Raw genomic sequence first — 60,948 nt, 5'->3', positions numbered from 1 at the left:
ATAGAAAAGGCCCAAATAAATGAAACAACTTCAAACTTAACCAGCAACCTTGAAGCAAAACGTTAGTGGTATTTCCAATGCTATTTAGCCTACTGCTATTTCCAGTCAACATCAATCGTAGATAGGCTAGATAGATAGGTAGATAGATAGATGGAATCGATGCATTTTTGTAATGCTTTATTCCTTGCTTTTACTTACTTATTTTTTGCTATAGCATAGATCACATTAAGATATTACAAAATCAGAAAGTATTAACTAACATGATCCTGAGAGGCAATCGTGAGCGCGCGTCGTGCCCCCGCGGTGAGCGGAATGGAAAAGTTAGTGTGGACTGTGGAGAGAGTGAGTGAGAGCCGGATCTATCCGTCGCCATTACTGACTGGAATGAGAGGGGAGGGGATGGCTCTCCGATTGCACGCATACCACTCTTACTGCTAAAAGACTGAAAACAACCACTTTCGGGAAAATTTGCCGATTATTCCAACCACCCACGGGAAACACAACAAAACTGGGATTTGTTTCGGAATAGCATCCGTTGAAATTAAAGAAAATAGTTGGAATGCCACCTCCTATCTGTGGTGTCGGGAGCTGGGAGCGACCATGTTAGGTAGGGGAATGCACACGGAGTATGTGACTTTCTAGCACGCTTTTGTCGTTTGCTTTACTGAATTTGGTTGAATGTGTGATTGTTTTTTCTATGTGTAAGCGATAGTTGTGTACCTTTATGTAATTGCACAGATTTGTCTGTCTCGCCTACAGTGTGTTGTGTCGGTGTCACACTTAACTAGCTCTGGCTAACTGGGAAGCTAGCAAGCAAAGGAGGCATCTAATGCCTTGTTAGGAGCAAGGCCCGGGTCGATGCGAAAAAATAAGCATATTAACACACATTAAACTGACCTAAATCGCCTTGTTATTTAATATAACAAGCGCGTGTGTGTAATTAATTTGCTGCGATAAAACTACTCTGACGTGAAAATCAAATCCTGGGATTTAAATGCTGTGATTAACGTTAACGTTACTGGGTTAAGGTGTTTCGAAGTAAATGATACACAAATTCTTGCCAATTTGGACCTCCCATTCAGTTCGTTGTCATAGCAATCATTATGAATAATTCACTCGACTAGTTCTGGGAATCGTCGCGTCCACATCTGATCGCAGTGTGGTTCGCGACTCGCCGTAACAATAGCGCTGCTGCTCGCGTGCTGGTCGGAATTCCTTCTCACCTTCAGCAGATGCTTGTGTCTGCTATACATCCTCGCGCGTGAAATACAGCCCGCAGTCATTTACAAACGCTTCTGGACACTGATGTCCAATGTTTCCGTGATTTAACGCTCGTGAGGTCCAGTCTTTGATGTCCCCGTTGCGGCCGTTATTTATGACATTTACAACACAAAGGGTTAATTCGGTTAAAATGATTGTTTTGTCATCATATACGCTCCATAACAAAAAATTGCGAATAAGAATATTTCAAAAAGTGTTTTCCAGACCCGGAAAAATTAAGTCATGGACATTTCAAAAGGCATATGTTGAGCTTTTGCAATATTTCACCAATTATGATCCTTTGTAGAGTGAATCGATTTGGGAGCCGATTGTTCTTTTGAGTCGGTTCAATTCAATTGGTCAACCCGGTTTACAAGATAGTCCAAAAGATTCATTAGAGAATTTGTGCGAATCTAAATGTCCTTTAAAAGTCTTTCCCCCGTTTTGACAAGGCTTCAGCCTAGTCCCAGACTGAAATCCATGTTTGAGCTGTTTTAACTGAAAGCAGCTTGCACGGACATATCTTAAAATGTCAGTGACATTTTTATCTCAAGATGCATACCAGTAATATTTTTCTTTTTCTGCAGCACGTTTATAAAAGCTACTTAAATGCCATAATTGAACTAAGGCCTAAACCTGGCTTAGTTTAAGCCCTGTCTGTGAAACCGAGCCTTTATCCAGTAATGATAAATTACTGAAATGGTATGGGAATTCATTAGTTAAAAGTTTGTATGACTATATTTCAACTGTGGAGCACAGAATGACAGCCTCAGTTATCATTCACTTTCATTATGTGGAAAACCGTTGCAATGAGAGTGACTCAGGCTGTCATTCTGTCTAACATCTTCGTTTGTGTTTCACTGAAAAAAATAAAGTCATACAGGCTTGGAATGGCAGGAGTAAATGATGACACAATTTTCATCAAAGCATCTCATACTCTTTTAAAAGATTCACTTCTGGCTTTACATTGCCAAATGTTGAGTAAATGGATATTCAGAAGTGGTTATAGTTATACTATCAGTGCCAACACTGAATTTAATGGCATTTATAAAATAATTTCTAGCAGTTATTTTGTTTATCATGAACAGATTGCTCTTGAGTGTAGATTAGTTAATTTGTTGCCTTATTTCTACTGACAGAGGCATTTATTTATCAGCTCAAAGCTTGTCACTGCTGATGACAAGCATAGCTTTGCACATAAAAAAAAAAAAAACACTGGGGTACATTCAATAAAAGTGTATTCCAGTGAATGAGCTTGTGCCACAGTATCACTACTCCTACTTATATTAAGATCAACCAATGCTTGAGCTAGCTGAACATTCATGGTACAGGAGGTTAATGAATCAGATTTGTGAAGTGGATCGTGACATTTTGGGATAGTTTTGTAATGCATTATATTAGTAAATGCAATAATATTACCATTATAAACAGTTCTGCCATGCTTAAATTTCAGCTGTCAATAATTATGTTGCTTATTATGCAAGGCAACAATTTTGGTTGTTTGTATTGTGATTGTGTCTAGGTTGTTAACAAGTTATCAAATGCAGAATATTAAATGATCAGTGTTCTGCTATTGTAAACTTTAAGCTTTATCTTATTGTTGACTAATTTAATATTTTTGTTTTGCAGGTAGGTGAAAGGAGGGGAAAGAGCAGTCGTGTGGGACAGATGATCCAGATTAAAGCTACATCGGCTCATTCAAAGTGAGACATGGAAATGTGCCTGCACTAGCAAATGGAAGTACATGCTTGCCTTGCCGGCATACTTTGCTTAGTGTAACAAGCAATGAGAGGGGCAATATAATGGCCAAGAATAAGGAGCCCCGTCCGACATACGCTGTCAGTGTCGTTGGGCTCTCAGGCACTGAGAAAGAGAAGGGCAACTGTGGTGTAGGTAAATCCTGCCTATGCAACAGATATGTACACCCCAGTGCGGACTGCTACTACTCAGAGCACACTTCTGTGTTGAGCACAATTGACTTTGGAGGGCGTGTGGTGAATAACGATCACTTCTTATACTGGGGTGAAGTATTACATCGAGGGGATGATGGCCTTGAGTGTAGAATCCAGGTCATCGAGCAGACTGAGTTCATCGATGACCAGACCTTCTTGCCTCATCGGAGCACAAATCTGCAGCCTTACTCAAAACGGGCTGCAAATACGAAGCTTCAGTCTGCTGAGAAGCTGATGTACATTTGCACAGACCAGCTTGGGTTGGAGCAGGATTTTGATCAGAAGCAGATGCCTGATGGCAAGCTCAACATCGATGGCTTTGTATTGTGTATCGATATAAGCAAAGGATGCAATAGAAAATTCGATGACCAGATGAAATTTGTCCACAGTCTTTATTCTCAAATTTCCAAGGCGAAAAAACCCGTAATCATTGCTGCAACGAAATGTGACGAATGTGTGGAGCAATATCTGAGGGAGGTTCAGACGTTTGTTACAGGTAAAAAGAATCTAATGTTGGTGGAAACATCAGCTCGATCATCTGTGAACGTGGAACTTTGTTTCAATGCTCTGACACAGCAGATGGACAAAACCCGAGGTAAACCCAAAATCATCTCTTATTTGGAAGCATACAAATCCCAGAGACAATTAGTAGCTTCTGTCTCAGACAAGTTTGAAAAGCTCATTGTTCAAACTGTCCGAGATTATCACACAAGCTGGAAAATTGTCAGCAATAAGTTGAAAAGCCACCCAGACTATGAAGAGTACATCAACTTAGAAGGCACCAGAAAGGCCAGAAACATCTTTTCAAAGCACATAGGACAGCTGAGACAAGAGCATATCAAGAGGCGGCGTGAGGATTATCTTACCAGTCTGCCAAAAATTCTTAATAAGTTGCTTAACAACCTGGAGGAAATTGAGACGCTGAGTTGGACTGAGGCTCAGAGCCTTATGAAGAGCAGGCCTGAGTTTCAGTACTGTTTCATTGAGTTAGAACAAACGCCATGGTATGAGACCGACCACCTCGATAAAACTGACGACAGAAGAGTGCCCTTCGATATCCTCAAAACCATGGAAGGAGAGAGGATTTATCAAAACCACGTCCAGCATTTGATATCTGAGAAGAGGCGGTTGGAGATGAAGGAGAAATTCAAGAAGACGCTGGAGCGAGTGCATTTCATTAGCCCCGGCCAACCGTGGGAAGAGGTCATGTGCTTTGTCATGGAGGATGAGGGGTACAAGTACATCACTGAATCAGATCGCAGGGATGTTTACAGTCGGCATCAGCAGGAAATAGTTGAAAGGGCCAAAGAGGAGTTTCAGGAAATGCTTTTTGAGCACGCAGAGCTGTTCTATGACCTCGATTTGAATGCGACCCCAAGCTGTGACAAAATGAGTGAGATTCATGCCGTACTTAACGAGGAACCTAGATACAGAGCTCTCCAGAAACTCGCCACAGACAGGGAGTCACTTTTACTGAAACACATCGGGTTTGTCTATCACCCCACAAAAGAAACATGCCTCAGCGGCACGGCTTGCATCGATCTCAAAGTCGAGCAAATCCTCGCCAACAGGCTAGTTCAGCTGGATCATGGCCGCTCTAATATCTACTACAACAGTGCCAACATTGAAAAGGTTAACCTGTGTCTCGTAGGCAGAGAAGGATTGGCGCAGGAGCTCGCAAATGAAATCCGAGCTCAGTCCACTGATGATGAATACACCCTTGATGGGAAAATCTATGAATTAGACCTTTTGCCTGTGGATGTCAATTCTGGCATGCTTTTGAACCATTCCTGGATATCGACTTTCAAGCCCCATGGGTTCTTTTGTGTCTTCAGCTCTATAGAGTCGCTTAATTACATTGGTGACCGCATAAGCCGGATACGAGCTGAGATTGCCCAGAGCAGAAGGGATAGGTATAGCCAGCCAGTGCCATTCATTCTCATTTTAGCAAATCAGCGCGACAGTATTTGCAAAAACATGCCTATTTTAAGGCATCAGGGCCAACAGCTTGCAAATAAGTTACAGTGTACTTTTGTAGATATACCCACCGGCACTTTTCCCAGGAAGTTTAATGAGTCTCAGATAAAACAGGCCCTCAGAGCTGTGTTGGAGGGATTGAAGCACAATTTCGACATGATGAACCCCATGCCCTCAATTAAAGATCTGTCTGAGACAGATTTGCGGATAGTCATGTGTGCCATGTGTGGAGATCCATTTAGCGTGGATCTCATTCTCTCACCGTTCCTGGACTCACATTCCTGCAGCGCCGGACAGCCCGGGCAGTGCAACACGTTGATCCTTGACAAAATCATCGGCAACAGTCGCAGACGCATACAGGTCACTGTGCTCTCCTACCACTCCTCCATTGGAATCAGAAAGGACGAATTGGTGCATGGTTACATTCTTGTTTACTCAGCAAAACGAAAGTCTTCCATGGCTATGCTGAGGGCGTTCCTGGCTGAAGTCCAGGATGTCATTCCAGTTCAAATGGTGGCCATTACGGACAGCCAAGCAGACTTCTTTGAGAATGATGCGATAAAAGAGCTGATGACTGAAGGGGAGCACATTGCCACGGAAATTACTGCTAAGTTTACCGCTCTCTACTCGTTGTCCCAGTATCACAGGCAGACAGAAGTTTTCACGCCATTTTTCAATGAAGTCCTCGAGAAGAAGAGCAACATCGAAAGCTCCTTCATGTTCGACAACAGCAGGGACGGAACAGGCACCGGTGAAGATGTCTTCCCGCAGTCACCTCATAGCCATTCGCCTGCATACCAATACTACCCTGACTCCGAGGATGATGGGGAGGGACCGCCACCTTACAGCCCGATAGGCGATGATGTGCAGCTGCTGCCTAATCCTAGTGAACGGAAGTACAGAATTGACCTAGAAGGAAACGAGTACCCGGTTCACAGCACACCTCTTGGTGATCACGAGCGTAACCACAAAGTGCCTCCCCCAGTAAAACCTAAGCCTAATGTGTTGCCCAAACCCAATGTTAAGAAGCTGGACCCCAACCTTCTGAGGACCATTGAGGCTGGAATGAGGAACTCCAGGAGGACGCGAAGTCCAATGATGGGTCACGGTGATGACCTTGAAGCATCCGACAACTATGCAGAGCCGGCCGACACTCTTCTCAAATTCAAAGGCTTTAGTGATGACATATATGCAGTACCGGAAGACGCGCACAGTAGATCTGGCAAGATCCGCAACTCGTTTGGTGGACTCGCTCTGCATGGGGATGAGGAGAACGGCTTTGACTCCATGTCTAAATCTCAGGGTGGCAGAAGACCTTCTAAGTATAAACATCGTTCTAAGATCCTCTTCAGCAAGACAAAAGCTTATCAAAGACGAGTGCACTCAGATGTCAGTGACGATGAGTCGGGGCCTGCAACGCAGAAGAAGAAGAAAGGAAGGGGTAACCGAGGAAGTGAAGAAGATCCCCTTCTCTCACCAGTGGATCCTTGGAAAGGAGGGATAGACAATCCAGCCATCACATCTGACCCAGAGCAGGATGATAAGAAAACGAAGAAAAAGAAAGCACCAAAGATCAAGGAACCCAAAAAGGTGAGCTGGTATTTATTTATTTTTTTATGTACTCAATTATTATTTAAAACTCAAAGGATTTTGAATCATATAGGATTAGGTACCACATTGACTAATATTATAGTATATATCTAATAAAATATATATATCTTAAAAAACAATTATAATTTAATAAAACTTTTAAATAGTAAATCTCCAAATTTAATATACATTTTTAATACTGTATATTATAATGTTGTGATTCTTGAATTCAAATTCAAATGACTAAGTTTAGGTTTTAGTATTTAATTTCATTTAGGATATTTTTAGTTTTTAGTTTTGACAAAATAGCATATAATTGTAATATTATTTGCCAGAATTGTCATATCTGTGCATCCTTTAAACGATTTCCAAAAGATGTTATATTATTTCTAAGATTCAGATTCTTAAGAAGATCATTATAGAAAATAATTTCCAACATTCTCCTATTTAAATGCTAATAGCAGGCACATTGAAACGTGATTGTCGTCAGTATGCATTGTAGTGATCATAGAATATAATGTGTTCTCTTTTCTCAACAGGCAAAGACAATAAAGACCACAAAGCCATTGTACCCACCAACTCGTAGAAATTGGGAGAGCAACTATTTTGGGGTGCCTCTTCAGAACTTGGTCACTCCTGATAGGCCCATACCTTTGTTTATTGAGAAGTGTGTTGACTACATTGAGCGAACTGGTAAGTTTCCTGGTTTTCTAAAGCTGAATAACCAAATAGCATCTGAAAATGTGTAAAACTCTCTTGTTAGTTCTCCGTTGGAAGGCTGATTGAGAATTATATCTTTCTTGAGTTTGCAAGAATGAAGTGATATGTTTTAGTCATTTTTGTTCTTGGCATTTTTTATTTAGTAGATTGCAGTTTTAGTAACATTTACTAAAAATTGGTCCTTCCTGGTCCTGAGGTGCTTCACTGAAAATTGTACATTTGCGTGTTTCACATTCCATACTTTGTGTGCCTGATACAGTCTATATTTTAAAGCACAGGAAATTCTGTATTCGGTTCAAATACCATCGAGTAAATGAATGAAATCCATTACTATGAGGTAATAAATTCTGACACAACAGGAAGTTGATGGGCAGGGGAGGAAGAAGTCAGTCTGGTAAATGATTGAATGGATTTTTATGACACATGTTGGGATGATGATCTAATTTTACCCAGAGCACTTTGTTCAGTTGTTCAGTGTGGTTTGCATTTTCATGGACTCTGCAAATGATGTGTAAACACTGAGGCCCAGCATATATCATAGCCACGAGTGGGTTTAACATAATTTCTGGACATACTTAGCATTTTTGGATTCTAACAAAGTCTGCTTCATATGCTTAAAGCAGTGATAGAGGCCCTTTTACTGTGGCTGTTTGTTTGGTTACAACATGCCCTTCAGTAGCTTGTTCTTTAACTGTGGTCAATGGAAACTTTGACTAACAATGCTGTCAATAAGCCCAACCGACCCGTAATATAGCTTGAGGTTTCATTAGCGAGTAGGTGACACCCACATACTGTCGTTCAGGTTGGTTGTGGCTATAGATCAGTGAAACTCATGCATGGATGACATGCATTGATGTGTTTTCTTAAGGAAATTATTAAGCTGCTCTTTGTGGTTGTGGTTTTTATGGTGAGTACTGGAAGTGGGCAAAGTGTCTGTGGTGAGTGTAATACTAGGCCAATTTGCTGGTTGGACTGGTTTTGATTTGTGTATGTGTGTCCGTACACCCGTAAAGCCTAGTATATGTGATGATCCGAAACACTGTTTTTATTTTTTATTTTTTATTTTTTTGCTGATCTCATGTTTAGATCTCACATAGTGCTGTGTGCACTGTTAATGTGCAGGACTATTGATTAGTTGGTGAGTGGCTTGATTTTCTTTGTGACATGCAGGTTTGTGGACTATAGGGAAGCATTTAGCACTATCATTTAGCTTTACAAATTGGGGTAATTTATAAAATTATAAAGCCACAATAAAGTTTCTAAAATTCTAAGCCGATTAGGCTCAGTTATTTAATGTCATTGCTGATGGCAGATAAATGGATGCTATGAAAATTCTACACAATTTTGTCTAATAAACTAAAAGACTAAAAATTTAAATCAGGCATTTTAAATGATTCAGATGACAACATAACATGTACAATATTAAAAATGTACATTTAGCTGTGGATGATATAAAAATTTCACAAATAAATCAATGAATTATTTTCATGTTATGGCCGATAAACAGATAAATGGATGATTTTAAAAATCTATACAATTTTGTCTAAAATAAATAAGTCTAAAAACTAAAATCAGGCATTTTATAAATGCTACAAGTGAATTTAGGTATCACTACATTATAATGTACAGTATGAAAAATAATAATGAGATTAGATTTAACGGTGAATCATTAGTGTTTTTTTAAATATTAGCTTTAAGTGATTGCTAGATGTTGGCGAAGGTAATCTAAATGTAGAAAAAGATAAATGAAAATGAACTCGAGAGGAGCATTTTACTAAATATATGCTTTTTTATTACATATTCATTGTGTTTACTTAACCTGTTCTTTAATATAATGTTTGTATAAATCTGTCAGGAAAACAAGTTTTTATCAAATGTTTAAACTGTGTAAATGTTTATATTAAAAAAATGAATAAACATTATTACATCATTAAATCATTATTACATCAATTGTTAATTTTTAATACATTTATTTTCCTTGAGAAAAATAGACATGTACTGTACCTGATATATATCCAAATGAATCAATATCGAATAGAATTTAATTGAAATCAGAATTGGATCGAATCACAAGCTTGTGAATCGAATCGTGAAATTTGTCTGTCCAGCCCTATAAATGAGCATGAAAAATGATATCCAATAACAACCAATATATGAACAATATTGACCAATACTGAATATTAGAATATAGTAAATATTAATTATTAATAGTCAGTATTAATATTAAATATTTATTTTATTTGTGCTATCACTTTAAGATCAAGCCATATGGTCTGTGGTTGAATCTGGGCCTTTTTTGGTTTCCCCTGGAATGAGATGAGATGGCACATTGTGCCCGTGGCTGCATCTGAGCATCGCGGCGCTCTGTTTAAGAGCTTTTTGAAAGCATCTTGCTTCACAGAGCTGTGCAGATGAAAAGGTTCATCAAACACCCTGCCCCCCAAGCCAAACGCTCACTCCCTCCCATTTATGCCCCTCTATCTCGCTCTGTACTGCATTGTGAACCCCAGAGGAAATTATAATACTTGACTCAATTTTTTTCTGTGGTCAAAAAAGTAGTCCAACAATCCACTCCTCCAAACATGGTGTATGCACACACACACAGTCCTTTATTTCTTGCGGCCCATCATTTCTGAAAACCAAGAGCCTGTGGCGTTAAAAACTGTATGGAGAAAATGGACTTTATGGATGTTTCCTAATTGACTTTCATGGCTCATTTAGGGCTGGATGCTTCATTTATCCATCAGAAGAGTACCACCATTGTCATTTCCTCCTTGCAGGGCTTCACAGTAATAATCTCTTCTGTGTGAAATGTTATGGATGTTTAGATATTTACATGAGACACTAACCATAAAATAAACCATGAACTTGACAGACACATTGCATCAGTTCCCAGCTAATTTTTCCAAGCTTTGAATAGGACTACATAAATGAGCTGACCACAATGCACAATCTTTGAATCTCACAGTGACATGCTTCTATAAAAATAAAGACATTTTGTGGCAATTTTAGAAATAGGATGCAAATTAGGTGCATTTTAGTTGACCTGATGTGTTCCCTATGGGTGCAGTGGTGCGTTAAACAGCTCTGTGGAAAGGAGGTACCATTTACAAACAGTTAGCATGTTTGAATTGTTGTGCAATACAGTTGGAACATTAGCAAATTTTTTATGCAACAAATCTTTTCCTGGAAAATATTGGATATTAATATTACAATTAGTATATGTTCCACTTCCAATATTTCCAGTAAATGCTGTGCCATGTAAATAATAGGGTGATATTTCAAATACATTTAGTTGCATAGTAATATTACAATTCCAATTAGTTAATATTCCAAGTTTGAATATGAACTAATTATTTATTCAACAAAGCATTTGCTAGAAATATTTGAGTATTAACTAATTGGAAATGAAATTTTATTATCCAACTAACTGGGGTTGAAATATTAACTAATTATTTCAATAACAAAGCATTTACCTCAAATGTTGAAATAAAGTGTTACCTTAACTTTCTTTTTTTGCGACTCATAGGCCTGCAAAAATATTTTTAGCAGAAGCTATTTTATATATTCTGTGTAAAACACAAAGTTCATTTGACATTGCTTTGCCAGCATCATTTGATCAGCTGTTGTTGAAATCCACAACATGGACTCAGGGCCGGTTGCAAAGCCAAACACAAAGACTTCCCTGTGGGCACATTTTGGTTTTAAGTCAAATGGAAAAGAAAAGCCCAATAACTTGGCTGTCTCTGCAGCTGTACGGTGGCAGCTAAAGGCACCAATATCATAAAATGTCAGTTGCAGTTGCTCCCCAGTAGTATTGCAGAGGCTTCTGATCCAAATTTGAATGCGATATGAATGCTGTGAAAGCTTTGACAAGCTGTATGAATTGCCAGGAAAAACTTCAGAAATTACAGTTTCCAGCCTATATAGCCAAATGAAAGATGTCAAGGTTTAAAAACCTGACTTGGCCAATACACTCGATGTGATCAAGCGCAGATGTTGCCCCATACGCAAGCTTAACAATACATTACCTCGCCAATGACTGGATGCTACCAAGTGTGAAATAAGATATGTGCCAGAGAAGCTCATAGCTGAATGATTTCAGTATGCTTTGGCAGACTGGGTTTGAGATTAGCAGAAAATGTCCTGCATAAGCACGGATACGCAGCGGTTCTTGGCCGGACATGCGGAACTGCTTTGAATGAAGAAAGAGGCGAGAGTATTTGTACAACAGTTAATCAGCTGACTAATATTTCATGATCAAGACAGCATTGGGCTGTGAGAGGGTCATAAGTGTGTTTACAGACAATCTCTAAACCATCATTCTGCAACATTGGACTGTTTTCCTAGAACATTAGATGAATTGTGACTGGGAAATGGACAGGATTGTTTACAGCTTGTTGATGTTTCCTCTCAAGGTCTATGTTTAAGTTTATTTACACGGTATGATACTATAAACCGCAATGTTATTACTGTATAACAAATCATTAGAGAGATTTTTTTTTTTTTGATTACTGCAGTTTGAATAGCAGCCTAAAAATCCCTTTCACACGTGTATCACCTTGTTTTTCTGGAGTCAGATATGAGTATTAGATTACAAGCTGTGTCTATGGGTGTGTTTTAAAACCTAGTGAGCTGGCTAACTAGACAGCTAGCTCTTTGCTTGCAATGTTTGTACATCTTACTGTTTCAGGGCATCTGTACTGTTGACCAGGTCACAAAAGCAAGATGCTGCACATTTGCAAGGATGCTGTTGCAATGATGCACTTTTTAAAGTGGCTCTTTTGCAGTGAAAATGCAGGAGTCAGCCTTTTCACAAGTCTTTAGCCCTTTAGCCTTGCTTTTCAATATTGTACGGCTTCCTCGCAGCCATAGGGATTACTTAACTCAGTAGGGAATAATTGTCATAGCCCGTTTCTGCACTTTCAGACCTAGTGCTGCAGAGTATCACAACTCAACATGATGCATTGCATTTTAAATGAGGAAATAGCTCAATCTTAATAGATTTAGCTACCGTGGTACCTATAGTTATTCCATTTATTGTTGCAACTGAAAAAATATATATTTTTGAATCGATTTAATTTGTATTTTAAATTATAATTTTTAAACTGAGAAATTTTTGTCATTTTGGAGTAGTTCCTTGTTGCTAATTGTGGCATTTTGCTGAAAGCTGGTTACTATGGTATATTTTTGTTAGGGTATTATATTATAATCATTTGGCTTATGGTCTAAAAGTATCTAACTTTTAGACCTTATACCATGTAAAACCTGATATACATGAAATCAATTTTTTTATGAAACTGTAAACTTCACTGTTATTACTGTATAACAAATCATCAGAGAAAATTTTGTGAATACTGCGGTTTGAACAGCAGCCCAATAATAGGCCTACTTGTAATTTTTTTAATACTTTTTTTTTAATAGAACAATTTATTGAAACTTTTAGACAAAAAGATTTATTTTTTTCCATTTTGTTTAGTATCATATTTCATACATCAGGCTTTTATAGTTCATAGTGATATCAGAGACTATGGAGCTCACACTCAAGGAGGAAAAAAAAAAACGTTTTATTCAGAGGCCCAAACCAAGCAACAATATGCAATTTGGTGCAGTTTTGCTGATATTTTTGGCCAAAAATATAAAAGCCTATTGTATCATATTTGATACTCTTATTAATATGATTTTCCTAAAAAATGATGCATGGACAGTCAAGTAAACCTAAGTTGCTTTAGTCCAGTAAGTGTTCTTCTTGAAATATTACTAATATAGAAGTTATTTTTACGTTTACTTAATAAAAATTTGTATATTAATCAAGATTTTACAGCAAAAAGACATGTACCACGGTCCACGACCTGAAAGGGATTAAATTAAAATGCCCTTTACTTGCTAAATTTTTAAGATATCAATCAGATGGTATAAGGTATGTAGTAGTGTGTAATGTGTATAACAGGTTTTTCAGCCAAGTTTTGATCATGTTGATAATTTAGGGGCCGTTGAAATATGCGTAATATGATACAGTAGGCTTTATAGGGTTAAGTGTCATGTCACTCTGAACCCCTCACATCCTGGCCACTTCCTCTTTAAACTGTTGCCGTCTGGTCGGCGCTACAGCGCATTGGGCACCAGATCTACCTTATGAACAGTTCAATTCCCCCACTGGGCAATAAACAAGTGCAATACACACCACTATTGATTTATACTCATATTTATTTATCATACCATACCTCTTATTCACATTCCCTTGCATTGTTAATAACATATCTGTACATACATATATTGTCTTTTGTATATTGTGTACTTTATTTGTATTCACTTATTTTACTTTCATTATCTGTCTAGTCGCTGTCATTCTGTCTGTTCACTGGAAGCTTCTGTCACCAAGACAAATTCCTTGTATGTGTAAGCATACTTGGCAATGAAGCTCATTCTGATTTTGATTCTAAATCTAAATCTAAACCGACAACATTGTTGAGTGCAGTTGGAGGAAATGTGGGATTTTAAAGTGATTTGCAGGTTTCCCCATATCAGAGTATTGTCGTGTAGTTTACTTGATCTATTGCATTGTGTATAATCTACAGATAGGAATGCAAATGTAAAGGTGTGGCTTGTAATATGTACCTTGACTTACCAACTTGCTTTGCATTTACATGCACAGAGATCAGTATAGGGCTGGGTATCGTTAAAAAAATTTCAATACCGATACCTTGACTTCGATTCCGGTTCCTGAACGATACTTTTTCTCGATACCAATTTTATGAAATCCATTTTAACAGGATTACAATTGTATATTACCAAAAAATTTTTTTTTTTTTTTTTTTACTTTGTTGACTTTTTTTTTTTTACAGACTCAAAGACTCATGTAGGCCACTGCAGGACGGAATGCCTCACGCTCAAGCGCACACATAAAGCTTGCTGCAAAGCACTGGCAAAAGTAGCCTAATGAAATATGAATGTGTCAATTAAAATGTTTCCTTGCCATTTTTTTCCTGTTTATTAATAAACTAGTCTTTCTGAGTCAGTGATGGCTGCAAGGATGAAGTTGACGTTGCTAACTCGTAATCTCCGCAGTAAAGTAAATGCGCGCCCCTATTGAGAGAAATGCACCTTTCTTTTGGATTAAATAATCAGAGAGAATTTCTTTTTGATTCGAATTGGTTCTTTTAAAAGTAGATATTTCAAGCTTTCTATGGCTATTTCTCATGTCTGTGAGGTAAGTAGCCTATACACTGAGTTTCGGTTCATTGGTGACGCTCCAGGTTTTCTTGCTGTCGAAGATGGAGTTACTTTCGGCTCTTAAGTTTATTCCGTGCACTGTCAAGTGCTTCATCAGATTTGTCATGTCGCCAATTGGTAGCAATTATCTTGTTGTAAATATTGTAAATACTGTTGGCATCGAGCCTGGTGAAATGCAGCCACACTTTTGATCTTTTCCACATCTTTTACATCGATGGTTGGGATGCTTACACACTACAGCCTCACGTGTGAGCCACGTCTCTGGGCGTAACTGGCAAAAACTAGTCTTTTTCCTTGATGCCTCGCCACAGCCAATCATGTTGCACCCTTATCGTCTCACTGACGTTGACGAGATTAACCCCTTGGGTATTGAAATTTGGTACTGAACGACAAGAGATTTTTTGATACTCGATGGTATCGAGGTAATTCGGTCGGTGCCTAAAAATCGAACTTGATACCCAGCCCTACAGATCAGTCCAAATGAATTTAATCAGACTGCTGATTTTGAATGTAATGGTTATGTATCCTAAACCTAATTTTTTTTTATATGAGTCCTGAGATCGATTTCGTTTTAATAAACTGATCTGGAAGTGCTCAAGAACTATTCAGCCACTCTTTTTTTTCTAAGACATTTTTTTACAAGACATTTTTTTCTAATTATGTTGGTTTTTCATGCCGATTGAGCTATCAATCACATTACTATTTGTTTATTTGGCTGCATGTAAACACAGCTACTGAGTGTGTTTTAACCTTTTACAGGCAGAGACTAGATGAGTGTAAACGGATGAGTCCTAATTTGTGCCCCTCCACTTCCCACACTTCCCTTTATATGATATGGCTGAATTAAGCATATTAAGGACACATTTAATCTGCTAGGCTCCTCTGCAAGTGGAGTTCCCCTCCTGATGACTGTTGCTTTGCCCACTGTAGACATGCACCTTGCTGGAGGGTTGCAGAAAGTTTTGATGACTCTGGCTTTTTCTTCCTTTGACACATTAAGGTCTCTGGCGATTGCTCAGCAATAAGTGTCCGACAACGCAAAGTCCTGTTATTCCCCTTGGCCTCCTACTGCTTGTCGTGCTCGAGGGGAGAGGATGTCAGAAGCACTTGGCTTTGACAGGCTGTCGCAACACATCAGCCAGTGCATCTAGACTCAGGATGAGGCTTAGAAAGTGTAATGAAGTGGGGGGCGATGATGCCATAAGCTCTGGGAGTTTGTAAGAAAGCAAGAATGAAGCTTATGTACTTGATGAATTGACAAACAGAAATGTACTAACTTTTGAAGCTCCCATAGTGATGGTTTGGGGCTACTGTCCATGAGAAATAAGAAATGCTGCTGATTTCTATCATCAGTTTAATCAGTTTCTGAATCAGTTCATGAATCAGTTAGTTATGAATCAGCTCTTTCAAAAGTACTAGAATTGTTAATGGAATTAAGGAACCAGAATCTTTGTGGACTTGAAATTGGAAGCAAAATTGTTACTTTTTGTACAATTTGCCTTCCTGATTGTTAGTGATTGTGCTGCATTCACTCACAAAAATAAATGTTTTATATATTTACGGTAGGACATTTACAAAATATCTTCATGGACCATGATCTTTACTTAATATCCTAATGATTTTTGGCATTAAAAAAAATCTGCCATTTTGACCGATTTTGTATTTTTGTATATGTATTTTTGGCTATTGCCACAAATTTACCTGTGCTTCTTGTGACTGGTTTTGTGATCCAGGGTCACATATTAAAGTGACAAAAGATTTGTTGTTCAACAATTTTAACTAAAGCACAGTCGATGGAGGCATCATGTTTTTTTTAAAGGCTGCTTCACAAATGTTGCTTCTCTTGCAGTGTTGCCATGCCCACTTATTATAAGCGTTTTCGGAATTGATGTTTAAGGTGATGATACACAGGGAAACTTTTTGAGCAATGTTGCTGGGCAATCTTGCTGAGCGATTGTTGCTTGGGCACTTTCCCATTGAAAATGGGCAATACATTTCTATCTGGATACTTTAGGTCGGTCGTGGGCCCTGTGTCTTATCTGGTTGCCAGTTGCCCTGTGTATCATCACCTTTAAGCTTGGTTCTTACAGCAATCAAGTTTATGGAGTTATTAATGTGAGCAGGTACAGGTCACTATATTTTGTTCTTGTTTTCAGCATAAAGCATTTGCATTTATTTTTTTATTTTTTTTGGGCTTATTCTTGTTCGCTGATTTGCTTACAAGATCTGGCAAAACGAATGAGTCAAGGCTCGTACCCTTTTCCCTGGGATTTCTTGCACTGCAGATACACGTGTATCAGAGATGTATATTTCGTCTGTCATCTCTCATATCTCTCGTTATACGTCATTATCAACTAGTTCGATTCTATACACTAGGCTGGGTATTGACACAAATTTCACAATTCGATTCGATTTCGATTCAATATTGATTATTTTGGATATCAGGTACAATACATGGCAGATTTTCTCAAGGAAAACAAATCTCTTAACTAATGCTGTAAACTATGGGAGTCAGTTGTAGCCTACTAGGCTTCATTAGCCTACTATAATGTTGAAGGTAAAAATTAACTGATTTGTATACAAACACTTAAATTACACTTTTATTTATATTTATAATGATAAAGTTATATGAAATATAAACATTTAAATGGTGGCTGTCATAAAAACTTGCCAGATTTATTCAAACATGCATTAAATATTGAAGAACATTAAAAATTATAATGAATATGTAATATGGTGCATATATTTAGCAAAATGCTCCTCTAGAGTTAATTTTTCTAGCTGACTAATGAGTTTATGGTCACTGGATATGGTTTTTCTGAGGTAAATGTGACGTTACATGACATTTGTTTGCAAGCTGCTTTACTGACGTCTTTCCATGGTTGAAACACTGATTGAGCAATTCCATGTGACATGATACGGATTTCAATAAGTTGTACTCCATCTTTTAACACACTTTCAGATGCTAATTCATGTTTATTTCACGCTGTAACTGGTATTAAGGCGGAAGAGAAGATCATGTGAAGATCTGCTGCTTCTCTTGAGCTGAGCTGCGCCAGAGAGATTTCACGCCACAGCCCCAAAACGGTTTGAATTTCGTGAGACTTTGTTTCATATCAATAGTAACAAAGCACAAAGATTATTGCTATTTATTGGATGGGAATGCGCACTACAATGTTCCATTATTCATCAACTGAAAACAGGATGACTTGCCTAATCTATTCTTGGGATTTAATCGATATCGGTTCGTAAAAATGAGAATCGATTAAAATTGAGAAATTTATATTTTTTTACCCAGCCCTACTATACACTTATAGAATGCGGTTGTCACTCCTGTAAATTACTGCACTGTGTGTAAACAATAAAAGGTGAACTGACAACCGAATATAGCTGTACATGGCCATAGAGATCATGTGACTCTTATAACATATACTGTTTGAAAGGTTAATTGTTGCATAATGTGTCCTGTTTTACATACTGTTTTTAAGATTTCCATTACACGAGAGTAGATGTTAAAACTTCATGCTGATTTGTACTCGGCTTTCGCCAAGATAAGCAACACTAAGACGTAGCTTTACAGTAAACTATGCTTCTCCATCCATTTACGCTTCTTTCCACGTGGTGGTGTGACTCCCCTTCTGTCCGGCGCTAACGGCTGCAGTGTACTTGGCGCGTCAGCACACACGACGGCTGCAACTACAGTGTGGTCTCCCTAGTGGACCAGCACGACAACCGTCTGGATTGAGCCAAGTAGGGGACATCTCTAGGGTCTTCAAGTGGGCACCTTCCGTCCTCAGTGTTTCGTCGACTAGCCCACGACACCTCAAGTGGGCTCGACAGTGACTCTGGCGACCCAGAGTCACCCCCCTCCGTCCCCCACTCAACTCAGCCCAGCTTACTGACCTCTACATCCCTCCTGCTGCTGAGACCTAACCACAATCTCTCCGCAACCCAACCATACGCGCCAACCCGTTTGACTAAGGCTGTCGAGCCCCACTGGTGCGTTAATATGCTGTTTCAGTGGCAACGGTTCCGTATGGCATACCACCTACCGCAAAACACAATATCTGCCCAACCACCCGTCATTCACGCAATATCCACAGGAACGTAATGACTGTAAATACTATACAACCTATACAAATAAACCAACAGACTCTTCAAGTTTTCAACAATTCTACGAAACCATAGCATGGCGGCCTGTAGAATCTTTCCGTCTCAACCACAGCCAGTTGCTGCTCCTTTCTGCTGCTTCAGATCAGTTTTTTACTGTGCGACGCAACTCTTGGCCACTGAATCCGACGTCTCTGAGGAACCGGGTTGTAGAGTGTGCCACAAAACCTCGACAACCCACTTCCACTGGATAAACCTGGACTCTCCATCCTCGCTGTTCTGCTTCAGTGGCCAGCTGAGCATACCGCAGTTTCTTCCTCTCATATGCCTCATCTACCGCATCCTCCTATGGCACTGTTAACTCTATCAGTTGAACAATGCGTGGTGATCCAGACCACAAAACAATATCTGGTCGTAGGTTATTGGTGGCAATCTCAGGTGGAAAAATAAGCCGTTGATCAAGATCAGCCAGCATCTTCCAGTCCCTAGCAGCTTTCAGTTGTCCTGGGCGAGAATTGGTGTAAACACCTTTTCTTGGTGGTTGCTCGCCTGGGCGGAGGAATATTGTCTTCTGCGTGTAATGTTTTGCTAGAACAGGCGGCAACTTATTGGTCATACTACGCTTGCCTTCCAGTGCTAAAGCCAAACATCGCAGTACTTGGTCATGGCGCCAAGTAAACCGACCTTGGCTAAGAGCCACCTTACATCCTGTCAAAATGTGCCTTAATGTGGCAGGTGATGAACACAAAGGACAAGAGGGATCCTCTCCTACCCAGAGGTTTAGGTTCTGCGGTGATGGGAGAACATCATATGTTGACCTAATAAGGAAACTGATCCTACTCTCTTCCATTGACCAAAGGTCTTGCCAGCCCATCTTGCGTTGTTCCACACTCTCCCATCTCATCCACTCTCCCTGCTTGGCCTGGGAAATGGCCTTTATAAACCTCATCCTCTCCTCCTGCTTTCGCACCTCGTTGACTACTAGCTTCCTCCTTTGAGCTGGCCCTGCCTTGTGCCATTTAGGAGGAGCTAAACTGAGCCCAAAACCCCTCTTCCATGCTGTACCTGTCCCACGATATCCCCAATTTGAAGGTCAGCCTTTGCCTCTACTACAGATTTCTTTGCTGACCACTTTCTACCAGTTTTTAACACAGGGGCTGCCTCCCTTACACATTTGTCACGTGACTCTACTAAGGTCATTTCCAGCCTGACCTTGGCACACTTAGGGTGCTTTCACACCTGTAGTTCGGTTCATTTGGTCCGGACTAAGGGCGAAAAATGATACTTTGTATCATTTTCAGGCGTTTTGGTTCCTTTTCACACCACACTGATTGCTCTGGTCCGAATCAGATGATGAGTTGATGAAACGAACCAAAATGCAGTCACGTGACAACATCCACATCACTCGTTGGCCAGAGGTAACTGCACTTCGATTGGTCAGAATCAACGTGCGGGAAAATTCCAGAGCTCCCGGAAGTAAACAAAGAGGAGGAAAATCCGGCAGACAGCGTTTGACTATGGAGAGTCTACGACTGCGTGGGCTGATAGTATCCCTGGTCATAGTATATTACTTTAGGCAAACAATTACATTTCATAATGAATCGAGGATGCGGCTTGAACAAAATGTTTTAATGCACTGCACGCGGCGAAGTCGCACCTCCTCAGAACTCCACGTTTGTCCGCGAGCTGCATGCTAGTGCAAAATGTCAACAAACATTATTCCTCATCCCATAAAACACAGCGCGGCTGACTACGGCAGCTGGTTTAGTCCAAAAATACGCAGTTCTCTGACAGTTGGGTCTGTTCGAGTTCGGATCACGTTCTCACCACAAACGAACCGCTCCAGAGTTCGTTTGAAAGCGTACCGAGACCACCTCTTCGAGGAGGTCTCGGTACGCTTGTTTGGTCCGCTTTTGGTGCGCACCCGAGTGCGATTGCTGCTTTCACACCTACCCAAACGAACCGCACCAATTCGGAAAACGAACTCTAGTGCGATTCAACCGAACTAAACAAGGCAGGTGTGAAAGCACCCTTAAACTCCTCGGTTAAAGCAGAGACTGGCAGCTGCAAAAGATAGTTAGCAGTAACACCGTGTAGCAATGTTTATTGTCAAATGTTAAAGAGGACCTATTATGCCCTTTTATGAAGTCTTGATTCTGTTTTTGGGGTGTGCTAGAATACTATATCAATACTGTAATGTTAGTTGGCAGGCTAGAGGAGGCAAAGCTTTGTCCTTCGTTTACATCATAGCTATCATAGCAACTACATAAAGCTTATAATTGGAACTGTTAATAGAAAACACAACTACAAATAATAAGACATACTTACAAGTTGTGATCCATAAACAACCGATTGTCCTGACAAAATGGGAATGGTTACGTCTTTCAGGAGAAGCTTTGGTGCGTATAGCCCAAGGTTATTATAGGTTTGCATTTTTAAATTAGTTAATTTTGCTTTAAATTTCAGTTTAGTTTTAGTTAGTTTCATTAATGTTTTTTATTTTTTTTATTTTAGATTTTATTTTGTAAACGCATTTCTATTTAGTTTCATTAATGGTTTTGTTAGTTTTATTTTAGTTTTTATTTTGTAAACACATTTCTATTTAGTTTTTATTTATTTAGTTTCAGTTTTAGTTTTAGTAATTATAGTTTAGCAGAGCAAACAGAACACTTCCAGTGTAGACCAAAGCAAGACTTTTAATTAAAGCAAAGTTTAATGTTTGCACAGATTACAGTTAACTCTTGTGCAGACATCTTAATAATAAAAATAAAATAATGGTTTGCGATTGAACAAAGCACCAAATGAATGCAACTTAAAAGTATACAAGTAAAAACTATGAAAAATTCAGACAAACTAATTCATATTAAAGATGAAATCATGTTAAACATGCTTAGTTTACTTTTTACAGCTGTACAATATAGCTGTGTGACAACTGGTACATCAACAAACAAAAACAATACCGGGGGCAGGGTTTATGTACATTTTAGGGTTCATGATGTCACCAACCCGGGAAGAAGCTTGTTGTAGTCCCTACAAGCCGTTTGTTGTAAGTCCTTAAAAAGCGATTTCTGTAAAAGAAAATATCTCCCTTTGCATTGAACTTTGAGCGTCGTAACTTTACAGATGTTGTTTATACTCAAAAAGCAACATTACACATAAATTTAGACACATGAACTAAAAATCATAATCAAGGACCCCTTTAACAAAACAGACATGCATAGAAAAACTTTGTTTCTGGTTTAGATTTTGCTGTGGAGTAAGAATGTAGCCATAATGTAACCATCACTTTGGCTTTCAGTAAATACACCTCCTCCCAAACGAACATGGTATCTTCTGCAGATGACGCAATCGCAGTAGTTTGCGGCTTAAAAAAAGGACTATTTTTAAGCATATCCCATCTGTTCATGATGAATTAGAGATGAGCTGGAGCGAATGATGCCGTCACTGTTTGCTGAAGGGCAGATGTCCTGGGTATGCCGGTCAGTCCATGGTCGAGCTGACCACAGCTCATCCGACACATTACTCATGCATTACTGCTTGAAGCACAGACCCAAAAACCATGTCGCTGCAGTGGCCTCACAATGAGCCCTTGATTATAATTCACACTGAATAATTGAACGTGCTCTGTTGTTTGCTTTTTTGATCGTTTTGCTTTTAGTTCTGTTTTGTGTTTGGCTTTTTGCATTTATTCCACAAGCGGCTTGCTTATTTTCATCATATCAGTATTTATGTCCATCAGCCCCCTGCGCACCTGTGCTGCTTGCCTGTTCACTGCGAGCAGATATTCTACATTAAATCAATGCCACATAGTTCTTAGGACTGTGCGAGGGGATGCTGTTTAGCTGCAGGCAGTAGATAAGGCCGCTCGGCTCTGCTAAATCCTCTCGACTGCCATGCATTTCTCATGGGGCTAAACACACGCAAACCCACCCCTCTTTGATAACAGCCAACTTGCTGCGCTCACAACTTAGATTGAACTCGTTTTTATTTTAAAAGCACTGCCACTCACGCAGCTGTCAACTCAGCATGACTAAATATGTCAGGGCTTAATTTTTAACCACTTTCAGACAGTTGTTTGATTCCGGAATCTAGACATCTAAGCGTTTATGTAAAAAGCATAGGCTTAGGACCTTACATGCCTCTTCTTGACCTAAAAGTAGCTGAGCTTATAGGGATTTCTTTTGACATAATTTCCCATCACCGTTTTGCATTTTCTGCAGATTGTGTGTGTAGTTACTTTAAAGGGATAGTTCACCCAAAAATTAAAGGGGAACTTGGCAACTCTAGTAATTTCTTCTGTGATTTTCACTTTTGTTGTCTCATGTTTTCTCATCGAGCTCCCCCTACAGCTGTGCGGCGTATATTTTCACAACACTGTCATAAAAAAAAAAACTCACTTGCGGCACCTTACTCCCGCTTTCTACGGCTGCTCATGTGCATTTGTTGTTATCGCAGCCGGCCAACTTTAGCGTGTGGAGCTATGTCTACCGAGGTGGGTAATAAATCATACACAGCATCATAGAATTATGTCGAATTGCCATAAAGCAGTTCGTGTTTCTCGCTCGTTCTCGCTTCTCACGAGACTTCTATTTCCAACTTACCGGGACGTTAGTCCCCATGTTGCAAGGTTGGTTTTCCGCCTGGGAACGCTGGGGGGAGCGGGGAAAGTCACCATTCTCTCCAGAACAGGTTATTAAACCATTCAAATGATTTCTAAACGGTTTTATTAAGTTGAAATAGTTGCCCCTTTAAATGATCGTCATCATTTACTCACCCTCATGTCATTCCAAACTTGCTTCACATTATGATTTACTTTCTTCAGTATAACACAGAAGTAGAAATTTTGAAGAATGTGCTGATTTTTATTTTTTGACAGTGAAGACTGGAGTCTTCAAGCTTCAAAATTGCCACAAAACAGAATAAAACATCATCTATTACAGAAGAGTCAGGATCAAAGTCTTCTAAAGCTATACATAAGCTTCGTGTGATGAACAGATGAATCGGACACCAATACTTTAATGAACCCAGGAGAGTTGGGGTGAATTTCAACATTTTCACAGAATAACGATTAACTTCGGTCTGTTTCTCAAGAATGCTTCATATATATATGTACATATAGTGCATAGTATATGGCAGGGATTCCCAAAGTGTGGTACGCGCACCCCCAGGGGTACGCGAGCTGCCACCAGGGGGTGCGCGAGAGGAAAAATGTAATGGCGGTCTGTTTTGTAAGTGGGATTTTTCCATACAATAAAATAAAAACCATGAACAGTAAACATTTCCTTTGTAATCGCTTTTATTTAAAAAAACAAAAAAACGAATTTACTAGTTTTTGATAGAAACGTTGAAAACAGCTGCTGTCTTCTACGCACTGCTCTGCACTGCAGCCGTTAACGTGACAAATGTGCTTTCGCGCGTTGGCTGGCGCTGAGCCAGTGCTGTCATATATCACAACCATTGAGTGTTTTCAACCACATAATGTTTATTTTAGGTTTCAGACATTTAAATACACATAAGTACTAGTAAAACAATGATTTTGATTTAGCTGATTTCTATGGAAGCGGCAATATTAATCCTTTTCATTATAATGAGACGACACGTTTTATTCATATCAGATACTCATTGTATACGTAGCTTCACATTTTACCCTATTCTTCTCCCAGTTCACCGGCCACTTACTTTCATGTATTTCGTGAGAAGTGGAGGAATTGACGTCACGTGTTGTAAATCCAACAGATCCGATTCTCTGAACGGTGGCACAAACTAACGATCGTTATGAAGGTGTTTGAACAATAAAACACATCCACTTGCACATATTTGACAATCGGAATATCAGTATTCATGCTATAGCTAATACATTTGTGAATATTTTTTGATAAAAAAGGAAAAATGACATAAAAGCAGATCATCATTCATTCAGCGCTGTGTTGTGGTTGCGCTGTGTCACGTGACAAGGAATGACGCGTCACCATGGAAACATTAAAGTGACAAGTTCTAAATAACGGTCCCCTTAAAAAACTCACGCTGGGGGGTCAGTTAAAATATATTAAACTTACGTGTGAAAGGGTTAAAAGTGGAAGCTTGTGCATGGCTTTGTTGCATTATATTGAAACTTTGTTGATGTTATTTTCATGCGTGTTGCATTTTTTTTTTTGAAGTGGGGATTGGGGGTGCGCCAACCCGGTTGGGACATAGAAGGGGGTGTGCAGGAAAAAAAGTTTGGGAACCGCTGGTATATGGACTACTTATACTTTTATGCTGCTTTTGTTATTTTTTAAGCTTCAGCGCTCCACTCTTCATTCTTTACAGTTGAATTGAAACCGCACCCAGCTTGTTCTTTAGAACTTGGACAAATAGAGTCATAATCGTTTGAAACCGCATTAGGATGAGTAAGTGATGACAGAATATTAATGTTTGGGTGAACTATCCATTTAATAAAGGGACATTGTCAACATGTTTTTTTTTTCTTGCATGGATTTGGAAATCAATAAAAGGAGAGCTGATACGCTTTGATATTTTCCTTCACATCTGCCGCTTTGATTTATAGGCACCAAGAGCTGCAGAGGCAATTATTATCACAGTAGTGTGGAAATTGATGACCTGACTCAGATTCTGCCCCCCTCTACATTCTGCAAGGTTTGATTTCCAGAGAGGCTTTTGTTTGCGGAGTGTCTAAGTGACACTAATGTTGGCATTTGAGGCTTCACGTCTCACGTTGCAAGATCAACCCTGACCTGAGTTTATTTCCTAAACCTTGTTAAGTATATTGAAACCCTGTGAGGAATAAGGTTAATGAGGGTTGGTATATTTTTAAACCGATTTCCTGTGGAATGAGCATGTGAGTCGACGCTTCCCCCTCTGCTGATTTATTATCGTGTGTTAGTGGAATGCTGAGGCAATAGCTTTGAAACTCACGTTTGCCCCCCGCTAACACAATCATGCTGTATCTTATGGAGCATTTCTTCACCAGGCTTCTGCGGTGACGGATGGAGGTTGGTTTAGAAAAGCACTTTCCCTCCATGTCTATTTGTAGACCCTGATATTTGGTCTTAAACTCCACCATAGGGGTGGGCGTTATGACAGAATAATTAAGCAGATGGTGTCAAGTGATTGTGTATAATGGTTTAGCATCAGCACCAGATGCACAAGATCTTCCATGTAATCATTTCCCTTCATTTGAATGGTTTTGGGTTATGGGTAATCGCTCATACTGGAAAGATGCATCGGAAATCACTCTCAATTCCTGCCAACACACTAGCTCTGTTCCAAAACGTAGTGAGCCACTTTGTTCCTTACTGCCTACATAGGCAGCATCCTTCTAAATTAGCATCCAAATTTGAATGGAACCTATATATATTACATTTGTTGTATTTATTCTATTAATGTATATTTGTATTAATACTTTGTGGTATTGAGTTGAATATCTTTGTAATCAACATTTTTCTTATCTGCTATGGTGAATTTTTTTATTATTATTACTTTTTAATAATCTTTTCTACTTTATCATCTTGTCACAGTGCATTCTGGGTTAGGAATCCAAGAAGGATTCGTGCAGCAGTGCTCCCTCAAATTTTAGCCAGGAGAATGTGTCTTAAAGGAATAAATATGCAGCCAACCTTTTAAACAGAGCTTAAGTGTTTCAACACAGATGTAAAAATCTATATTTATGTAAAATAATTTCACACAAGCTGTGCTAGTCTGGGTGCTGCAGAACAGGTGCAGTCTGGGTACCTGAAAGGAAGAGACATCAAACATTTGATGTTACAACAGATTCCCTTTAAGCTCCTCAAACATTACATTTCAGAATAATAAGATAAGATACAAGATACAATTCTCAAGAAAAGGTGTAGCGTATAAAATGGATCAAAGCAGCACCTTGGGAATACTCTTTGTTGGGTTTACACAGGCCTCTGTGTGGAGGAATGAATCTTTTGATAGCGGCCCATCCCTGGTGTGTTCCTGTACAGGCACGCCCTTTTCAGAAAGGATTTGATGACAGCATTAGAGTGAAAATGTTGCAGTTCCGGTGTGACGTTCGTCCCAGCTCTGAAGCAAGAACATTGATTTCGCACAGACATGCGCTATATAGCATTTACAGAAGCTGTAACCCTGAGCTTTGCCCTTTATTTTTGTACGACCTCTTCAAGTCATTGTGGCAGCATGGGAATACAATGCATGACATTTGCCATTATGCTCTAGAGTCCAGCCTAAAGCATCACCGTTGACAGCAATTTTATCTCTGGAGGTCGCTGCAATCACAAATAAGATGTACTACCAGTTAAAATAAGATACCATTGTATTTTGACAAATCTGTTTTCTTGCTTCTGAATATTAATGTTATTCACTCACAGAAACATTAACTTCTTTCCCACACTCATCTACAGTATCTCACAACAGATGGATGATGTGGGCTCCTTTCTTCACTTCTATAGAGCGCAGCATTCGGGTTCCTGACGTAAATATTTCATTCACTTTCTCCATGGAGAAATAGATGTGTATCACTAATATAGGTTTATTTTGTTGTTTTGTCATTTTTAACTTCATAGTAAAGTATTAAAATATGACGCTACCCACAATCCTGAAGCACACAGCACCTTGGATCCACCAATGAGAGAAGTTGCTGTTGCCATAGAAACGAAAATCATGGCAAAAAAAAAAAAGAGGCTCAGCATGAAGTATTGAGAATGATGTAATTGAAGTCTCCCAGCAGTCTCAAACAACTTGTACTTAAAGTTTAAAAGAAGAAATTAATACTTTTATTCAGAAAAGATGAAAAAGTGACCGTAAAGAATGAATGCTGTTCTTTTGGCTTTGCTATCACTGGAATAAATTACATTTTAAAATATATTAAAGCAGAAAATAGTATTGTAATAATATTTTGCAATATTACTGTTTTTACTGTATTTGAAATCTGTATTTTACTGATCAAATAAATGGAGCCTTAGTGATCATATAAGAGACTTCAAAAACGTTCAGAAACAAAAAAAAATCCCCAATCTTTTGATCTGTAGTGTATATATTTTACTATGTTGCAATAAACTGAAATATACAAATATATTTTAGTATTAGAATAAAATAATGATTTATGCGCATTTATTCTAATTACATCATGTGTATTTCCTCATGGGCTTGGTTTAAAACTTTGTTTTTGAAGCAATAAAAGTAATGAGATTCGTTTCAGAGCTGGTTGGTCTTGGTTTAGGCAAATACTTCTATAAACTTTTCCAGCGGTCACTGTTGTGATCTAGTGTTAGCCGTCGCTTTGCAACGATGCTCATTTGCATAAAGTTACAACTTATCTCATCCTTGTTGAGTCACACGCTTACATTGTGTCTTAATGCTAATACTCATGAACGACCTGTCATTTTAGTTCCCCTAATGAAGCATCTGACATTGACAGGTGATCACGTGCACTTTTTGTGTGATATTGTCTTCCTTCTGATCTGTAAACCCTCCATCAGGAGATGAAACAGCACAGCAGTGCTCATAATGGCAGGTTTTCATTACCACGCTCACCTTTTTTGAATGTCATCTCACATTTTCAGATTTGAAATCATATCGACTGAAGGAGAACTACTAAAGCCAGACTGATAAATCTGTTATTTTGTGATTTCTGGGTTTTATATGAGTGCCTGATTTGATTTATGGTCTGTTTTTGCATATGAGCTCTATTTTGACATTTCCTATGTTGCGGTAAGGCGTGTGATTTCCTGTATCACGGTGGCCTTTTGTTGCCTCTGAGGTTGAGCGTGATGGTAATCTGATGATGTGGAGGTGCAGATAAAGTCCAGCGGTGGATGGGAAGGGCTTAGAGGGGACAATAGATGTGCATCCAAATTAAGATCACTTCCCTTAGTACGACTTCCTGTTACTGTTTTCACCACACTTTTGACATTGACCTTCCTTACAGCATTTGACTAAATAAGATCATCACGTCTGAAATTACTGACACGCTACACAGAGTCTGTATGCTGACTGATTTGACTTTTTATGCCTAGCAACTATGGCTGCAGCTATCGATTCTTTTTGTAATCGATTAATCTAGCACTTAATCGATCGATTAATCAGATACATTTTGTTTTGTGTTTTTAAACAACCAAAACAAATAATGCATAACAAAAATGATGTGGCTGTAAAATGATCAAACATTTGGCTTTTCTCAAACAAAACAGGTATTTATTCCAACTCCAACATTTGGCTCCAAAACTAAGCCTATTTATTGGAATTTTTACCCATTTAGTGTTTATAAGTGCCAGTGCCAACAATTATATTACAATACAGTTAAGGCAACTTACTGTAAAACATGTAAAACTATGAATACAAACTTAAATAGTAAAGGCCATTTGGCCTTAGTTTTGTCTTAATACAACATTACAAAAAAAGGATTGTACCTTCTGCAAATTACCCACCTGAGAACAAAAATAAATGAATATAAAATATCAAGCCAAACAGGTACACAATGTATACAATTTATATAAAAAATGTAAATAAAACAATTATAAATAAGAATCAGACGTGAGTGAGTGAGTGAGTGAGTGAGTGAGTGAGTGAGTGAGTGAGTGAGTGAGTGAGTGAGTGAGTGAGTGAGTGAGTGAGTGAGTGAGTGAGTGAGTGAGTGAGTGAGTGAGTGAGTGAGTGAGTGAGTGAGTGAGTGAGTGAGTGAGTGAGTGAGTTTTTTTAGGCTATACTCTCTTGCAATTGAACTTGAATTTGTTTACTACTTAAAAACATCAAAGCTAAACATCATATCTAGTCAAACCGCATCACGACATTGCTACAAATACAGTATGGGATTAAAATCAGTGAACATCAATGTATAAGCTTAGCTACGTTACCTTGTTTCAGCGACGCTTGGTGAAACAGCATGGAGTGGATGTTTTCGGTTCAGATGCTGAATCATTGAAGTCGTACTGTTGTGGTATGCCAGGTCTACTTTGCAGTAGACACATTGCACCTTGTTCTCTTCCTTTTTAAGTTTGTAATGATCCCAAACTTTAGACATTCTCTCTCTGGCATTTATGGACATCTTTAATCTCCGCCATCGCGCCAACTAAATTAAAAATGTATCACGCGCTGTGGTGTGATCCCTGCGCGTATAGTGCGCGTCATAGGAATTTAACGAGGCTTCGAGGCAGAGTTTTTGCCTCGAGGAATTTTTGTAATTGAGCCCTACTAGCAACTGTTTGTCGCTGTGATTATTGGTGTGTTCAAGTCCTCTTGGAAGCTCTTATTGATGAAGTTAGGAAGTCCTGATTTAAGACGCCTGGTGTATTCGAATCACTTTGGTCAGAGCAAGATAGTGATGCACTTTTTTTTACATAAAATAAGAAGACCCCCTGTAGTGAAAATTATTATTTTTTAAATGTTTATGTCTTTGTGTTGGTTTTAATAAACTTTAAGAAAAACCATGTGCAGATTTATCAATCAACACTATTGCCGAGTATTTTCTCACTTTCTAACTAACTAAACTGCAGTGCACCAAAGATAGTCTCAAAAACCTCCCATTCCCTACTGTCACATTAATCATGTAAACAATCCCTTCAATGTGTGGGGCAGGGCTTTTCCTATCATTAGGATGCTGATTGTCTGACTCTGCGATGGCGAACAGGACCCTACCCATTATCTAGGTCCCTTAACGCCAAATAAAATGTTGTCTAGTTGTCTTGAAATTAATCACTGATTATTAGGCCTATTATTATACTTACACTACCATTCAAATGTTTGGGGTCAGTACACTTCTTTATTTAAAAGAACCCACATAGAAGCCTTTATTATCAGTGATTCTGTCTACACTGGATGCGCGCCACTCGATCCGCATGCTTGCGCTTTTGATAACAGGACAAATGCATTTGAAGCGTTTGCTTTGATGTGTCCAAGGACACGCCGGTGCAGACAGTGTTAGAATGTTGCAGACCATTTTCTTTTGCAAGTAGTTACTACTAGTTTCATCTCATAAATCTTTGGCATATATGACAAACTCACCCCAAGGACACCTCAACACCCCCCCTTCCAAAGATATTGCTTCCAGCGCTCCCCCAATGTTCACCGAATGCTCCATGGGGGGCCCCCCGTTGAGAAATGCTAGTATAACATTAGCGACATATTATTAGCTGTTTAATAATGTAGTCAAGCCAAAGGCTAATAATGTCAATTACCATTATGTGTCCGACATTGTAGAGAGAGATACATAAAATGCATTAGTACCATTATGATACATTGACTTGTAGACGACCCTGTATAATTCTCTCGTCCTCTTCTTCTTCGGAATCAGTTTCTAGTTCAAACATATATGGCTCAATTAAACCAATATTTCCACTTGCCATTTTATATCTTTTACAGTTGCCTGAGTAAAATCAAGTAATCCGAGCTGGTGTGATTGAGAGTTTCCGACAAGACTATACCGCACTGTAAGATGAGTAAAATTTTAAGTGATTTCGACCTTTTTAAGCATGTTTATACTATACGTCAAGTTATTCTTAGAAACCTGAGTGGCTAAAGCTGTATTTACTGTCTGTTTGTGTGTACTGGGCTTTATCCGCTATCTGAAATAGTAAGCTGACGCGTTCCCGTGCAGGCTGACAGTTCGGTATGTGCGAACTCCTTCAAGGTTTTGACTTTGATATTATACAGTGCGATTAGTCTCGGTGTTCCTGGACTTGTAAGTGAGCTCACACTCTGTTCACAGTGTCAGGCTGGGCATAACACCACCAGGCCAGAGCTCACGCTCTCACATGTGACAGGACTGACAAAAAGGGCTGGATCCAAACCCACGCCGTTGCATGGTAACCTCACCAAAAATGTAATGATACTCACACACAAGTGGTAACTCTTTGTAAGACAATTAAAACTTAAACACACCACGCCTTTATACTCACAGGTGACTCGGAATCAGCAAAAATCTTTTTAAATATTCTATTCAACTAGATTGCTCAGCCCTAAACTCCATCAACCATGTCCAGTAGAGATTTAAAAAAAGGCTTGTCTCAAGATTTTTCTAAAGTTAAATTCTTTTGACCTGTTTGAGGGAAACGGGTGATTCAGTAAAACAACCCACATTCGACACTACACACCTGCCCTTTTCCTTAACAACACTGTGGTGAGTTAAGAGGCAGGCTCCTCTGTGTAGCCTCCCACAGCTCTGGAGGAAGAACCGGCTCTGACATGTGGGAGCATCTCAAGAATGCACAGTGGTTTTGACTTGTAGCAGTTAGCAGCCCACAAGGCTTTGAGAGTGACTGTGGGGGCCCTGTGTTTTGCATCAGTGCTCCGAAGCACTGCAGAGCTGCACAAGGTCATGGCTTCACAGAGCTATCTTTAGATTAATAAACGGGCTTCAGTAGATTAGACGTAATGAAAATAAAGAGATACTCGCAGCGTTATCGGTCAGGGAACGGGGAACTGTGGGTTGAATTCTGCTGCATTATCTGCATTTCTGGCCTACTTTTCTCTCGGTGAGATCCGCTCGTATGTCCACTTATCCATCTGGAGTGGCCCAGTTTACTGGGTTGAGTGCATGATTTTAAATATTTGAGCAAAGGTTGCTGGAAAAGAGCTGTTCTGTGATATGGGAAGGCTGTGGGTCTAGTGCTGCTCTGTAATATTTGGTTTTCTGTGGAAGATTTACACCTCTGTAATGACAGCATTTCCACGGATGTGAGACAAACATGTAGAGTTTTGGCAGACACTTTCTTACCGGTAACTGACAAGAATATCCATATAGTGTACTATAACTATAGAACGTATTAAGCACTCGGATGAATACAGAAGCCTTGTGCTAAGAATAACAAAAGCAGAAATACAACTAGTCATATTCAAATCTTTAGCTGGAAGCTGCTCGGGCTAGCAGGGTTATCTCAATCTTGAAGTAAAACTACTAGGCCTATATTGTATTGGGCTTATATATTGATAATACAATGATTGAAATGATAATTCAGGGCCTTGTAGAAGGGGCTTTAATTAAAAAAAAATTTTTTTATGTGATTTGTTTTTTTTAAATGATTTATTATGTATAAAATAATTAAAGTTTTATTTATTATTTGTCAATTATTTTATAATTATGTTTTTAATGATTTGTTATATGTTCATTTATAAAGTTTCCTACAGTTCAAGCTATGAAAAGCAGATGATCTAAATAATAATTTATTTTGAAAAATATCCACAAATAATCAACTAAACTAAACTTTTGTTGAATTGTTGTCATTCTCTGAAATAAATAAATAGATAAAAATACCTGAATTAATTGTTTGCATCCAAAAATGTAAAAAATAAATAAAAATAATTTAAGAAATCAACTTGTCCTTGGAATAAAATAACAAAGGATCACCGTAAAGATGCATTTTGTTTCATAGCACCATTTTCTGTTGAAAACATGGACTTATTGTACCTTAACTTGTGAAGTGTCATCCTTTACTGTTTGTTCCACAGTGTTTCTTCATTTGTATTCACTCCATATTTAATAAGAAACTGTGCAACTGACACCCATGTCATTCATTTTTGCATCCTTTTATATGGTTGCTTCAAGTCTTAGCTGTTTTTTAGAACACTAACTGCTTTGTTCCACTGAGGTTTTGTCGCACAACCTTTGCTGGATTGATTTTAATGAAGTGTTGCTCTTAATTTGCAGGTCTCACCACAGAGGGCCTTTATCGAGTGAGTGGAAACAAGACGGATCAAGACAACATTCAGAAACAATTCGACCAGGGTACGTACTGATTTTAACTGGGCTCTGCGGGAAATTAGGCTTCAATTGCAGGTGTTTGATGGCATGCGACTAGGACACATGTTGGAAGACATTTCACAAATTGGATAAGTGTCCCTGATAAACTCCAGTTTTTGAAGGGTTCATTTATATATTTGATCTTGCCCGCTTCACACTGAGTGGAAATCTCGTGTTTCAGTCAGTTGTTTACTTCATTTTAATTTGCAATATATTCATTATAATTTTATATAAAATTATGTATTTTGTTTATTGATAAGTTGCGTGAAAAGTTGTATGTATGTATGTATATGTATGTATGTGTGTGTGTATATATATATATATATATATATATAAAATAAGCGTGTGTGTATATGTATGTATATTTTTTATTATTATTATTATATTTTGGGTAAGTTAATCTAAAAAAAAGTAATTAATTTCTAGCTACTAATTCTATCTTCAACAGTGTAACCTGATTACTGTACTAATTACTCTCTCTAAAAAGTATTGCGTTACTTATTAATAATTACTTTTTAAATCGCAAATCAACCTTGACCAGTTGAACAATACAACGATAGACATGAAACTGCTTTCAAATAAATACATAATAGTATACATCTTTTTTTCTTGAACTGACCAAAGTATTTAAAGGGAGAAGGTTACATTTAATACATACATTTAGCATTAGACGTAAAATTTTTATGTTATTGGTTTATAATTATTGTATAGTCTATACATTTACGTAATACAATTACATCAGAAGTAACTAATTAAATGATAGAAAAATGAAGTCGTCTCTTACTTTTTCGAGGAAAAAGTAATTAAATTACAGTAATTAATTACTTAGTGATGCATTACACCCAAGACTTATTGTATTGAAATATTTACTTATAAGTTCTAACTTCTAACTTTCAAACTAGTGAACTCTCACCAACATTCAGCAGCATGAATGATGAGAAACAGGTCCTGAATTACACAATTATGATCTGTCACACTGTAAATGAACCATTCCTGTAAAAACAAACTTGACATTTGTGGCTTCTGAATGGCTTGGTGCCTGCAGGCCTCCATCAAGCTGTGATTCGCACTCGTTATTCGCTTATGCGGGACATTTTTAGCTTAAATCTCCTTGTGACACATTAAAGTGATCTGTTATATTCTCTTTTTTAAACCTCAGAATTAAATTGTCACTACGCTGATGATATATTGAGGCAGTCACAGGCTAGCGGTGGGTGGTATGACCAAAATGTATTCAGTGCACTGAGTAATGTTATTTCACAGAAACGGTTTACATCATAATGTAGTTATTCTGCAAAAAAAAAAAAAAAAAAAAGGCTTATATATTAAATAACCGTGACTATTGTAGATAATGCAGTGAATGCAATCTTTTACTTCCATCTCTTTTTTTTTTGGAACTTGATGGACAGGAACCAAATGATAAGATTATTCATAACAAATGAAGTCTGGCATCCGTGCACAAGCAGCTATTAGCATGTTATGTAACACTTGAGTTAAAAACAAGGGCATCAAAATGGTAAAAGCCCCCCAAATTTTTTTTGCTGTGCTTAGCAAAACCTTTAAGTTCTTCCTCATTTCGAGTTCTGTGATGTATTTCCACATTTACTATATTTGCACTGCTGTTGCTCTATCGCTATCACGTGTAAATACCATCATACTGGTCGCTATTACAGGAAATAGGTTTATGTTATTTTGTGGCCAAATTAAATCCACTGTTGTTTTCATATATCTTTCAAATCAAACACTAGTCATGGCTGGTGAACTGGGTTGAATATATTCAGCCGAGTGACCACATTATTCATTCAGTGAGCCATCGTTTGCCCAAAAGAGCCACTATAAGCATCAGTCTGCCCACTGGCCCGGAGCCATTAGTCTTCCTCTCTTTTTCTCTTCTGCATCCTCACGATACAGTGAATTGGGTGCTTTTTACCCCTTCTTGTGTTCATTCAGTGCCTTTGCGAAGAGATCTAATCTGACAGCTGTCATTTCACCTTAAACCCAGCTCTTACAGCTTCTCTTTCTCCTCCCTATCCTCTCTTTCCTATTTATTTTCCCCCATAGTTTTCCTTCTATTCTGCTCAATCCAGTTAAATCTATTTTAGTGGCTTTACCAATACTGATAAAGGCAGTTGGATTCTTCCACAAGCTCACACTATTTTCATTCTTCTCTCAGACCACAGCGTTGACCTGATAGTGATGGATGTAGCCGTGAACGCTGTGGCTGGGGCCCTAAAGGCCTTCTTTGCCGACCTCCCTGACCCCCTCATACCGTACTCTCTCCATCCAGAGCTGGTGGAAGCAGCCAGTAAGTATCTACACATTTCTCCATCGCTTCCTTTTTTGTCTGAGGTTTGTGGTAGCGGACTGCTTTAAAACGGTTTAATTTTACTAGTTACATATTGTTTCAAAACGTTCATTAAAACTGACTGTTGTGTAGCATTCAGTGTCATGCTTTATTAAGCCTTAAGTAATAAAGTGTGTTTTTCTTTTGTGATTTGGTCATAAAAACATGGTACATTGGTAGTGTTCGGCTTTTTAAAAATAAGTTTAAAGGCCTGTTCATACAAATTCTATGTGATTTACCAACATTAATAAAATAATTGCTGTAATCTTCACACCAACTTTTTACGCAGTGTCTGGTATAATATTTTATTATTCCTGTGATGGCAAAGCTGAATTTTCAGCAGCCATAACTCAAAGTCTTCAGAAATCATTCTAATATGCTGATTTGGTGCACAAGAAGCATTTATCAATGTTGAAAACCGTTAATATGGTTGTGGAAACTGTGAAACATTACAGGCTGATGAGAAGATGAAGATAAAAAAAAAAACAGCATTTATTTTAAATAGTATAAATAACTTGACTTTCACATGATCAATTTAATGTGGCCTTCCTTAAGCTCTTTAAAAAAAAAAAAGCACTTACTGACCCCAAAGTTGTGAATAGTAGTGTATATTTAAAAAAACAAATAAAAATGTTCTAATTTTGGAAATGCTATACATCATTTGGACAAAAAAAGACTTGAAATATGAAAGATTACAATTTTATAAAACAAAATACAACTGTTTACCCACAGTTTGAAACAGACTAGCTGACTAATACATTTTTTAAATTAGATTATTTTCATTATTCATTAAGTGTTTTAGCAGGTCCAGGTAAAAGTAATTGGACAAGTTTTCATGTAAGGATTGAGAAGATTGTAGCTGAAGATCTGGGTTAGCACTTTATTTTATTGCCAGTGTAAGCGTCAACCTGCAGTTGACTCCACCTGTGATCATGTGTCTGACCTCAGCCTCTCATTCATACATTAGTCTTCACAAGCTGCAGGTGTGCGGCAGTGTGTCGAGGCTGGGTTCAGTAAAACAGCATTCACCTGTCGCATCAGCACAGGTTGCGGCTACAAGAAAGACAGGAAGTGTGTCTGCTACAACTATGAGTACAAGTAGAGACCTGCTCGTGCTATTTCACCATTTCAACGGTCGAGTTTTTTTTTCTATCCTTTGTGCGCCCGGTTTCTGCTTTCAACTACGTTCAATATTAATCCCATCACCACACCGTCTAATCCCAGCCCAAGGTAGCTGAGAAGTCATTTAAATGCATCTGCATTTCCTTTTGATGCTTCAGTGCTGAATCTAATCCAGGGCCCCTGTGACGTACTCCTCATTAATTCTGATCCACACTGCTGTAGATAGATGACGTTAAGTGCTGGGATTAGGGGTGGGCGATATGGCAAAAATATCATATCACGATTTTTTTCAGGAAAATCACGATTAACGATTTTATCACGATTCTTTTTCATGTTGGTTTTACTATTTTGCAAGTGACTGAGCATTACAGCCAAACTAATGTCCCTATTTAAAAAAAAAAAAACCTTATAGGTAACAAAAGAAAAAAGAATGGCAGACATTTAGGGCAAAGTGGTGAAAATAAATATCTTTATCATTATTTTCTTTGTTATTAAGAATTAGGAACAAAGATACATATTAAGCATACACAACTTAATATACAAATGAAATAAACAGTACTTTATTTTTTCAGCTACAGTAGGGGTATTTAACAGTAGCATTGAAGAAAGTAATTAGGCTAAATGAACAAATACGAAAATAAAACACAACATAGACTTCACTGTATAAATTATACATTGATTATTATTAAAGCTACTACTAAAGTTCTCAGTCAAGAGCAGTGAGTGATTTCCTCTTTGTGTTTTGTTGTTTTATTAACATTAAAGGGATAGTTCTCCCAAACATTTTAATTGTCATCATTTACTCTCTCAAGTTGTTTTAAACCCGAGTAAGTTTCTTTCTTCTGTTGAAAATAAAAGTTATTTGGAAGAATGTGGCTAACCAAGCAGTTGCTGTACTCCAGTGACTTCCATAGTATATGTTTTCTTACTATGGAAGTCAATGGGGACCAGCAACTGTTTGGTAAGCCACATTCTTCCAAATAACTTTAATTTTTAACAGAAGAAAGAAATTAATACAGGTTTGGAACAACATTAGAGTGAGTAAATAATGACAGAATTTTTATTTTTGGGTGAACTATCTCTTTAAGGACAAGAGGCAGCTTGTTTACTAACTGGCTACTGTCGCAGCTGCACGCGACGCGTCTAATATACACGCATTTGACAAGCAGATTTTCTCTCATTTTTTTCCTGTTTGCTTTCACTTTAGACATAACCAACTTTGTTTATGTAAACCTTGTGTGTATTTGACAATATTAGCGCAATAAGACTCGAAAGATAACTTATAACGTAGTCCAGTAAACAGACGCTGTTAGACAGGCTTTTAGTGCCCGTGTGCTTCGGGTGTATGCGCTCAGAAAGCACACGTCAGAACAGCGCATCAGCACGTGAATTACATGTTTAACCAGCAAGGCTTTAAAGCACATGCAAATAATGAACTTCTGTGAACTGCAGTGTCCCGTTCCTCTGCGTTAACATTTGATGTATGTTGAGACGGAGCTCGGCGCCAGAACTGCAACTGATAAAATGCACGATACTACGATATTTCTTCAAAAGCAGATCGTGGAGACATTTTAATCGTCCACGATCAAAAACCGTGATATCGCACACCCCTAGCTGGGATGCAGTTCTCTACGAACTTACTGATATTTCATCTTTATCTTTTCCCTCCCTTCACATATTCTCGGCCAGGCAATTGCAGCTCATTGCATCTTATCGCGAAATCTCTTTTTGATGATGTTTCAAAAATGATGGTTCAAATCAAATCTCCTTTGTCACACCACCAACACACAGAAGTGTAGCAGTGGGTGAAAGTCTTTGGTACATACTCTAGACACAGACCGTGCACTTTTCGGCAACGCTTCCTTTTACAGTCCTGTTACCCATGTACATACTATGTACTTATTATAGTAATTACAATTACTGGGTAATAACTAGGTACTAACCCTGAACCTACCCCTAACCCATGTACTTACCTTATATTAGCCAGTACTTTCTAGGTAAGTACACTGTAAGTACAGTACTGTAAAAGGAAGCGTTACCCACTTTTCAAGACATGACATGTACATAAAATAATCAAAATACAATTAATATACAGTGTACATAATACAAAAGATACACAATACAAAATATGCACAATACAGTGGTTTCTTATGTGCTTCTTGGTTTTCCATGTTCAGTCCTTGTTAAACATAATTTTGTCCACTGATTGCACATCTCTCTGAATGCTTGATTCTGATAGGTCAATTTGCGGTTAAAAATTGGGGATAATATATAAGGATGCACAGATACTTAAAATTTTGACCGATAACGATAATCCAATACTTATAGGTGACAAAGCACGTCTGTGTTTTAAAAATAAAACACTAAACACTAAAATCAGTCATTTTAAATGCTACAAGTGAAGTTATGCATCACACCATTATAATGTACAGTATGAAAAATGAATATTTGTTTTAAAGTTCACTATAGATTTCATTTATCAGTGTTATTAAATTACTAGTGTTTACAAAGATCAACTTTAAGTGGGCATCAGATGACAAGGTAAATATAAATAAACATAAAAACGAGAAATTCTGTACAATTAATGATCTAATAATCAATATGGTACCGATTATATAATGCGTCCTTGTAATTTACAAATATTGCTAGTATTATGTGTCTCAGAAATTCTTTCTCACATAACTTAAATCAGGTCTTTATTTGTTCATTTATTTAGGAATTAATAAGCGGGTTAATGTACAAATAGCTAGTTATTATGACAAAATAAACCCTAACAGGAAGGAGTTTGTGTCATAACTATTTCAAAATCTGTGACATTTCATTCCACAATATTTCCTCCCTTCTCTAATGAGTTTGTTAAATGTGTATTTTTCTAGAAATCGTAGATCATTACGAAAGACTGCAGGTGCTTAAGGAAATCGTGAGAAAATTTCCTCCTGTGAACTATGAAGTTTTCAAATACGTCATCACTCACCTCAACAGGTAAAGCTTCGGCTTCCCCCTCTTTATTAATGTTTGTTAATGTCCTGTTAATAAATCATTTATCCCAGTGATCTTTATTTTTAAAGAGGTTGATTTCCAGATTTTTATTGTAACATTATGAAAATATATTTTGTAATTTGTAATGTCCTTTCTCCACCAGGGTAAGTCAGCAAAGTAAGACCACGTTGATGACGGCCGACAATCTCTCCATCTGTTTCTGGCCTACGCTCATGAGGCCTGATTTTGAGAACAAGGATACGCTTTCCACCACCAAACTCAACCAGTCCGTCATCGAGTCCTTCATCCAGCAGTGCCAGTATTTCTTCTATGGTGGTGACATCACAGAGCCCTCCAGCGCTGAGGGGACTCCTCCTCCACACGGTCACGGTTTGGAGTCTCTGATGGCCCTGCAACTCCCTCCTCCCCTCCAACCACAGCAGATCCAGCACCCGCTGCCCCCCGAACCCCTCATATAGACCCCCAGCTCACATTCGGCTGCGTGGAAGCCTCCTAAAATAAGAAGTGAAAAATTACTCTTTTTTTTTTTTTTTTTTTTTTTGTACAAAAGATGACTTGCAGAAAAGATTTTTTTTATTTTTTTTATTTCCATTTTTTGTTCCTCAGCCAGACTGAATGAGAGTGAATAAAAGCTGTAAAGAAAAATTGTAAAGAAAATGTCAATGGAAATTTGACAGTAAATGTGCACATTGACTAATTTCAAACATCGTGAACACAAGGAAGATATATTTATGAAACTCTTTTTCCTTTTCTTTTTTTGAAAGACAATGGAGCTGTCAGTCACTCACTAAAACCAACACCACATGCACGGCTTGCCATAATGGCAAAATGTGCCATTTTCCTGCTTGTGTTTGTCCCCTTTTTATTTTACAATGGACTAAAGATATATTTTTAGGAAATTTTTATCTTAAAGACAGCAGTCGTTGATAGGGTGGTGGTATCCCAAGGCGTTTGGGATTGAACTAACATGAGTTTATAAAATCAGGGGCGCCTGCCTAGGATGCACTTTGTCCTACAGACATTGAACCGGGAGCCCCTCGTACTCTGGAAACCACAGAAAGGGAAACAGCCCACTGCAACCACTTGGCACATCTCAGAGATCCAGGCTTCAGAAGACGCCTGGTTATCTTCGTCTCGTTTCATGTTCGTTCGTTTCGGTTCCGCAGACCACCGTTCTATGGTTCTTTTGATTCATTTCGTGAACTGAATTTGCATGTTCTTTGCCACTTGTAATAACTGAAAGAGTTAACGCGGAGGAAAACCGTAAATGCTTAACTGGTTTTATGCAAGACCTTTTTTTTTACCTAACTTGTTTAAGGGAACATTAAACTGGGGTAAATTTGTTATATTTGTTTGTTTGTGTCATGCCATAGTTCAACTTTTAATATCATTATTTTGGCTTTAATTATTTCCCTAAAATAGGAAAATATAAATATCTCTATATATACTATATATATATACTATATATATATATATATATATATAAATGTCAGCATCATTTGATGGCTGATGAAACAAAAATCACGGGGTACTGGAGCTCTGTATAATCTTGTAAAACCTATAATCAGATCTCTTTGTGGTATGATGTATTAAAATCTGGGGTTAGATCCATTGACTGTACTTAATTCCCTATATTAATTTTTTTTTTTTAAATTAGATGGTACTGAATTTTGTTCCACTGTAACAGATGCTGTTAGAAAGCTTGCATTCTTTGTGTGGAAAACAGCACAACTCGGAGATGTTTAGCTGTGTTGCGGGAGCTTGTATGTCAATGGATGGGAACAAAAATGACAAGATTTATCTCAATTGACTCACTAAAACGGAGGAAAGGGCTCAATAGGGTAAGTGTGCAGCTGCTAGGATCCCATTTAGTGTAGTTAAAAAAAAAAAAGAGCAACATTGTTCATATGATTGCCTCATATGATGTACAAACTAAATATTTTAACATCATCTGCTATGTATTATAGTAAATAAATGATTTTGACAAATGATGTTTGCCTGATGTTCTTTTTCAGTCGCACATTATATGAAGAAACAGCCATTAGTAGAATGCCTTTAAAATGTCCCCTGCAATCAGGTTTGCCAGATCTGTGTAACAAAGACCAATTCTGGCCGGTCAAAATTATCTTAAATATACCACTCCCATTTCTAAAATACAGATTGTTAATTGTAACATTTAATAATGCATTATTAGAATCTAGAGTTGTTTCTGTTAACATTACTAAGAGGGATTGTTCATCCCAAAATGAAAATTTTGTCATCATTTACTCCAACTCATACAGGTTTGGAACAACATGAAGGTCTTTCTTCTGTTGAACACAAAAGATATTCAGTTGAATGTTGGTAACCAGACCGTTGATGGCACCCATTGACTTTCAATACTATTTTTTTTTTCTACAATGGAAGTCAATGGCTATCAACTGTCTGTTTATCAATATTCTCAAAAATCTTTGTGTTCAACAGAAGAAACTCATACAGGTTTGGAACAACATGATGGTGAGTAAGTAATGACACAATTTTTTTTATTATTGTAAAGTGTTACCAATAAAATTATCGTACCTTAAGATTGACAGCTGGTGAACAAATCCTTCAGTGGGGGTGGTAATCCTTTATTTTTTAACTCTTTAAAAAAAAAAACGTCTTAGTATTTGAAATTTTGTTCTGATTCTTGATTCTGATTATTTGCTCTTCTCCTTGGTCTGTCATACTTTTGTGCACACAAGCTCCTCATTAGTCATCTTAGTACAGTTATGTCATTGGAAGAATATAATTTCGGTAAAATTGTCTAAATACAAGTATTTCAGTCAAATTTAATGGATGCAATACGTGGGGTTAAAAGTTAAAAAGTAGAAACACGTAATTGGTAACCCTGCCTGCAGCGTTGCTTTTTTTTGAGACATTTGTCAGTGAGAGCGCCGCTGCATACCTGTGAATGAGGAACGCCACCTTCAGGTGAGATTATGAACTACACTACTCAATCCAACGGTCTGCGCTAGGCAAGCTTCTGCGCTTTATTTGATTTGTTTACATTATTAGGCAGAAGATACTATCCCTATGTGTTCATGTTTTGTAACGAATATGCTAACACAACTAGCCACAAGCACAAAATTGAGCATATATGTTCAATTTTCGACATTTCTTTGAATAGAAGTCAATGTTCCACCTGCCTTTCCCTGCTATTGTGGCTGAAAGCTTTTGCCATCAAAGGTGAGAATTTGAAACGGCCATGGGCGTAGGTTTGGTCTCAGCTTTGGTGGGGACACCCCCCCCCCCCCGCCGGCGGGAATTATTTTGTTGTAAGATAAGTAACAGTGCTTTAATGGCGATTTCCTTCGTCATTTCAGACTGCTGGCAATACAGAATATCACAATACAGAAGTGAATCTACTTCATCTCATTATATTGTATCCTGACCCTTCTATTCTATATCAAATTCTATTGATATATTCTATTCTATTCTAAAAAAAAAAAAGTGCATTAGATTAAACTGGGAAGGGTCATAAAGCTTGCATATTGTCCTAGGTTTACTGCTTCTATTGTTCTCAATTGTAAGTCGCTTTGGATAAAAAGTGTCTGCTAAATGAATAAATGTAAATCTGTTGTGGTTTGATGCTGTCTTTCCTGCATACAAAATGGTTAATTAATTCTGTTGTCTATCCTATGGCTAGCAAGTTTAACCCTCCTACCAGATATTGTTATTTGGATATTATCAATCAAATAATGATTCATTATATTTGAATAACCAACAGTGTTAACTTTTGCCTTTTTAACATTGCCAACATGTTTTTCCAGCACATGTGTCTAGCAAGTAGGCTACACTACAAATACATTACATAAACAGAATGTAGAAACGAAAAATGTCTCAGATGATCCACTGTTTATGACTGCAAGATTCTAAGTTAAGGTAGGCTAATTAACATTCAGTGACTTGCTAACGTCTATCATGATAGTGCGACTTCTATGAGTCTATCCGTGCTGCACACCCCTAATTAATGCTCCTAACCGTGAAAGATTGCAGAAGCTAGGTTTAACTGTAACAATATCCTGGGTAACCAGGATCACCAGTTAATACTATTTTCCAGTAGAATCTGCATTTGAAAGCCTGGTCAGTCACTACTACTGCTAGTTATTTGTGTGGCTAGTTATTTTTGCCTACTTACACTCTGCTTAATAAAAAAGCTTCGTATGTCCCCTTTCTTCTTCTTGGGTGACATAGCTGATCTACAAAGTACAAAAAGGGCAAAAAAAACGGAATATTAAAATGTTTTACTCTGGCCTTTGTATATGGCAGGCAGAGAGACAGCCCTGGTAACTTACCGTCGGCGTCGTCACGCGCGCACACACACACACACACACACACACGCACACGCATACACCACCCGCTCGCTGCCAGTGAGTGCAAGCACAAAAAGTAGTCCCGGCCCGCGCGTGTAGCCTGCCTATCAGATACCCCGCCGCCAATCAAATTACGGCGTATCTTGTTCTGTAGTCGTCCTGGCCGTTGGAATCGATCCAAATAGCAGCGCAAAGATCCAAATGCAGCGCAAATATCAAAATAGCAGTTCAAAGGAGCTTGCTAAATATTGGTGGGGACAAATTTGTCACCTCAAAATATTGATTGGGACTAGTACCTAGCGTCCCCCCCTAAACCTACGCCCTTGGAAACGGCCACATAAAGTGAAAGGGAGATTTACTCGCCCTCATGTTGTTCCAAACCTGTATGAGTTTCTTTATTCTGTTGAACTCAAAAATATAAATTTTCAAGAATGTTGGTACTAACCAGACAGTTGACGGCACTGAGAGACTTCATTTCAATTCTGATGGGAACAATGTTAGTCACTACAGCTGCTCGATCATAAGGAAAGAGTCATGTCTGACGTACAGCTGGCTAAAATGACAATAAAAATGACAATCAATCACATCATTGCTATTTCCCCATTAAAATGGCACACTGCCACATTTTGATTTATTTCGTTATCAGATTTGAAAGCTTCTGTAAGAAGAGGGCAAAAGGCAATATGGCAGCAGGATTGACACTGAATTAGTTGTCTTGAGATGTTCAGAAGAGATCACTGTGAATTGACTCTGATTAATCATAAATAGTAAATATTTGTTGAGAAAAAACAAAACAGACTGTGTATATGTGTGTGTGTATATATATATATATATATATATATATATATATATATATATATATATATATATATATATATATATATATAATTTATATTTTGTCCTTAAGTGGCATTTATGTTCATTCGAAACTTTCTAAGGAACATGTTAGTATGATAAAATCACATTTTTAAAGCTCAGAGGGACCGGCTGCCGGCTGTCCAAATGAGCCCATGTTAAATTTAAATGTGGCATTTCTCCACATCAGTGCAATTGTTTACTTTAACACTTTCGGATTTGTGCCGAAAACCATGGTGGTGGTGTCTTTTTGGCCTTACACATAAAGATCAATGCCAAAGGCAAAAACATTTAAAGCAGACAGTCAATGCAACATGATACAGCTGACTAAAACATCTCTGTCAGTGTACTCTCATTCACACTCATGCCAGGGAACAAACATTTTTTTTTTTGTCCTACACAGAACTGGAGAAATGTACTGAATGAAAAGTGAGATGTTTTCAGCCTCTCTGCCAAAATAAATGTCAGAGCGTCAGATCCTGAGATAAAACAAGTTTTGGATTCTTTGGGTGAAAAAGTCCAACAGCTCATCACTCGGATTCATTTGCCCAAATTGTTTGCAATATGCTCTACATGGGTGAATCTCACAAGAACATAGTCATAGTCACATTTCACATATATATATTAATATAAAACGAGTATGTTTTTGTACCATTAAGACATTATTTTTGGTTACATTTTTTCACGTTTTCTCCCCAAATCTCATTACTTTACTTGAGAAAAAAAGAAGAAGAAAGAAATTGTTATAAAAACTAAATTGTCATGTATTTATAGATCATGCTAAACACTAGTTTAAAACATTTCTGTATTATGAGAATGAAAAATGATAATCACCTTTAAGAACAAAAAAATCCAAGAGAGAAACGTAAAAGTAAAAATGTATATACATAAATGTTAATATCAATATTTGACTTAATATACAATTTAAATAATGGTCAATTATTATTATTTAATGATTAATGGTAAAGTGACCCAGACATGTTTTTCTGAGACTCACACAAACTTTAAAGGGGAAAAGCCATTTTGGTTTGATCAGACAGTAAAACATCCTCTAACAGATGACAAGACTGTGCTTCTACCCCTTAAGCTCTGCTGCATATGGCTGAAATCTTTATTTCACATTATCATAGAGTACTAAACTGATCCACCGCTGCACTGCTTTAAGTAACTAATGAACAAAGGCATGTGGACAAGATGATGAGAGAAAGCAACAGTCCAGGTACTGTAAAAGAATCCTGAGATCGATGATGATGCTGCATTTTGACCCTTGGCCCTTTCAGTTTCTGATTGGCTCCATCAAACCGCACGACCGGTAAATTCAGTTAAAGCTCAATGGTAAAAGTTTGAAGTGGAGCAAAAATTATATAATCATCGGTTCATTCATCAGGACAAAAACGTGTTTGATTTAAGCCAATGAAATTAGTAGTGATCTACAGTACGCCATAAAAGTACAAGAAGCACCCCTTATCAAAGTAACTTATATAATCATTAAACCAAAAATTATCTTTCTTTTTTTTCATGAATAGGCCATTATATTACTCAATCAAATCAAATATAACTAATAAAAACAAAAATAAAATAACTTTTCTAGAACAAGAACTGTTCAAGTGTCAGGCAGCTGCAGTCCTAAGCACGTATTATAACTGCGATTTTTTTTTTTTTTTTTTTTTGTCCATTCAGATTTATGAAGCGAGACAACGAACAAGTCATGGTTTGAGCTCACACAGAGATGTGTTTAAAGGCCGCAAAAAAAGACATCTTTCCCTTTGCTAATCTATTCAAATGCAGATCAAATGAAGGCAAAACAGTGCAAGAGGTAAATGGTGCAAGAACCGAACGACTCCAGTGAGTAGCAGACGCCGAGATAAGCAGGATGCACTTCTCCACCCAAAAAAAAGAGCGTAAAACGGAGAAAAGGGGGTCCGTCGGTCCACATAGATGGGGACATCATTCCATCGCCACTTCGGAGTCCGTCACAACCCAATGACGTCCCCTGCACAGAGCTGTTAAATGTGTACAACAGGACAGCATTGTCATAACTCACAAAAGGCAAGTGCTTGTTTGTGTTCTGAACACCACCAGCCTCACAATCACAAATAGTTCTGTTCATTGTCAATGTCCCCAGTGGTTTGCTCAATCACTATGAGCCCGGAGGGCTGTGGGCGTCTCCGTCGGGCCACAGGGTAGCAGGTCGTCCTAATGTAACAGCTTCCGATAAGGAAGGTGGCTGCAATTGCTCACTAACTAAATTTTCGTACTCGCTACTGTCCTCATCGTCGTCATCCTCATCCTCCTGGCCGGTGGCCTGGCGATTCAGGGAATCTGAGCTTGAGCCGTCTCCATTGCCCAGGCCCACACTGGGAGACGGGTGGCCGGGCGAGCCCACGGCTTGGGGCCGCGGTAGCAGTATAGCGCTTGGTGAATCTGGAGGCAGTGCGGTGCTGTAGATCGGTGGAGATGACGAGTTCACGGCTCTCTCTAAACTGGGCTCCACCGAGGGACCTGAGAGCACGACTCGAGTCAGCGAAGAGTGTGAGGAGTCGGGAAGGGCAGAGTTATCGGGAAGCGTGACAGCGGCTGCCTCTTGGAGTCCTGTTAAGAAAATAGAGAAGATATTAACAGAAATTGTTTCCTTTTTTTGCAAATTCGCAGATCATCAGCACATACTTCTCTCTTCCTCAGCGCTGTTGCGTTTCCTGAGAGCGATTTCCTCTTTGAGTTTGTTTACTTCTTCTTGGATTTTCTCCCTCACTCGTTCACTTTGATCCACTTCACAGCACACCGCCTGCGGGATGACAGGAAATTCATAGATAGCACATCCTCAGCATTATGCTAAATATTATACAAGTATTTCTGACTATTTATTTTAAACATTTAAATATTATTATCAAGGTTTGACATTTAAAGGGCAACTATTATGCAAAATTCACTTTTACATGGAGTGTGTACACAACCACCCTATAATGATAAAAATCCACCCAGTGCTTTTTTAATATCCCCATAAGCAAGCCTTTCTCAGATTCGGGGCAATGTGACGTACTTTTGCACAAGCCCCGCCCACGACTGTTGACGTACTGCAGTTTTAGCATAGACCCGCCCTGAGTGAGAGAGCTGTACACAGTCCGCCATTGTTTCGACACCAGAGCAGCTGTAGACAAGAATGTCTTCTAAGCGATTGAGGACCGGTGTTTTGTTGGATGTAAGAATGAATATAGCAGTCTTCATTTACTCGAGGATGGATCTGTACCAACTGTTCATGATCCAGCTTACGGTCTCCGGAGTGATAGGCCTATTAACATTACTGATCACGGCAGAAATGAAAGTGAGAGCGTGCACTTTATGACAGCTCATCGAGTCGTTTTACGGATATAAAGTTGACCAGTTTATTAATCACCCCCTGAAAAGGTGTGTCGTGTACATATTTGTTTACTGTTAGTTGTAACGAGTGTTTTGTGTAATTCGCTGTGTATGTTGATGACAATGAAAGGGAGAGAGAGAGTTTCTCTCATATGGTGTTTATTCAGCTCTTACAGTGATTTTCTGGAGTAAAACTAACGCTTCATCTTTTGTGTGATGTAAAATAAACTTCATTGAACATATCAGTATATTTTTGGCCATCATTCAGACGCGGTCCGCTACAACAGGCTTGTACTAATAGTGGATAAAAGCAAGATGAAAAATAAGCTTTAAATATAGCTGCGAGCAGCGATTACGGGCCCAAGCCGGTGGCACCGCAACCCCGGTGCCTTTAGTTACCTAAAGGCACCGGGGTGGCGGTGCCGCCGGCTTTGGCCCTTCATCGCTGCTCGCAGCTATATTTATATATATATATATATATATATATATATATATATATATATATATATATATATATATATATATATATATATATATAAAAAGCCGGTGGCACCGCCACCCTGGTGCCTTTAGGGTTATTGTGCACGACGTGACACAAAATATCTGCTCGCTATCTGCCGAACGGCTCTGGTAGTTCCGCTTCAGCACTGATGATGTTGTAGAAATAGTGCGCTCTGGTTGGTCTGGATTATTCGGGATTTTTTATTTTATACAGAAATAAGTTATTTATAATTCAGATGAGAATAAAGTTAGTGTTGATTAAAATGAAGGAAAACAAATATATTGATCTGAAATATAGCACATTAATTTTAAATGTATTTAGGTTCAATTACCAAACATACAATCTTAATTTAATTTAAAGCAAACAATACATTTAAAATATATGGGTTGTATGCACTTTTTTTTATATAAAAAAAAGATATATATCCAAAAAGACAAGGCCTTAAAGGGTTAAACTCTTGTCACTGTAACAGACGCAATCTCTCTCTCTCTCTCTCTCTCTCTCTCTCTCTCTCTCTCTCTCTCTCTCTCTCTCTCTCTCTCTCTCTCTCTCTCTCTCTCTCTCTCTCTCTCTCTCTCTCTCTCTCTCTCTCTCTCTCTCTCTCTCTCTCTCACACACACACACACACACACACACACACACACACACACACACACGTCAAGTCACTTACATTTTAGATGCAATATTGAATAAGCAGAAAAATCGGATTTTCTGCTCTGAAAATATAAATAAGCATAAAAATTGAATAAGCACTTTGAATATTCTAAACAGAATAAGCACTAGTCGCTAATGAATAAGTACTAGTACTTAATGGAATAGATACTAGTATCTAAAAAATAAGTACTAGTAGCATGAAAATAGAGACTAGTAGGTTAAAATGATTAAATGTTAAAACGGCTTGCCATATTGGCTCAGAGAGAGAGAGAGAGAGAGAGAGAGAGAGAGAGAGAGAGAGAGAGAGAGAAAATGACCTTTTAGATACTAGTACCTATTAATAGATACTAGTATTTATTCAATAAATACTAGTACTAAGTCATTAGATACTAGTACATATTAAATAGATACCAGTACTTATTCATTAGCTACTAATACGTATTCAAAAGAATATCTAAAGAATAAGCACTTGTATCTAAAGAATAGGCACTAGTACTAAAGAATAAGCACTAGTCCCAAATGAATAAGTACTAGTACTTAATGGAATAGATACTAGTATCTAAAAAATAAGTACTAGTAGCATGAAAATAGAGACTAGTAGGTTAAAATGATTAAATGTTAAAGCGGCTTGCCATATTGGCTCAGAGAGAGAGAGAAAATGACCATATTCAAACCACAATATCTGACTTTCTGAGGGTCGGAGCTAATTACTTTAAATTAGAAAGTTGTTCGGCTTGAGGAGAAGAATATACACGCTGAGTTTTGTAACTGTAGGTAAAACTAACTAAGTCATAACACACTTTATATGTCCTTTTTTAGTCATGAAAATTAATTTCCTCTCCGTGGCCAAACCGTTCGAGATATCAAAAATCTGTCCACAATTTAGCATCCTTAATGTCTTGACTTCATGCACACCGAGTTTGGCAATGATTGAATGAATTGCCTAGGAGTAGTACTTCAAATTCCACAGCAAGCGTTTTCCAAACAACCCATAATAGCCGATTTCCTGTTGGGCTGGCGTAAAACTTGACCAGGGGAAAGATGTTCGGCCCGATGAGATCTATATGTGTACTAAGTTTCATATTAATTCATGCAAGTGTGTTGGATATATGGACCAAATTGTTGGACCCCGTTCAAGGGGGCGCTGTTGAGCCCCCCTGCCACGCCCGGGTACCAGCTTCAGCACGGCCCTGATGGCTGTGGGCTCTGACCTGTGTGCAAAGTTTCAATAGTTTTTGAGCACGTTAAGAGCCCCAAAAGCCCCTGAAACCTTGAACTCCATTAAAAGCAATAGACAAATCCCTCACACACAGAGACGAAGAGAGAGGGAGAGAAAATTCTCAGGGTTGTATGCTATTTTTTTTATATATAAAAAGATATATATCCAAAAAGACAAGGCCTAAACTTTAACAAGGGTTAAACAATCACTGTAACAGACACAATCACACACACACACACACACACACACACGTCAAATCACTTACATTTTAGATGCAATATTGACTTTTTTTCTGTTTCAGCAGCGAAAATAGTTAAACAAAGATCACAGCAGAACCATCGAGGATCTCACAGCAACGCGTTCTCATTACTGAATGATTCAGCATTTTGAACGAATCGGTTGACTCAAAGATTCAACGACCAATCCATAATCTGTCTCATTCATGAATGACTCAGCCGTTCGAACGAATCGTTTGAACGAATGAATCAATGACTCGCTCATTAAGACGGTCGCCTGGCGACACCTAATGACGGTTTAGTGATATGTTTAAAAGTATCATTCTGTCCAACGATTGTTAATTAACTCATTTGAAACATAAGCTATATATATATATATATATATATATATGTATATATATATATATATATATATATATATATATATATATATATATATATGTATATATATATATATATATATATATATATACACACATATGTATACACAAAAATAAAATAAAAACACATTTGAAGCGTGTTTGCTTACTAAATTGTGAGCTGAACGAAAGTTGCAGCAAAGATCAGCAACAGGAGTCAAATTTCATTAATCACGAGAGTGAAGAGCTGACTGAAAAAAATGATGATGGAATATTTTGTGTAAAAGCGCCTATTTAAGCGAATCTGTCATTTACTCATTTGTTGTTGTGTATTACCTGAAAACCGGAAACAATCGGCCCCCGATATGGTGCTAATTTTAAAGTGACACTAAAAAGTATGCGGCTGCACTGGCATTCATAACGGTGCGCGTCCATGGCGACGAGCAAGCAGAACAGAGCGAACGTTTTTTCATTTCCACTTCCATAGAAATTCATTCGAGCGCACTGCGAGCGCCACCACTATGTCCGTGCGGACGTCCTTACTTTACTTTCACTTTTATATTAGCGATTTAAAAGGCCTCGCTGGTGTCTAACGTCGATTAACCGGTGGGAAAAGATCCTCACAGCCACATACCTAATATATTTATATTTAATTACAATAGCCATACCTGATAAAAAAAGTTTTATGTACTGAGTTGATATCATTTTGGACACAAGAGGGCAGTATAGCCCTTTGTATTACTTGATGTATTTATTTTTTAACTGAATAGCACATTCTGGCTGTTTTTAAACTTGTACATTATTCTTAAATTGAAAACAAGAATAAAATGGGGTTAGTTCTGATATTTGTGTAATTTTATCTAGAAATAAATGGTGTATAATTAATTTTTTAGAAGATATGAGGCTTTTAGTGTTTACTTTTTTGACATGACTTTAATCCCTCGCCATAGCAAAACAATTTGAGATATTCAATAGCCATTCACAATTTAGCTTCTTTAATGTATTTTCATCATGTTGAAAAAGTTTGGTGGGAATTGAATAAACCACTTAAGAGGAGTGGGTAAAAAATCAGAGGCTTTTTTAGCCAAAAATCCACATTCAGACAAAAATATCTGACTTTCTGTTGATCCGAGCTAATTACGGTAAATTAGAAAGTTGTCCGGCTCGAAGAGTACAATATACATATCGAGTTTTATTACTGTAGATAAAACTAACCCCCCCCCTTTTGTCAAAAGCATTTAGGAAGTGACACACTTCCTGCTGCCAGTTGGTGGCGCTATAACTTTGACTCACAATAGTCACATCCATGTGATCGGGCTCTTACAACGAACACACTGTTGAAGTTTCATCAAGATCAGTTAATGTATGCAGTAGTTATGACACACTTCCTGTTTCACGTTTCTCGCCATAATTTTGTTTCCTCGCCACGGCCAAACCGTTCGAGATATCAAAAATCCCCTCGCAAACTTTCATCCTCAATGTCTTGACTTCATGCTGACCGAGTTTCGTGCCGTTTGTTTGAATTCTCTAGGAGGAGTATTTCACATTCCATTGCGTGTGTTTTACCAACAACCCTAAATAGCCGACTTCCTGTTGGGCTGGGGTAAAAAGTAAGAGTGTGAAGTATATATGAAACGAGGAGATCTACATGTGTACCGAGTTTCATATTATTACATGCAAGCGTGTTTGATTTATGGACCATGTTTTCGGACCCCGTTCCAGGGGGCGCTGTCGAGCCCCCCTGCCACGCCCGGGTACCATCTTCAGCCCGGCCCTGATGGCCGCGGGTTCTGACATGTGTGCAAAGTTTCAGGAGTTTTTGAGCATGTTAAGGCCTCCAAAAGTGTCCAAAAGGTAGCAGAAAAATAATAATAATAATAATAATAATAATAATAATAATAATAATAATAATAATAATAAATAATCCTAAGGAAAACAATAGGGCCTTCGCCCTTTGGGCTTGGGCCCTAATAATTAAACTAGACTACCGGTATACCTGTTCTATTTCCTCTGTAGGCATTATTGTCCGACTTTTAAAGGGATACACACTAAAACGGTGCGTTTTTCTGAGCCCCAAAAAGTGACAATTTAAACATGCTGTAAAAAATTATCTTTTGGGTATTTTGAGCTAAAACTTCACATACACACTCTGGGGACATCAGAGACTTATTTTACATCTTGTGAAAAGGGGCATAATAGGTGCCCTTAAACACCTGCCAACTTGACAAATGTGGGTGGATTACAACAGTGGCGGGTTGAATTTGATATACAATTAAATAAATATATGCACTGAGGGTTTCAGAGTGAAGCCAGGCGCTTTAGTAATTTAATTAAAAATTAGACGCTTTAATTGAATTCCGGTTACATGTTTTTTGTCTCCGTCTCAGTCTCTGCATGCATGTTTGGGCTTCCAATAACATGCATTTAGGAACGCATTTATAAAGTGCATCTTAGCAGCTTTGTTAATAAACTCCATTTCTGCATATGCTGTGTGTTTGGGTTGCTCATTTCACCAGATTTGTAACATAAATCATTTTTGAATCTATGCCTATCATTTATGAATCTTTCTATCTAACACAGAAGAATACATCAATATGTTTCTCAACATGTGAACTGTTGTTCATCACGATTTCAGGATAAAAGTTTAAACCCTTGATCTGAGTTAGCATGAGATTTGATGTCCACATGTTCTTGTTCAAGAAATTACAGTGGTTGTAGCATTTCTATTGTAAAAAAGTGGCCAAATATTAAAGATTAAGTGGACATTTGAATTGAATGTTGTTTGACCAATATTAAACAAGGGTCATGCTTTAAAGTACAACAATCAACCCAGTATCGTTTATCGTCTTGTGAGCTAAGTGTATCATCCCAGCCCTAACGTTATTTCCCAACGACAAAATTGTGGCCACTAAAATGCTGAGTGACTAGTTACTTTGGAAAACCACTAGCCTATATGTTAACCAGCATCTCCTGGATTGAGCTTAAAGTTAAGAAGCAGTATAATGATGTAACTCACCTGCACTCTTTCTTGAAGGGCACTGTACACCTGAAAAATAGCTCGAATGTCTTTCATCACTCCATCCTTATCAAAGAAGTCAGTCCTATAAATAATAATAATTAAAAAAATTAGCGATCACATTCAAGTATTTACTGCAGTGAAAAGTGGCCCTGTTTTAGGTTGTGTAGTTTGCATTAAAAATCTGTGCAAATATATGGCCTCAAAGACAGGTATATAAACAAAACTCCTCTTTTTCTCTACTGATAGACCAATATACTGGAAAGACTGATTGATCTGAGAAAATGTAGCAATTCTGAGACAATTCTAAAATGGTTGATTAATAGGATTGGTAATTTCAAGTGTGTCCGCTCTGAATATACCAAACTTGTTATTGGATACTGCACATTTTCTGTTTTCAAATATTCATGTGTAAAATAAATATTTCTTTAATATTTAATTAATAAATGTTGAGTAATATGTTTAATGTCAGCAAATTTGAGAATGTCTTATTTGCTAGCCAGATCTCTATATACTAGTGTTGGTCTACCACTACTTTTTCAGTTAAAGCTGCAGTCCGTATTTTTTTTTGCTCTTTGTCGCCATCTCTGTTCAAAATCTGTAATTGCAGTTATTCAAGGAATTATCAACTTTACGTGGGTTGTGCCTCGGCACGGCACAGCGCGGATGAATCCAATGTTTTGAGGAGAATGTGCGGCTGTCAGTCACCGCGCCGGTGTGGATACTGTCATTCGCAATCACAGATTCTACTTTTTGGAAGTATGACTAACATAAGAATTTTCACCGGAAAATGTCATCTGAACTAGAGGTCTTCTCGGGTCCTAAAAACTGTACCCGACCCGAATCGACCCGAATCACTACTTACCCGAACCCGACGTGCATAAATTATTTTTTTTAAAGAAAAACCCGACCCGAGACAGACCCGATAAAATTAGACCCGAGTCCGACCCGACCTGACGGCATTTCCTTTAGAACCCGACTGGACCCGAACGTAAACGGCATTTACATTGTGCACAGCCTGCAGCCCTGCGTTTCTCAAAAATGCACTTAACATAGACGCGCAAGTGTAAGCGCGCTGAAGTGCTAAAATGTCAATCACACATCACTGTAACCCATTACGTCCTATAAAATTTGGCATAATGTTATTTACCGGTCCATACGATGATTAGAACCACCATTCGTTTTCCCTGACATTTTTCGCAATTTCTGTTATCGCCTCCATGGTTTTCTGACAGTGTCGCGTATTTTTAAAATTGATTGACAGGCCTGGCTAAACGACAATTCAAATACTTGCATTTAGTCAAACATCCATCCACATGATGGCGCACTAGTTCTTCTTGGCAAAGGGAGGGGTTGGTTTATGTGGAGCGAGCAACTGAGTAAATAAATGCAGAGGCAACCGTGCTTATGCTTATAGCCCATTTGCACGTAGAAGCGCGGATTCGCTCTCTCACTTAGAAAAAGTGAGAGAACGGTGTCATAGAGTTGTTTTAAATACTGCAATTTTCTTAAATGCCCAACATAGTTTAAAAGAATTCGGGTCTTCTCGGGTCCATTTGGAAAAGGCATATTTATTTTAAATTACCCGAGACCCGAGGCCACTAATACCGAACCCGACCCGTGTCCGAGACACTCGGAGTTTTGGACCCGAACCCGTTCGGGTCTCGGGTCGGACCTCGGGTTTTCGGATCCAAGTGGACCCGTGAAGACCTCTAATCTGAACAAGTAAGTAACACTTTTGTTCTGACCAACTAAGGGGAAAAAAGCATTGCAGTAAATCGCGCTGATTAAATCTAACAATCGCTTCTCATATCACGTCAAACCGTGCAAATTATACTTTGTTGTCAAATTGTTAATGTTAACAACATCAGCATTGCGTGACTACATTTAATGCCCTTCTGATATTTATCCTTGTTTTCACATGGCCGGTTGCAGTCTCTTTTTCCAAACTCTCAGTCCAAAGTCTTTTGCATTTTACAGCGGGTGAATCTCTCTAGTTGTCACTGGTGATTGTCGTTTGAACCTTTCTGGATCCGCCATCAAATTAATAAGTTTAATTATATCAAGTGCTGTGAGAAAAGGCTATAAACCTCCAACATCCTCACACGCAATATAGCCTACTAGCCGAGACTCCTTCTTTATGTGTACAGATGTGACGTGTTGACGCAAAGACATGCTCGAATTTCCCGCTGAAATCCACCAGTACCACTGGAATTAAAAATTCATTATTACAAGCTTACCGTTTTGAATCGAGCTAAGGCAAGCAGATAGTTTTGAACACTGGCTGGTTATGTACTTGCTCAAAAAATGATTTTGAACCCAAAAAAGTTACGGACTGCAGCTTTAAAAATACAGTTAAAAAATTTGCGGTCAGTAAGATTTTTTTTTTTTTTTGACAGCCTTGGTGAGCATAAAGCCTGTTTTATGCTTCTGCGTCGAATCGACGGCGTACCCCCGCAGAGCCCTCTGCGTCGCCGCGAACCCCTCTCCGCCATAGCTCGACGTGCACCTCCAAAAAATTGTAACTACGCGTCGAGGCGACGCAGACCGCAAGGGCTGTGATTGGTCAGATTATACATCATTTCGGGAGTGTAGCTTTTCCGGTTTCCCCCTCCCGCTATACCGCCATTTTTAAAGTGCGCAGTTTGTATCAACGATGTATCACGTTGAGGAACGATTAAATCACTTCTGCGATTAAACATTTGCAATAAAATAATTTGTTGTTCAACGTCGATTAGTTCCAGCTGCAACAACATTCTCTCTCTTTCGCTCGCCATTATGCGCGTTTCCATGACAGATTTGCGCAAAACTTTTGCCTTTTTTTCTAAATGTCGATAAAAAAACTATTGCCAAATGACCGATGTTATGCGACTAAACGTCTTTTTTTCCATAATCATTCCAAAAATCATGGCAACGGACGTTGGTAGCCACCGCACTAGACATTATTATTATTAATGGAAGGAGACGCATTAATGGCATTAATTAATGGCAGGGAAAGACACGGAGTTCTCCCTCATTTCAGCTCCGAGGTCTTGATTGTGGCATTTCTTTGAGGTTTAGAGTCCAGTAGGCTATTCCTGTAATTATTGTTTCTTTTATGAATTTTATGAATCCATTCGTTTTACCTTATTTAACCCGTAATTGCAAAACGAAAAATGAACGGTTGTTGTATTTTTGAAACGCAAAGTTGAACACCAAAATTGAAATTTGAACTGTACACCAAATGCTGAAAAAAAAAAATATCAACGAATGTTCAGATAGGCCTAATTGTTTATGATTTTTTTGCCCCTTTATTAAACATTTAAAATATTCACAAATTAATATAGAAAAAATGTAGATTTTACTGGTTTTCTAAGGCCAAATTAGAACCTGGAAATAATATTTTTCCCGGAGTGCTGAATGAGAAGAGACATAACCACAGAGCCTACAGAAAGGTGATTTATAGGTGAGATATAGGTTATAATAAATGTTTCTGAAAAAATAACGAGGCATTTTAATTGTTTATTAATAAACTATTGTTTTCTAAATCAATGTCGGCTAAAAACATATCTCCATCTCCGGATGCACCTTTAGAGAGAAATGCACCTTTCATACGGATTACATAATCAGAAGGTATTAGCTTTCGATTCGAATTTGTTCGTTTTAAAGTGGACATTTCAATAGCCTACATAGGCTATTTTTGTTTCAGTTCTCGCGCTTCAGTTCACGGAGACCATGAAAGCGCGCCTGATTGTTTTATTTTATTTTACAAAAGCAAAACGTTTTGTTGTTATTGTGAGTTTACGCAAATAAAAGAAGTTGCGAATAATGTATTATTATTTTCTGTATGACCAGAAATGATTGAGTATTTTAAGTAGTTTCCACCGTTGATAGGAAAACGCAAGTGTTCGCGCCCGAGCCTCCCTGCCATCCAGTGCGCGCTCCGCACTCTGCACACACACTTGGATATGCGTCAAAAGCTTGTGTTTATTTGTGATAATCTTAGCCCTGCCTATTATTATTGTCCAACCTGTATTTTGAATGAGATGTGACGAATTGCTTTGTTCCTTTTTTGGATAAAAGCGTCTTCTACATATGTAGCCTAATAAATGTTATAATAATGATTATTATTATTATTTGCGGACACGGACCCCAAACACACCGCGTCTTCTAAGGCAGGTGACTGTAAATGCGCAAAACCTGTTTCCAAATATTATATTCAAATATTCAAAATATTCCTTTTTCAAATTGCCTGAAAAACCTCCTCATGCGAGTGTAAAATCTTTTTTTGCGATAAACGGGAGTTTTTGCGAAATGCGTATTTTCAATTCGCAATTTCAATTCGCGCAATTTGAAGGGTAATGGAAACGAAAGCGGAACCGGCGCACGGAACCAAAACAAACTAGCAAAGAGATTCGCAAAGCACACACCACCCTAGCGTTCTGGCGTTGAAATGCAACGCGATGCAACGCAACCTGACGCAGAACCATAAAACGGCCACGACGCCGTAGGAGTGACGGCGTAGCTACGCCGTGGAGTTGACGCAGAAGTATAATGAAGCCTTTAGACATTTCTGAAAACATTACAAATCTTACCAACCCCAAACTTTTGAACAGTAGTTAATAAAACAAAACAACGCAATATTTTTCTATAGCTACATTCCATTACATGGCTAAAATAATATTGAACATTGCAGTCAGGTTGCCTCACCCATGTTCTTTAATAACACTGGCGTAGTTCTTGGAGGTGTTCGGCACAGATGAGACTTTATATTCCTGTTGACTGGTGTTGCCCAGGTTTGGGATGCTTAGAGATATCTTCTGATTATACCTGCTGGGAGAAATAGCAAAATTACAACAGAAACACACGTATCAGCTACACAGCGCCATTTGTAAACATTATGCAAGGTATTATGGAATAACAATAAAAGAGAAACGTCTCCCACTCCATAACTTTGTATTAGACAGCTTGTACATACTTTCTGTTGGGCCTGAAGAGCACATACTCCAAAGCATGTGTGGAACTATTGGCTGTGGAGATGAAGCTGAAGAGGAGGAAGACCAGATCTGGGATGCCAAGTATATTGGTCAACTGCTTATGGATCACCTGCTCCCTGAATGACATCTGCTGTTGGGTGTTCCTTCGAAACCGGTACCAGCCGATAACATTCTGCACAGGAAAAGAAACATTGTGAAGTGGGTCGGCTGAATTAAACACACAAAGAGGCACAATGCAGGACATAGAACCTGTCAAGGTACCAGTTGATAACATATTTTTTCTCTCGCACATTTGTATGCATATTTAATGGTAACTGCTTACTTTTCTTCTATCCTTGAGGATTCTGTTGAGACTTTCTTCATTGACGTTACCTGCATAGTCATAAAAGCTGCAATATGCAAAACAACTGTAAGTTTGATTTGAAAGAAAGAAAGAAAGAAAGAAAGAAAGAAAGAAAGAAAGAAAGAAAGAAAGAAAGAAAGAAAGAAAGAAAGAAAGAAAGAAAGAAAGAAAGAAAGAAAGAAAATGTATGTCTCTCATAACGTTCAAAAGTTTGGGGCAGTACAATTTTAAAAGAATTTTTAGAAGAAATTTATACTTTAGCAAAAAGTGACAGTAAAGATATTTAAAATGTTACACAACATTTCTATTCAAAATAAAAGTTGTTCTTTTGAACTTTTCGGGTTTTTTAATCATGGTTTCCATAAAAATATTAAGCAGCACAAACTGTTTTCAACATTATATTACATAATAATAAGAAACGTTTCTTGAGCATCAGATCAGCATATTAAAATGATGTCTGAAGGGTCATGTGACACTGAAGACTGGAGATGCTGAAAAATATACGTCTAAATTACATTTTAAAATATATTAATATAGAAAATAGTTAAATTGTAATAAATTTTCACAATATTACTGCTATATTATTTTTGTTCAAATAAATGTGGCCTTGGTGAACATAAAATACTTCTTTCAAAAACATTTTTAAAAATTGTACTGACCCCAAACTTTGAAATGGTAGTGTATATTTTTATAACATAATAAATATTGAAGAACGCATCTACTAAATCCAAGCACTGATGCAGGACGTTCTTACCTAAACAGTTGTGCACAAGGTTCATGATTATGGACCTCTGAAAGTCAAGTAAATGCAAGTGATTAATTAATCAACATCGGAGTAAAATAATCATGCTGTGAATGTTCAAAAGGTCTAAATTTAAATATTCATTTCCATACAGGCAACATTAACCTTGCAATGGACAAAGAAAAATATGCAGGCAGTGTGCCATTATGAACAGTCTAGAGGACAACATGACCTTCATAATGGCTTCTTACTGCAAATATAAGATACTATCCGCCCGGACCCACTTTTAATGTTGTGGAGCCCTTTGTGAAATTCTATGTAAAGTGATCAG

The 60,948-nt window shown here is 38.1% G+C and overlaps 2 protein-coding genes across 3 annotated transcripts in view; one reads left to right on the top strand and one right to left on the bottom strand.

Moving 5' to 3' along the window:
• Positions 1–321: 321 nt before the first annotated feature.
• Positions 322–40,558, top strand: arhgap5 (Rho GTPase activating protein 5). The gene is made up of 7 exons (XM_056266314.1): positions 322–607; positions 2,890–6,779; positions 7,319–7,472; positions 33,466–33,543; positions 35,732–35,863; positions 39,901–40,006; positions 40,167–40,558. The coding sequence occupies exons 2-7, from the start codon at positions 3,063–3,065 to the stop codon at positions 40,480–40,482; spliced, it is 4,503 nt and encodes a 1,500-aa protein (XP_056122289.1). The 5' UTR covers positions 322–607; positions 2,890–3,062; the 3' UTR covers positions 40,483–40,558.
• Positions 40,559–46,295: 5,737 nt separating this feature from the next.
• The window catches only part of abraxas2 (abraxas 2, BRISC complex subunit), a 17,489-nt gene continuing 2,836 nt past the window's right edge, over positions 46,296–60,948 (bottom strand). The window contains exons 3-9 of one of the 2 annotated variants that reach the window (XM_056266318.1): positions 60,630–60,666; positions 59,855–59,921; positions 59,514–59,704; positions 59,246–59,368; positions 54,557–54,641; positions 47,881–47,998; positions 46,296–47,805 (exon numbers count right to left, since the gene is read on the bottom strand). In XM_056266318.1, the coding sequence (XP_056122293.1) occupies positions 47,354–47,805; positions 47,881–47,998; positions 54,557–54,641; positions 59,246–59,368; positions 59,514–59,704; positions 59,855–59,921; positions 60,630–60,666 (1,073 nt within the window). In that variant the 3' untranslated portion in view covers positions 46,296–47,353. The remainder of the gene's footprint in view (positions 47,806–47,880; positions 47,999–54,556; positions 54,642–59,245; positions 59,369–59,513; positions 59,705–59,854; positions 59,922–60,629; positions 60,667–60,948) is intronic. The other variant, XM_056266319.1, reaches the window with a different exon arrangement.

This window comes from Rhinichthys klamathensis, unplaced genomic scaffold (assembly GCF_029890125.1).
Source record: "Rhinichthys klamathensis goyatoka isolate OS25496 unplaced genomic scaffold, OSU_Roscu_1.1 h1tg000247l_1, whole genome shotgun sequence".
In the NCBI taxonomy this organism is placed as follows: domain Eukaryota; kingdom Metazoa; phylum Chordata; class Actinopteri; order Cypriniformes; family Leuciscidae; genus Rhinichthys; species Rhinichthys klamathensis.
This window is presented reverse-complemented; position numbering and strand designations above follow the sequence as displayed.

What these genes read in the sequence shown, in the direction of transcription:
- arhgap5 (XM_056266314.1), top strand. Translation starts at nt 3,063, where the DNA reads ATGGCCAAGAATAAGGAGCCCCGTCCGACATACGCTGTCAGTGTCGTT. An exon ending in AGATCAAGGAACCCAAAAAG is followed by an intron (nt 6,780 to 7,318) that starts GTGAGCTGGTAT and finishes TTTTCTCAACAG; the next exon opens with GCAAAGACAATAAAGACCAC. An exon ending in TGACTACATTGAGCGAACTG is followed by an intron (nt 7,473 to 33,465) that starts GTAAGTTTCCTG and finishes CTTAATTTGCAG; the next exon opens with GTCTCACCACAGAGGGCCTT.